This window comes from Papaver somniferum, chromosome 2 (genome assembly GCF_003573695.1).
Source record: "Papaver somniferum cultivar HN1 chromosome 2, ASM357369v1, whole genome shotgun sequence".
Taxonomy (NCBI): Eukaryota; Viridiplantae; Streptophyta; class Magnoliopsida; order Ranunculales; family Papaveraceae; genus Papaver; species Papaver somniferum.
The window spans coordinates 187,204,115-187,276,203 of record NC_039359.1 but is presented as its reverse complement, the minus strand read 5'-3'; the positions used below and the strand labels follow the sequence as shown (position 1 = coordinate 187,276,203).

Sequence of the window (72,089 nt, the reverse complement as noted above, 5' to 3'; positions counted from 1 at the left end):
CAGTATCAAAGTTCAATTGTATCACAACTTTGACAATAAACTATGGTGATATTATCACTCCCCCTTATTCAATACTCCATCTCACATGGAAACCACTCCCCCTTACATAATGATCCGAAAACCATATGTTTTGTAGTGTGAACTACATATTAATTCTCCCCCTTTTTGTCAATAAAATTGGCAAAGATATAAAAACGGGATCCTAATGAAATTTCCGAAAGAGACATTTCATGACCAAAGGAAGCACATATCAACTTGTTTAGATGCAATCATAAAGCCGAAGCTAAATGCTTTCATCAAGGAGCTTATAAATATACAAGATAACCTATATAATATTCCACAGCCGCACTTCCCACAAAGATTTGGCGATTAAGCACAAGTTCAGAAGAACTCTCCCCCATTTGATGTCATTCCCGAAAGAACAACAAGAGCGACCTTAATTTCGAAAGAAAATAAGGATTTCTTTGGACACAACAAATCACATACGAGTATGAATTTGAATCCAAAAATAATCAATTAAATTAACCAAAAGAGAACCTATGATTAATTTAATCGGAAGTGCTCAACATAAGTGAACTTATGGATCCTCAAAAATACTCAATTAGATTAATCACAAGAGAACCCATAATTAATCTCATCGAAATACACAACCAAATTAATCACAAAAAAGTAATCAATTTAATTGGTCATGCTCGACATAAGAAGACTTTCGGAGCCGCCTCACAATAATACATAAAAGATTATGGATCAGAGAAGATCAATATTGCAGAATACACAAGGATTCATTCTATTTTCCATCACTATTTGCACAATGACATACAATAGACATAATCCTTATAAACAAAAGATTTTAACCTATATTCCATCAATAATTGACATAATAGGCTTAACTTTTGTATTTGTCAAAAATCCATTCATTATTTTATCAATACGTGAATATCGATTTACGAAAGACTTTACTTTTGACAAAGTATGGGACAATCATAGTTCATGGACGCAAACACACATATCCCACAACACATTGCAATATAGAATCATAAAAATTAATACTGCAAAAATCATCTTCCAATTTTTTTTTTAGAATTTGAACAAATAAACCTAAAAACATGAAGATGAAAACGTTGGACATGGCTATGTGTAATCACAATAATGGCTATTCCAAAATCTAGTTATTCTTCTAAATAAAACAAGAAAAATAGAAGATTTACTAGGCAATATAGAGCTTTCTCAAGGCATCAACTGAGAATTCCTTTTCATTATTAAAGATCCCATTGATTATGGGATAATTCAATTCCTCTAAATCTTCAAAAATATTAGTTAACTCACTGAGTTCTCTTTTCAAATCAAGCAAGATGTTCTTGGTTAGAGACAAAATTTGTTCATAGTGAGTTATCTTTTCTAAAGAGGAAATGATTCAAGATTTTAAATCATTTCTCTTGTTGATGAAATCTTTCACCATGTCTCTAAAATTATTATCAAAATGACAAACAGATAAGAGACATTTAGAGGAAGAACCTTCTCTATTATTTATAGCCTTCACTTTCTTCACTCTTGAGGAAGAGATTCCTTTACATAGGTACACATTAACTGCTTCAATTGCAACCTTGCTTGTGGTGACTCTAGTTACAGGAGCCATGAAACTGTATCTTTTGATAAGTGGTGAGAAAGGGAGGATACAAAAGTAAAACAGATTTATGAACACAAAACCCTAGAAAGCATTGAATAAGCCTTTTAGGATATGTTATTCGCCTCCATCTTATTAGAAGAATATTATCTTAACTAAGATAAGAAACATATTTACAAGGAAAACAACATCTTGAGCCACTTTTAGTGCAAACCTCATTTTTACCAAGCTAAAAAAATGAGGATGCGGATGTTGGTGACTGAGTGAGCCATATGATCACACCTCTTATTTCTTCGTGGCTTAGCACTGTTTGTTGAGTAAACAGATTTCTTGCCTTGTCTAGATCTGGATTTCTTTTCCGAGTCCAGATTATTTTCTGCATGTTCTCTTGATGTTTGATGATTCTCTTATTGGTCCTTCTGAATCTCCAACAAGTGTTCTGATCATGCTTTGAATGTCCACAAAAAGAGCAAGTCAATAAAGATTTTTCGTCTTTAGGTGGCACTTTCTGTTTAACACAACAATCAACAATCGTTGTTCCTTGGTTAGTTGGTGCAGACGGCTTCGAGCTTTGAGTTTTGCTTTTGAACCCTAAACCATTAGTGTTTCCAAAGGATCTTTATCCAAATAACATTGCTGCAATTTTATCCGAGCTTCTCGATAACCTTTGTAGGTCATTCTTGAGAGTGTTAATCTCTTCTTCCTTTAGAGACATGATTCTGACGAAATTATCATTAAGACGTTCTATCTCAATATTTTTTGTCTGGAGAGATGATTCAACTTTCATCAACGAGGCCTTTAGATGAAGGTTCTCTTAAAGAATCTCTTTATTCAAGAGATCAAGAAACTATGTGTCATACTCAAGTTCTGGATCAGAAGTTGAACAGGAGAGAGAACCTGTAGTAAACGAATCATCTGAAGCAATAACTGAAGATGGATATTTATCACATCTGCACTTCCTCTTTATCAAATTCTTGACGTTTCTGATAATCAGTGATTTATCAAAATCAACATGATTGGCGTAACATTCATCAGCCCAGGACAGGTGATAAGATACACTTGTGTTGGTCACAGCATTGAATGCATATGTTCTGCTTATGTCAAGATCAGGAACTTTTATCTTTCCTATCAGAGTGTTTCTGGAAAGTGTTTCAAGGTTATTTCCCTCAACGATGGCATGCTTCTTAGAGTCGTATCTAGATGGCAACGATCTGAGAATTTTCCTCACAATGTCCTTTTCAGGAATAGTCTTACCCAATGCAAAAGATGCATTAACAATTTCAGACGCTTTGTAATTAAACTCATCAAATGAATCTTCATCTGCCATACGAAGGTTTTCCAAATCGGATTTAAGGTTTTGAAGCCTAGCTTCATTTTCACTGGAATTACCTTCGAATACGATTTCTAAGATATCCCACGCATCTTTAGACCTAGTGCAATTTGACACATGGTGTTGAAGATTTGGGGTAATGGCATGTATGATGGCTTTCAAACCTTCGGAATTTTGCTTTGCAGCAAGTATCTCGGCAGGACTGTATTCACCAATGTTCTTGGGAACGTTTACATCTCCTACTGCCACAACGGAAGCATCATAGCCATTAACTACATATACCCATGATTGAAAATCACGTGCTTAAAGAAAAGCTCACATAACAATTTTCCACCATAAGTAATTAGAGCCATCGAAGACTGGTGGTACGTTTATTGAGATAACACCTCTCTCCATAGAGTCAGATCGCTACAAACACAGACTTGTAAGGTCTTAAACGTGTTTTTCTGCTCTGATACCAATTAAAAAAGCGGGGGTCTAACAACCACACCCAATATTTCGCTTAGCAATCTGTATGGAAAAACTCCAATATACTTTCTAGAGAATCAACTAGACAGTCAGACTCAATCTAGATAAAAGTATATCAAAGAGTTAATATCTAAATCTCTTGATTTGATCTATACTCAAGCAAATAGAAATCTGCGAGTCTTTATCAAATATTAGAGAGATAAATTGGATGGTATCAAAGACCAATATCCAAGTGTCAATCAATTTAAATCAACAACCAAAGGTTGGATATTCTAATTGATTGAACCTAACGCACAACCTGTGATATTTTAATTATAAAGATAAACAATATAATGCGGAAATAGAAATAACACAGACACCAGAATTTTGTTAATGAGGAAACCGCAAATGCAGAAAACCTCCGGGACCTAGTCCAGATTGAACACACACTGTATTAAGCTGCTACAGACACCAGCCTACTTCAAACTAACTTCGGTCTGGACTGTAGTTGAACCCCAATCAATCTCACACTGATCCAAGGTACAATTATGATCCTACGCCTCTGATCCCAGTAGGATACTGCGCACTTGATTCCCTTAGCTGATCTCACCCACAACTAAGAGTTGCTACGACCCAAAGTCGAAGACTTTAATAAACAAATATGTATCACACAGAAAAGTCTATAGTAATATATAAATCTGTCTCCCACAGAAATACCTACAAGTTTTGTTCCATCTTTTGATAAATCAAGGTGAACAGGAACCAATTGATAACCCGGACTTATATTACCGAAGAACAGCCTAGAATTATCAATCACCTCACAATAATCTTAATTGACGCGGCGAAAGAAGATATTATGGAATCACAAACGATGAGACGAAAATGTTTGTGATTATTTTATATCTTGCCTCGGAGATATTAATCTCAATCCAATCTTTGGGATTGTACTCGTATAATAGAATATGCAAGATCAGATCACACAACTAAGAGAAAGTAGTATCGGTCTGGCTTCACAATCCAAATGAAATCTTTAAGTCGTTAACCTGGTTTAGAAGAAGAAACCAAAGGTTAAAGGAGAATTGACTCTAGTTATGCAACTAGTATCACACAGAAGGTGTGGGGATTAGGTTTCCCAGTTGCTAAAGTTCTCCCTTATATAGTCTTTCTAATCAGGGTTTGCAATCAATGTTAGCTTGGTAACAAAGCATTCAATATTCACCATTAGATAAAAACCTGATTTAGATTCAAGCTAATATCTTTCAACTTTTAGATCGAAAAACCTAGCTTGTTACACACAAATAAAATGTACGATTTTAGGTTTGCGTAACCGTACCCAAACATGTATATTTGTTGGTTCAACAGTAGTTAACCAAATGGTTAGCTATATGAGCACTTTCATATCAACCAATCTCTTCTTCACCATAACTAGTTCAAATGACTCAAATAAACTATCTAGAGAGTTGTTCAATTGCAAGGAAATCTTATGTAACTACACAAGACACAATTGAAGCAAAAACGATTTGATTCACTTGAATCGGTTTATGAACTTTATAGCCACGGTTTGCAAACTTGCATTCCTTAGTTTATATAAACATGAGTTCACAAACAATCGTCTTTAGATATAACCTAACTCAAGTTCGCGGACTGGGTTCGCGGACTTAAGTTCCCGGAAGAAGTTCTCAAACTCCAGCAGATTTTCTCGGGTCGAGAACTTCCGCCAGTTCGCGGACTGGGTTCACGGCTCTTGTTCCGGTTCTCTTGATCAACAAAGTTCGCAAACTTCGGTTCAAGGAATAAGGACTTATACATATATGTGTTTCCACAACAATGTTTATATCCAAAAATGGTTATATAATCTAAATTCTCATTTCAATCATCGAAACATTCTTCTATAATGTTATAATAGTCGTTAGACATAAAGAATCGATTATCGTTATCAAAGCCATTTTCAAAGTGATTGAAACATAACATGACTTTCGTCGTTAGGTAACGATAAGTTTGGCCAAAGCGAAAGCTTACCAACACATATTTCGAGAAATATCTATGTGAGATAAACTCGGCTCGAAATATCAAATCTGTATAATCAAAGTCTATATAGCAGAACGACTTTTGTCTCAAGATAGGAGATAGAGTAGATAGACTTTTGAGTGATAGATAAGTTCAAGTCTCCACATACCTTTTTAGTCGATGAAGATCCCCCAGTTCCTTGAGCAGTCCTTCGTCTTGTATGATGATCGCCATGGAGTTCTTAAGCTCAAATACACTTTATATCCTAGTCCGAGACATTAGCTATAGTAGACTAGAAATCAAGACTTATAGTTTTAATCACTAACATTGACAAACATGCTTGAGATAGCAACACATGCGAGGTTGACCGAGCAATGCTCTAATAATTTCAATTATATAACAAAATATAATGCAGAATAGAAATAACACAGACACCAGAAATTTTGTTAACGAGGAAACTGCAAATGCAGAAAAACCTCGGGACCTAATCCAGATTGAACACCACAGTGTATTAAGCCGCTACAGACACTATCCTACTACAAACTAACTTCGGTATGGATTGTAGTTGAACCCTAATCAATATCACACTGATTCAAGGTACAGTTGCGCTCCTTACGTCTCTGATCCCAGCAGGATACTACGCACTTGATTCCCTTAGCTGATCTCACCCACAACCAAGAGTTGCTACGACCCAAAGTCGAAGAATTTAATAAACAAATTTGTATCACACAGAAAAGTCTACAATGATAGATAAATCTGTCTCCCATAGATAAACCTAAGAGTTTTGTTCCGTCTTTTGATAAAATCAAGGTGAACAGGAACCAATCGGTAAACCGGACTTATATTCCCGAAGAACGACCGAGAATTATCAATTAACCTCTCACAATAATCTAAATCGCATGGTAGCGAAACTAGATATTGCGGAATCACAAACGATGAGACGAAGATGTTTGTGATTTCTTTTTTTATCTTTCCCTATCGAAGATGAAGTTCCACTGGCTACTTGAGTAGTTCTTCGTCTTCGTAAAATGATCGCCATGGAGTCTGGATCTCAACTACACTAAACTGTCCTAAACCAAGACTTAGTTATAAGAAGTCTAGAAATCAAGACATGTAGTTTTGACAACTAAACTTGACAAATATGCTTGAGATAGAAACGCATGCGAGTTCGACCGAGCAATGCTCTAACAAACCCTTTATGCAACCAGTCACTTCTCCTCTCACCCAGACTTGGGGACTCGATCCAATTATCAACCCGTGCGTCACTGGGAGATGTGAATGGGATACTGGGCCCTTCAAATATTTCATCAAAAGTTTGGAAGCCGTTTTAGTCAAAAATAATGAATCTGAGAACCAAGTAGCCGCGCAACATCAAAACCCATTTCAAATTGGAGATATGGTAGTAAAAGTTGCCGCTCAACCTCCTTCGTACGATTCCACAGATGAGCCATACCTAGTGGCAGAAGTTATTTTGAGAGGCTACTGTAAGCCCATCAACACTGACAAGTTATAAGGCGTAGTAATACACGCCAGGTGGCTCAAACCCTTCAAAGCCTAAGGTGTCACGCTGCCTCTTGCCTCAAAATTCCTCTTAGTGTTTCCTTCAGCAATTTCCCTTTCCATGCAATATTTATAATTCCTCCAAAATGATTGCACTGCTTGCATTCATAATTAGGGTTTCAATTTATCAGCTAATTAAAGTATCGTTTCTTTTAAAATAAGTTTTCCTAAGTCATCTCAAAGGAAAAGTTCCAAGTGAACCCAAACTCTCACAAAATCATTACCCATCAATTCGAAACTAGAAAAAATCAAACCCTACAAGATATCTTATATCACTCGAAATACTGAAGAGGGGAATATGCGAGGAAGAAGGTCATCAAGCGGTGGCACAAACGCCTTCTTTCAAGAGCTGACGGTGCTTCTCGTGGCGTGTTTCCCAGTTCGTGGCAGCCCACATGCCCAGGCGGCATGCCACAGAGGCCAAAAAGTGTGTGCTTTGCAACGGAAAATCAAGAAGCGGGTCGGTCAAATACCTAACCATTGTTATTACTTCCCCTGTTTTGAGTTACCATGGATGACGCCGGCATGCGGAGATGTCATTATGGAAGCAGTTAGAGGAAGAGAACGTGACATGTTGACCAGCGTTATTGGTGTGTCATCTTACCATCCGCATTATTTGTGTACTATGTCTTCCCATTTGCTGAATGGCTCCAGGATAATGGAAGAACTTGTTTTTCGCAAAGGGGTTTTGGATTCTTTTTCAGTCGGGAGATTTTGTTCATTCATCCAATTAAAGATATGAAATTATCAAAGCAGAATGAAAGAATATTACTTGGTGAAGCCTAGCTCTGGTCACATGAACAAAAAAAAACCTGAAGTATCAAAACATCTACAAGCTACGAAAATATTGTTCTTCTACGAAAGAAAATAACAAAATGGGAAAACTATTTATCAATGTCAACGCCAAGGTCAGTCGCGCCTCCACTAGATTTCTCACCAACGGCTACTCCAGCATCCTCTCCAACGGCTTCTCCAGCACCCTCTCCAACGGATGCTTCAACAACATCCTCAACGGCCGCTTTAGCCTCTCCAACAGCAGCTTTGGCATCCTCTCCAGAAGTCGTTTCAGTTTCCTTATCGTGAGCCGCATCGACGTCTTTCTCGGAAACTACTCCAACAACGTCTTGAGGACACAACGGTTCGTCCACATCAGAGTCAAGGATTACGATACCGTTATGAACGGGGTAATCAAGCTTATTCCCGCCAGGTTTCTTATTATCGACCCTTCGTCTCTTCAGTCGAGCAGCGAACCTTTCAGCCCTGGTACTTGGTTGTTGAGATGCTTTGTCGCGCTGAGACGCCTTATCATACTAGGACGCTTCATCGTGTCTCCACTTCTCCTCCATTTCAACCTAAGCCATCAAAGCTTGAATACGCCCTCGAACAATGCGTAGATGAGTAAGAGGCATACCCTGTATGGCCCGACCAGCTTCACGAAATAAAGGATCAATTTTGTTTAATACCTCCTCAAACGCAGAAACCCTGGGTTTGTCAACTTCAAAGATTTTCTCCGAAGAAATGGGAGAATAACCATCTCCAGGAGTTTCCATCGTATACTGCAGAGAATCATTATGTCTGCATCAACAACCTACGTGGTAAAAGAAAACAAAAGGCAAATCGCAAGAAGATATGAAGCAATATCTGAAAAAGAAGATGAACACAATCTCGTGGTGATCGATATGAAAAGAAAGGCTTGAAGTGCTCTCTTATATTACGCAAATTTATGAAACCTGAAAAAGAAAAACTTTTCACCTGCCGTACATAAAGGCTCTAGATACGGGATATCAACTGGTTATATGCTTATCTATCTGAGATAATTGACTCACCTGGGCTGCTGGCGGAAAGAAGCTCGCCACCACAGGGGAAAGCATGAAGAGGGACAGGCAAATAAAGACAAAGAAGAAGTGGAAAAGTGATTCCCTTTTATATGCATAGTGCTTTCGGAATTCCTTCTTGGACCTTACGTAAGGAATGGGCAGTTGAGCCTGCAGCACAAAGGCTCCTTGACCTGATCAAGGCACAAATACGTCAGCCATGCAAAGGCTTATCGCCAAAGGTAGACCAAGATTTCTTGGTAATCCCTATATGCACTACCTTTTCAGTTTGTTCTTGACTGTCACCATCTAAGGCTTACCCCGCAACAATGTCATTGTTACGTGCTAAGAAGGGGACTTAATGTTGATGGTGGTTTTTAGTTCAGGGCTAAAATTATACAACCCTGCGTTTAATATGCTGTCATTCTGCAAAGAGACAGAGCCATGTAAAAGTGATGAGTTCACAATCTTTTCACTTGCGCATTTATTGAGAAAATCAATATATTTACATGAAATTTATCCAGAATGGTGCATGTAGCAACAATCCTACATATTCTGTAAATTTCGACACCTTGCATGTATTATTCATTAATATAAGGCTCATTGAATACTTTCTGTTCTATGTTCCCCACCTTAACTTTTAATATTGATATGACATGACAGTTAGTGTTCACTCGCAGCTGAGTAGCATGAATTTCCCGAAATATCAAGGTTAAGGTCTGCATAAAAGTACTCAGTCAGAAAGCATGCTACTCTCTGGCGATAAATCTAAAAACTCTGTGTCAGCACGCAGAGGTCAATCAATTTTTAGATAATTCACAAGATTCAAACACCAATCTATTTAATTTGCAAAAATTAGGTTTTTTGCGCCTTGCGCAGTATATCAGACCCTGTTGGTCAAAACTAAACCTACGCAAACTAAGCAATTGATTCGCCATGGATTAGTAGGTACAAAGTCCTACCCAAAATCAGAAAACAAGGAATAAAAGAGGAGCCGCGGAAAATAGGAGCAACAACAAAGGGAGGTGTGTCTGTGTCATAGGCCAGCCGGCGCCACCTGTAGATGGCCACGCCCCCATGCTGCTTGCCGGCCCTCCTCTTTTCTATCGACCAATCAGGTCGCTCTAAATCCACCACATGTACATGAGGTGTGGCCGGGTCCCAATACCTTGATGACCCTCTTTCTATCGACCAATTGTAATACCCCGATACTCGGCAGTGGTTGGACGAATGGAATACAAGTATTGGTTTGTCCTTCCCCAACACCGAGGCCTTTTCAACACAATTGGCTCCAGAGTTGGCAGAAAACTCTGTAGTTAAGTGTGCTCGGGCGGAAGCAATCCATGGATGGGTAACCATCCGGAAAGTTTTCTGTTGGATTACCGTAGCGATTCCCGTTGAAAACCCCACACTGCCGGATAACCTCAGTGGCTAAGTAGGGACAATATCGGTGGAGGGACGGGTCATTACAAATGGTATCAGAGCCGATGGTGGTTCACCTGCCGAGGGTGGGAAGGTACGCTGGACGGGTTGGTCCAGGTGCTTCTCATGAGGGGCAGGAAACATCGGAGATCTGGGATTGTATATATATTCTGGAGCCGAAGATGGCTCCATTTTAAGGTGGTGGTATTGTAATACCCCGATATTCGGCAGTGGTTGTCCGAATGGAATATAAGTAATGGTTTGTACTTCCCTAACACCGAGGCCTTTTTTTCCCAGCACAATTGGCTCCAGAGTTGGCAAAAAACTCTGCAGTTAAGCGTGCTTGGGCGGGAGAAATCCAGGGATGGGTGACCACCCGGGAAGTTTTCTGCTGGATTACCGCAGCGATGCCCGTTGAACACCCCACACTGCCGGATAGCCGCAGTTGCTAAGTGGGGACAATATCGGTGGAGGGACAGGTCATTACACCAATCAATTCGCTTTAAATCCTCCACGTGCACTTGAAATGTGGCCACGCCCCATGTCTGGCCGGACCCATTTCCTATTGACTAATCAAGTCGCTCTAAACCTGCCACAGTATTAAAATAGGCAAATTACACCGGATGGACGCAGTGCCAATTAGCTTTCCAAACCGCGCCAGCATGGCATGCCAAAGATGCCATTCCGCACCAAATATGCCAATCGGCATGCCAAGTGCGCCATTCCGCACCAACATGTTAATTGACATGCCAACGTGCCACAACAAGTGCGGCTACGTGATAACTCACTTTTTGATCATGGACAACGCCATAACAAACCGCAATTAGGGTTTTATGATCAAAACACGACTTTTGCTTCAGTGTCATTAGTCGAAACCCTAATTTCTGGTCGTGGCCCAAATTACGTCACTCTGGCCCCACAACATGCCACGAGCCATGCGGGACCCATAAAGCCCTAAAAAAGGCGCCATGCCATGGCCACCCATGGCTATCCTTGTGCCTATGGTCGTTCCCACATTATGGCCCTGCCATATTCCTTTGGCGCGGCCATGGAATCATCTGCACACAAAAAGTCATTGTGATGCGGCCACATGCCACACGCGCTAATTAGGGTTACAGCATACCAAACCCTAATTTAGGCAGGGCCGCTACACCACATGCCACACGCGCTAATTAGGGTTGCGGCATGCCAAACCCTAATTTAGGCAGGGCCGCTAGAAAACATGCCACACGCACTAATTAGGGTTGCGGCATGCCAAACCCTAGTTTAGGCAGGCGCCACTGCACCATTATGCCATTGACAGGCGCCATTACGCTATTATGCCACTGACAGGCGCCAACAAGATGTGGCCATAATCAACGGCCACCTTTTCTCATAAACTACAATCACAGCCGTCCAACTTCGCCATAGAGTTAACCGAACCATAATAAGTCTCAGGTTCACACACCATTTTCCTGCGGCAAGTTCCATGGTTTGACTTGCCACAACATGATCATCCGCCACCTAGCTGGAGTACGATTGATCAGAATAATTAAGTCTTGCACACAAGACCCACTCAGCAATCTGCTGCACTTTTTCCACGAAAATACTCGAGACATCAAACATGTCACAAACTGGGGGATGCTCATTAGGGTATTGGTCTGGCGGTTTACAGCGTGCAACGTGCAACACGCCCATTATAATAAAGTGTCAGGAAAGTGGGCAGTTAGTGGCGGAAATAAGTAGTGGGTGTAAACCAACCCGTTTTCCCATAATAGGGACGTGGTTTCTGGCACTTACACGTTACCCCAATTCTCCATCACTCAACCACTCCCACTTCCTATGAGATCAGGGTGCATTCAATTATGACTTGTATAAATAGGTTTCTACCTATTTCGACCAAAAAACAGAGTTTTGGTTAACAACAACACAAGTATCCAGAAAAACACCAAAGAAATGATAGCTTACATTCCGCGAGCCAGTTCCAGATTCTGATACAAGTCATAAAATAGCCGCACCTTCAGAATTAACCATTCTGGTCTCAACACCTTCTTCGCTTCCCTCCTTAAGACCATCCCTTCTCCTTCACTTTGTGACCGAATCAAGACTGGAACGGCCATTTCTTGGTTTAGGCCAGGATTGTACAGATTGATCTCTCGAATCTAAAGTACTCCCGTGTAGTGCATTTGTTAAGGTCTAAGTCTGTTTCTCAACAACACACCCAAATTTACCAAAACCTACGGAAACAGTTTTTACCCCAAAACAACTGTATTTCTCTAAGGTGCAGCGTCAAGACATGTTCGGAGCCCTCAACCGTGTCGTATCAGGCAAGTGTCCGTTTCCAGTCAGGGAAACCGCTCCCAAACCCCAATCTTTCCTGGGAAGCGTGACTGATAAATGTAACGGGGGACTCCTAACCACCGCTCGCTTGAAGGATGTCGAATTTGAAAACACACTGATTGATGTAGCATCTGATTTCAATATTGTCACTGTCAAGACCCTGAAAGCTGCAAAGATTTCAAAGCAGGAAGTTGTTCACTACCCAACCATAATTAAAAACTCTGAAGGAGATTCTAGAGACGCTTACGGTTACATTGACCTTGAAATAAAGGTGGGAGACGCTCTAACACGCGGCAAATTTCATATTGTGAAAGATTACCCGAATTATGATATGATTCTGGGCCGCTCGTGGGTGCATGACAACAAATCAAAGCTAGGAGTGTGTCATTTGCCAGTGTCTATACCTGAAAGGATTTCCAACAAGCCGTCCAACCCTGAAGATTATTTGTTGTCGTATCAACAACTTGCCGATGTAACACGTCTACCTGGAGAGAGCCCATCGACATACATTTGAAGATTCCGAACCCAAGTAAGTCTTATTGAACAACCATTTTTGCAACCAGTCATTCCTCTTTCCGCCAAGGCTCGGGGACTCGCTCCGATCATCAACCCAACCTCCACTAGGAGATGTGAATGGGATGTTGGTCCTTTATAATATTTTATCAAGAGCTTAGAAACAGTCACAGTTAAAGATAAGGAATCTGGGAAAGAAACGGCGCAACGCCCAAATCCATTCCAAGTTGGAGATCTAGTAGTAAAAGTTGTCGCTCAACCTGCTCCGTCTGATTCTGCAAGAAAGAAAGACAGGTTGTACCTAGTGGCAGAAGTTATTTTGGGAGGTTATTGCAAGCTCATCAATACAGACAAGCTAGAGGGTGTAGTAGTACACACCCGTTGGCTCAAACCCTTCAATGCCTAAGATATCATGCCGCCATTAACTCCGACATTCCTTTTAGTGTTTCCTCTAGTAATTTTTCTTTTAAATAGAATATTTGTAATCCCTCCAAAATGATTGCACTGCTTGCATTCGTAATTAGGTTTTCAATTTATCAGTTAATCAAAGCATCATTTATTTTTAGAAATTTCTCCTCCTGAATCATGAGATAAAGTCTCGAGAAAACCCGATTTTTCATCATTACCCACCGATTCAAACCAGACAAGACAAAACCCTAAACGAAACATCTCAAATCCTTCAAGACACCGAGGAGAAGAATACTGGAGGAATTGAAGGTGAACATGTTCGTGATCAATCCTTAATTTCCATCATTGCGTCCCCTACTTTGAGCTATCATTATTAGGGAAATTATCATAGAGGTGGCTTCCGGGCACATAAAAGCGTATCACCACTTATATGTGTCGGTTGCATGAATTGATGGAATGGGGAGATTCTATTATAACCCTACTAGAGAACGCCTCAGTAAAGGTCTCAAGATAACATGAATAAAAGAACCATTGTTTAAACAAAAACTTAAACTCAGCCGCCACTGAGTATACGAAGAAAATGTTTACGAGATACGAAGAAGTATTCATCTAAAAAAAAGGCAGGCAACAAAAGGGAAAATCTAGTCATCGGCGAGATTAAGATCAGCAGTGCCTTCATCGGAACCGTCACTGGAAGCTTCTTCAACACCTTCGTCGCAAGACGCTACCACCTCCTCTCCAGAAGCTGCCCCGATCTCCTTTTGGGACATTGTTCCAACATTTCCCTCGTGAACCACCGCTGCATCCTCTCCAGAAGACGTAACAATTTCCCTTTCAGAGGCTGCACCGACATCCCTTTTAGCAATTGTTTCAGCGTTCTCTCCGGAAGCCACTTCAATGCTCTCCTTGGATATCGTGCTAACAACCTTTGGATGATCGGGTTCGTCCACATCAGAGTCAAGTATTATGATGCCGTTATGAACCGGGTAATCATGCATATTTTCACGGGGAGCCCGCTTGTGTTCGATCCTTCGCCTCTTTAGTCAAGCTGCAAACCTTTCAGCTCTCGCGCTTGTCGTCGTTCCTCCATTTCTCCTCCATGCTGACTGAAGCCAAAAAGGCCTGAGTACGCTCTCGAACGATGCGTAAGTGCAGAAGAGACATACCCTGTATGGCACGACCAGCTTCGCGAAATGGAGTATCTATTTTGGCCATCACCTCCTCGAACGCATTAGCCTCGGGTTTGTGGACTTCAAAGCTCTTTTCTGGAGAAGTAAAAGAGTAATCATCACCAGTAGTTCCCATTATATACTGCAAAAAGGCGTTATGATTATATCGACGGCTGGTATATATAAAAAAAATCATCATCGTCAATCAAAAATCAAATTGCATGATGAACATGGAGAAATACATGGAACGAAGAAGAAAATCAATTCTACGATGGGAGAAAGGCTCCAGCGTCTTCTTTATATTCCACAAGTCAGCAAGATCCCGGAAAGAAAAGGAGTCTCTACTTGCCGTGTATAAAGGCTTCAGATGTGGGATAACGATCAAGTAGATGCTTATCCATATGAAAAACAACTGACTTGTGCTAAGAGGAGACATATCGTACTCAAGGGATGAACCAGCCCTTATCCTGGTAATGTACGCCAAACTTCGTGAATTTCTTTAACTGTCACCATCTAGTGCTTACCACGCAATAGAGTCACCATTACGTGCTAAGCAGGGGATTTAATGTTGATGGTGATTTTTAGTTCAGGGTGAAAATTGTAAAATCATGTATTCAATGCGTTGTCATCCTGCAAAGGAATAAAGGCCATTTAAAAGTAATGAGTGTCCAGACCTCTTTGCTTACATATATTGAGCAATTCAACATATTCATGAAATTTATCCAGAATGGTGCATGTAGCAACAATCCCAAATATTCTGTGAATTTTATTTTTCTCTAGCATTATTCACTAATGCATTGCGCGCCTAGTATTTTCCTATGCTATGTTCCACAGCTGAACTCTCAATATTGGCATGACATGACGATTAATGTTCACTCGCAGCGGAGTAGCATGAATCTGCCGAAGTGTCAGTATTGAGATCTGCATGAAAGTACTCACACAGGATGCATTACTCTCTGACAAAGAGATTTTCGTGTCGAGCAATTTTATTTAAAAGTTATCTCGATCGACGCGTTTAAATTCCTTAAGGAAAATCTAGATTGTCCATATAAGTCTCAGAAATGATCACGGCCATGCAATTCAACAAGCCTAGCCTACCCATGGAAGAATTAAACAATCATCACCATGACCGTCGGTGGGCCCACTAGCATCCCGACCGAACGGATTATATCTTGTACATCTGCAGTGCTTCGAACGATTAACCCCAATGTGGGTGATCGCGCTATTGGCAAAACAAGCTCAAACGAGCAAAGACCGGAAAAAACGGTCTCAAAACCCATCGCATCTGTTCAACTTAGCCGTCCTAGTTGGATGTCTTAGATCGCATCTCGAACGATCAAAGAGGTACCAATGTGTTCACCGACGGCTCAATTTTCTTCCCAATCGATCGACTTGCTCATGGCAAGTCAATGACGCATCAAACTATTCGATCGAACTAGGGCGGACGCGGCTGCTTTGAAATCAAATTTGTGTTTGCGACAGTTTGTTACTGTCGCAAATCTATCATGACCGCCCATCTTCGCCAGCTAAATCGAGTGGCTTAGATCTACTTTTAGATGGCCCAAGAGATATCGGTGTGCACACCAGCTGCCCGTCTTTTCACGTGGCCGGTCGGCCTTCTCAAACTAGCGCCCAGTGATTTTATTCGATCAGCTAAACTAGGGTTGGCCACACGGTTTCCAAACCCTAATTTGGATCAATAGCTGCCGCAAATCATATCGTCCATCCAACTTTTCTAGCTTGGTCGGACGGTTTAGATCATATATAAGATAACCGATAGGGCGACGCTGTGATCACCGGCCACCCCCTTCCATGAGAATAAATCGATCAAGCTACAACTAGCCATGTGATCCTCAAACGATCTCCCAAATATGGTCCTTCGCGCTGTTTCAACCGCAGTCATTAACTTCCGCAAATCTTCTCGGTCACTCAACTTGGCTAGCCGATTTGAGTGATCCATATCTAATTTAGATCAACCGGTAGGATTTTAGAATGGCTACCATCCGTCACTTGTCTACATGGAGCGATCGACCAAACAATAACTCATCCCTAGATCTACCAAACGATCACCCAAAGGTGGTCGTTCATGCTACCTTCTTAAGACGCTCAATCCGCGACTGATTCAATCGAGCTCTAAAACAATGATGCTTCTTGCAGATCGATTATTTTCAACTGCTTGTTTTAAAGCGATGCTTCATACACATCGATTATAAGTGATCTTTTATAAATATTGGTTTCATAAATAATTTATTATCTGACCTAAAAGCATTGTGTGCTGCTTTCAGCGACGAGTCTCACGACTCGACCCACTTACTCGAGACATCAAACATGTCACAAACTGGGGGATGCTCACTGGGGTATTGGTTTGGCGGTTTACAGCGTGAAATGTGCCCATTACGAGAACGTGTCAGGGAAGAATGGACGGTTAACATCAACGAGATAGTGGGTGAAGGCGTGACCAGTTTCCCCCCATAGTGGAAACGTGGTGATCACCATTTTTTACACAACTCCACTTCTCCACTGCCTAATCACCTCCACTTCCTACGAGATCAGGGTGTGCTCGAACATGACTTGTATAAATAGGATTTCAACCTACCTGGACAAGCACACAAGTGTTATCAACACAAGTATCCATAAATCACATTACGATACAAGTCATAAATAGCCACACCTTCGTAATTTAACATTCTGATCTCAAACACCTTCTTTGGTTCTCTCCCTAAGATTAACCCTTCTCCTTCACTTTGTGACCGAATTGAATCTGGAACGGCCATTTCTTGGTTTGGGCCAAGGTCTTATAGATTGATATCTCAAATCTAAAAGTACTCCCGTGCAGTGCATTTGTTTAGGGTTTGAATTCTTTTCTCATCAACACACCGAAATTTACCAAAAACAGCAGAATCAATTTTTATCCTAAAAGTGGCGTATTATGGCTCAAGTGTTGTTTATTGGCTTTGTGAGCATGACAATGATGTGAGACAAGTTGTAATGGTTATGAAGCAAGTTTATAAACTTATTAGAGTGTCTCTAACCGTTCAAGACAAGTGTGGCTTCAATCTGCAAGACAACACAAAAGGTGGCAGTTGAAAAGCAGATTAACGGTTAAGAAAACTACCTGTGGACATGTGGCTGTCTGTAGGATGTGCAAGCGGTTGCACAAATTTTTTGGCCTGATCTTTAGCATTATAAATATCCTAGAGATTAATAAGTTGAGGGTTGTTCAATTGAGAGACGAACCACTGATTTGTAGAGAGTGTTAGGTATTCACCAAGAGGGTGAATGACCTGTTTTGGTCCATGTGAGGGCCAAGTTTCCTAATCTTCCTTTAGTGCAATAAAATGAGTTTGTTGCAGTATATGTTTTTGTTATGATATTGTTGATTTGTGTGAGTTTATCAATTGGTTTGATGCATGGAAAAGCTCTTATGCTTATGGGGGCATAAAGAGTTAGAGAGAAAAGAAGATGAAGACTTTTGTTACATAAAGCCTTAAAAGTGAAGGAAAATACATACTTTGATGCAAGTGTATAAGGATGAGTACTTGTTGGTGAAGTTGATTCACTGAACCACATAGTATTGCAGGTCATGTCCCATGAAAATTTTAGGCGATTAAATGGGCATGTCACACCTTCCACCGTGGAAGCTTTGAGATGAGTTAATATATTTTCATGCACATATGTCTTGATATGAATCCCTTGTACTTGGAGTGATTCACTAAGTAACATTTCCAGGTTGAGGCTGTAGAGAATGAACAGTTGATGAAGAAGCTGAGGATGTTGGTCATAAGACCACTTATGATTCTGAGACCATGGATGGAGCTTTCACATAAACCAAAAGTTTACATTGATGTAATCTTTGATCCTCATCCGATGAGCTTCTTCTATCATGTGGACTAGGTCCCGGATTTTTATGCATTTGTGGTTTCCTCGTTAACAAAATTTCTGGTGTATGTGTTAATTCTTTTCCGCATTATATTGTTTATATTTATAATTGAAATATTACATGTGTACGTAAATCAATCAAAGTAGGATACAACGTGATTGATTACTTGAAAATTAATCTTTGGAATCACCCAAGTACTCTCACACGCAAATCAGGTTCACATACTAGTCTCTGTAAACTTTTTGATTGTGAGAGAAAGAGATATAACTCTAGATATTGTTCCTTGATTGAGATTCGTTAAGTTGAACTCTCGTAATTGTATTTAAGTTTTCCATACAAGTTGCCTAAGAAAAAGTTGGTGGTGTATTTTGGTACCTGATAGGTGTCTAAAATACCTAATTTACGATGTAGTAGTTATGCTTTCTTTGCTATTTTTTCTTGTGAATTTTGTATTTTACGTTTGTTTTGAGTGTTTTAGGTATTTTGGAGTCATACGGAGGAAAATAAGAAGAAATCACCCAATTTGAGCATGGAAAGGGTAAGAAGGTCATTCAGAGCAATCACTATTGGGAGCCTGGCAAGGTTAAGGGGCAACTCGACGTTAAGGGGCTACCGTGGGGTGACTATATTCCAGCAGTGGGTGCAAATAGCTGTCACGTTTTTATAACCTAAAATCGATTTTCTCATTCATGCTTTTAGTTCCACCTGAAACCGAGAAGAAAAGCAGCGCTGCTGCTATTATTTCAGAAAAGAGATCGAGAAAAAGAAATAACTGAAATCAAGATGATTGGAGAAAATTGAAGAACTGTGATTGTTGTTATCAACGAGTCCATGTTCTGATGTTGTGTTTAAGCGAGATTCAATTGAAGTAAAATTAGGGCTTAGTGATGTTGATCTCTGAATTGAGAGCTGATACTGATGAATCGAGATGATTATAGGATGGGTGTTGTTCAACTCGGGCTCAGATGAAGATTAGATCAAGAAAATGATGATTCTGGTACTGTTGCCGAGATGATGGTGGTGTTCTTAAACTAATAGGGTATGAAGGAACTGGGGGTTTTTGCTTTCGGTTCTGAAATTGAATCAATGTGATCGATTCATAGAGAAGGATTAAGAGATAGAGCTGCTGATGAGAATATGGTGTCCATAAATGTTGATCATGGTGGATATGTGAATCGAGATAGGAAGAGAAGAAATCTAAATTGAAGTTGTTGCTGTTGATTATGGGTTTGCTGTTGAACTCAGAAATTGATGATGGGTTCAATGTAATCTGAGATTGAATGGGATTGTGAGATAATGATGGCTGGGTTTGCTATGAATTTCAGAGAGAAATTGATGAAGATTTTGGTGCGCAATGGTTAGTTCAGATTCAGATGTAGAAGATGTAGTTGTGTAAAAAGGGGATCTGATATTGACGTTCATGGGTTTCGAGTGGAGGAAAGTAGATGAGTTTGAATGAATGGGTTTTGTTTGGTATTGGTGATGGTTAATCTGAGCTCAACAGAAAAGAGAATCTAAGGAGGAATCGAACTCGTTCTTGAGATGTTATGATATACAGGGAAAGAAGAGGAAATGGGGTGGTTCTGATACTGCCATTGAATCTGTTGAATCGATAAACAGGAAGAAGAAGGCGTTATGCTGCCAAGGTTGAATTGAAGAATGGGTTGTGATTGAATGATTGATTAGATGAATGTTAGGAATTGTGTACAGGAAATGGAGCTAAAAATTGCCTGAGATTTGGCCTGAGATTCGACCAGAAACAAAGGATACTCTGCTGAATTTTTCCTCCGACGAGTCGACCCAGCGGCTCGTTGAACCTAACTCAGTGAGTCAGATGAGTAAGCCATGATTAAGACGAACTGACTGAAGCTGACTCTCTCTTCTTTGACCCGGTTGACTAACGAAGACCGTCAGTTTGACTGTTACTTATGACGGTATCTGAACGGAATATTCCCTAACCAGAGGAGAATCTCAGATAATCTGCGGTGACTTTTCCGGCATATTTCCGGTGATCTCGAGGACTTTTCAGGCAACCCAAATTTACAGATTTTTTGTGTGGATTCTTTTCATGGGTGTGAATACTTAGATTTGGAGAATTTGACTTAAAAATTGGAATTAGGCTCAAATTGAGAAAGTGGTTTTATTATGGAATGAGGATTCTTTTTCTACAAGGATTGGAGAGCATTGAAGCCTATAAATAGAGAAGTTCTCCACACACTTCTACACACCTCTCTACACACACAACACTTGTGTTTTTGCTTGCTTTCAAAATTCTTCTTTTAATTATTTGTGTGAACTTTAAAAATTCTCCCTTTAATTATTTGTGTGAATTTCAAAAACATGAGTAGCTAATTTTCTTATTGACCGAGGATGAATTCCTAGTTCTTAACATGTTTTGAGTTTTGTTTTCTTAAATCTACTTTGAAGTTTTTCACATGATTATCGTTTGTTTTTACTAATAGGAATGTTTATACATTCCTGGTTGATTGGTAGATTGTTTAGGAGGCCGATTAAATTGATTTGTTAATTGATCTAAAGCTAGTGAAAGTTAGGATATAAGTAATCGTTTCTTGACTCTTTACATAAGTAGCAAACACGAGACCTTGCGGAGGGATTCCGTGGAGCAATTGTGTGTGGAAACAACGTTAGCAAGTAGAACTTGAGCTAAGAGTCTAACTACTAATATCAACCTAATAAATTCATAAACTTAATGCTTTTAACGAAATTACATCTTGAGTGAGCTACTACTAGATGGTTTGGTGAATAGAATCCGGTAGTCGAGAACTTCCGTATCCAGTGATACTAGGGATTTAGGGGTTTAGCACTGAGCTAGATGCTTTACCTATGGTTGGTGATAATATGTGACTAATAAAAAGTGGAAAAGAACATAACTTGAATCATTGTTTTGCAACGAAGAAGGATTCCTTGATCTAATCTCTCTTATTGATTTCAACTTAAACTTTTAATTGCTTTATTTATTTATTTTTTTGTTTTTGAAATCTAAATCCAATCCCCTCTATTTGTGACAACTAAACAACTAAAACCTCTTGCTCCTCGTGGGAACGAACTTGACTACACTGTATTACTTGTTAATTAGGTGTAAAAACCTCTTTCGAGCGGTTAACACTCCGCTTCCTCCTTCTTCATCTAGTGAGTTCGCAGATTCCGATATAGACGAAGAAGAAATGGATGATCGTACACTCAAGGATCTAGCTTCTCACAAGATCGATACACAAAAATGGTGTATCCAAACTAATTCAACCTTCGAGATCAAGCTGGGGTTGATTAGAGAGTTACCAAAGTTTCATGGCATGGTGAATGAAGATCCAAACAAACATCTTATGAACTTCTCTACCATAGTCATGGCTATGCTTCCACCGGAGATTAATGCGGATGGAGCAATGTTGAAAGCTTTCCCGTTGTCTTTGGCGGGCAATGCTAAGGAATGGTTATATTATTTGCCTTCCGGAAGTATCACCACATGGAATGGGATGAAGAAACTTTTCCTCGAGAAATATTTTCCTTCCTCAAAAGCTACTCAAATTCGCAAGGAGATTTGTGGGATGAAGCAAAATGTGGGAGAGTCATTGTATGAATGTTTGGAGCGATACAAGAGATTGGTGGCAAGATGTCCACACCATCAATTCACTGACGTCATGATACTCCAATACTTCTATGAAGCTCTCCACCCAAGTGATAGATCTCTTCTTGACGCCGCAGGTGGTGGTGCACTAATGAACAAGACATTGACCCAAGCTAGAGAGTTGATTGAAAGTATGGTTGTAAACTCGCAAAAAATCTACACAAGAGAAGAAACAACGGTTAGGCGAGTGCATGAAGTTAGTGATTCATCATCATACCTTGAACAAAGGATGGGGAGCATGGAAAGGGTAATGCAACGAATGGCCGCGGTAATTATTCCGGATGATGAGACCGAACAAGTAAATGCTTTATATCCAAATCAAAGGCCAAGGTACGATCCATACTCCAATACTTACAATCCCGGTTGGAAGGATCACCCTAACTTTAGTTATGCCAACAAGCAAGCGGCGGCTCCTAATCCATATGTGCAACAAAGTGGTTTCCAACAATCACGCTTCCAACCTCAACAACAATTCCAACCACAACAAGTCAAGGAGCGTGATTCTTCGAGTGATGACAAGCTCAATGCGTTAATGCAAGGCATGCAAGGTCTTACTTCTATGTTACAACAAAGCCAACAAAAGAATGAATCGGCCATTAAGGCTTTGGAAACCCAAATGGGACAATTGGCAACCGATGTGCATCTATTGAAATCTCAAGCATCCACAAAGCTTCCTTCACAACCATTTGTGAATCCAAGAGAGAATGTTAATGCGGTTACGTTAAGAAGTGGAGACAAGTGGAGAGTCCAATCATCATGAAGAAGCTAGTGAAGAGGTAGTCAAAGACAAGGAGGAAGTCGCACCAAAGGAGAATTCAACACCAACCGACCAATCCAAGGAACCGGTTCCTAGTTTCACTACTCCACCTCCTTTTCCTAGTCGTTGCTAAGTCCAAGAAAGAAGCTCAAGACAAGGCACTCATGGATATCTTCAAGAAGATAGAAATCAACATCCCATTCATAGAGGCCATCAAGACAATGCCAAGGTATGCTAAGTTCATGAAGGAATTATGCACAAAGAAGGATAGGTTGCTTGATAATGAAATTACTAAAGTTGGCGAGAGTGCGTCGGCTATGCTATTGAAGAAGATGCCTACAAAGTGCACGGATCCCGGTGGTTTCACGGTGCCAATTACTATTGGTACAAAAAGGTTTGAACATGCTTTACTTGACTTGGGAGCTTCCATAAGTGTAATGTCGGCCGATATATATGACACCTTGAATCTTGGACCTTTGAAAGATACAAGAGTTATTATCCAATTAGCAAACAAGTCTAACATATATCCTAAGGGACTTGTAGAAGACGTGCTAGTGCAAGTGAATGAGCTAATTTTTCCGGTTGATTTCTTCGTGGTGGATATGGACAACAATGAGAATCGGTCATCTACTTCTTTACTTCTTGGGAGGCCATTTATGAAGACCGCAAAGACGAAGATTGACGTTGACAAGGGTACACTTACTATGGAATTCGATAAGGAGATAATACACTTCAACATATTTGAAGCCATGCGCTACCCAAGTGATGTGCATTCCGCTTACTCCATTGATGTGGTTAGTTCGTTAGCGCAACAAATGGTGGAATTGAGTCGAAAGGACGAACTTGAGGTGGTGTTGCAAAAGAGCATTGAATTGGACGTCCACGGTTGTCTAATTTGGATGTTGAAATCTCCAAGGAATTGGTGGAGATGTGTGGTGCCTTGACGGCATTGCAAGAAGCTAAAAAGGGTAATGTTTCATATATTTCTTTACCCATGGATGATGAATTACTTGTACCATCTATTGTGAAGGCGCCTAAGCTAGAATTGAAGCCACTTCCGGAACATTTGAAGTATGCTTTCTTGGGAGATGAAGATGAGCTTCCGGTGATTATTGTAAAGAACCTCACACCGGTACAAGAAGACCGTTTGCTTAGAGTTTTGAAAGAGCACAAAACGGCTATTGGGTGGACAATTGCGGACATCAAAGGCATTAGTCCATCCGTGTGCATGCATAGAATTCTAATGGAAGAGAACGTGAAGCCGGTACGTGATGCTCAACGTAGGCTTAATCCTCCCATGATGGAGGTTGTGAAGAAAGAGATACTCAAATTGCTAAGTGTGGGGTGATCTACCCAATATCCGATAGCAAATGGGTTAGTCCGGTACAAGTGGTACCAAAGAAGTCCGGTGTTACGGTTGTTAGAAATCAAGACGATGAACTTGTTCCTACAAGAGTTCAAACCGGTTGGAGAGTGTGCATTGATTATCGAAAGCTTAATTCCGCAACTCGAAAGGATCACTTTCCTTTACCTATCAAATGTTGGAGCGGTTAGCGGGGCATTCTTATTATTGTTTCTTGGACGGTTATTCGGGATACAACCAAATTGTTATTGCACCGGAGGACCAAGAGAAGACCACTTTCACTTGTCCGTTTGGAACGTTTGCATATAGACGGATGTCGTTTGGTCTTTGCAATGCACCGGCTACTTTCCAAAGATGCATGGTTAGTATATTCTCGGACTATGTGGAGCGCATCATCGAGGTATTTATGGATGATTTCAGTGTTTACGCAATTCTTTTGATAGTTGTTTAGACAACCTTGAACTAGTTCTTAAACGATGCATAGACACAAACCTTGTCCTTAATTGGGAGAAATGTCACTTTATGGTAAACCATGGCATAGTACTTGGTCACATCGTGTCCTCTCGAGGGCTCGAAGTGGACAAGTCAAAGATAGATTTAATAAACTTACAATATCCCACTTCGGTGAGGGAAATCCGTTCATTTCTTGGCCATGCAGGTTTCTATAGGCGGTTTATCAAGGATTTCTCCAAAATCTCCATGCCGATGTGCAAGTTATTACAAAAGGAGGTACCTTTTGACTTCAACAAGGAATGCAAGGATGCCTTTGACAAATTGAAGGCAATGTTGACAAGTGCGCCAATTATCAAATCCGGATTGGAATCTTCCATTTGAATTAATGTGTGATGCTAGTGATTATGCGGTTGGAGCCGTTTTGGGTCAAAGAGTGGACAAATTGTCCCATGTTATCTATTATGCATCGAGGACCCTTAATGATGCACAAATCAACTATTCTACCACGGAGAAGGAGTTATTGGCTATAGTTTTTGCATTGGAAAAGTTTCGATCATATTTGGTGGGCACAAAGGTTATTGTATATTCCGATCATGCCGCACTTAAATACTTAATAAAGAAGAAAGAAGCTAAGCCAAGGCTAATACGATGGATCCTATTGCTACAAGAGTTCGACATAGAAATTCGAGACAAGAAAGGTGTAGAAAATACCGTTGCGGATCATCTCAGTAGACTTGTTATGTCTCAAGAAGAACTTCCATTACAAGACCGCTTTCCGGACGAACAACTTTTCTCCTTGGAAAATTCTACACCTTGGTACGCGGATATAGTGAATTACTTGGTAACAAGGAAGGTACCTAATACAATGTCTAACTTCCAAAAGATGAAACTTAAGAAGATAGCCAAGCAATATGTGTGGGATGAACCATACTTATGGAAATATGGCGTGGATCAAATGATACGAAGGTGCGTGCCAAATTTCGAATTTCAATCTATTCTCTCTTTCTGTCACATTCTCGCTTGTGGTGTCCATTTTGGTTCTAAACGTACCGCTCTCAAAGTTCTCGAGAGTGGATTTTATTGGCCAACCTTGTTTGAAGAAGCACATGTTTTTTGAAAATCGTGTGATAGATGTCAAAGAACGGGCAATCTAGGTGCTCGAAATCAAATGCCACTCACACCAATCCTCACCATTGAGATTTTTGATGTGTGGGGAATCGATTTTATGGGCCCTTTTGTCAATTCAAATGGAAATTTTTATATACTTCTTTCGGTGGATTGTGTTTCGAAATGGGTGGAAGCTAGAGCCACCAAAACTAATGATTCTCAAGTTGTTTGTGATTTTGTAAGAGAAAACTTATTCACTAGGCATGGTACACCAAGAGTGGTGATAAGCGATGGAGGCTCACATTTCAAGAAGGCTTTCCACGCTCTCTTCAAGAAGTACAACATTACATATAAGATTGGTACGCCTTATCATCCACAAACTAGTGGACAAGCGGAAATTTCAAACCGGGAAATCAAGTCCATTCTTGAGAAAACGGTGAATACTACAAGGAAAGATTGGAGCTTTAAGCTTAATGATGCACTTTGGGCGTATAGAACGACGTACAAGACACCAATTGGAATGTCTCCATATCAGTTGGTTTATGGTAAAGCTTGTCATCTTCCGGTTGAACTTGAACATAAGGCTTATTGGGGGATAAAGAAATGCAACATGGAGTATGATGAAGCGGGGAAGCAAAGAAAGTTACAACTACATGAGCTAGAGGAGATACGTAATGATGCTTACGAGAGTGCCCGGATTTATAAGGAAAAGACCAAGCTTTTTCATGACAAGATGATTTCTAGGAAAAGCTTCAAAGTGTAACAAAAAGTCCTTTTATATCATTCTCACCTTAAACTATTTCCTGGAAAGTTAAGGTCCCGTTGGATTGGACCATATGTTGTTACTAATGTTTTTCCTTATGGTGCAGTTGAAATTACTAGTCTTAGAGATAACTCGGTTTCCAAGGTCAACGGCCATAGATTGAAGCCATACTACGAGAACATCGCATATGTGAATGTGGAGGAACTTTCATTTGAGGATTCACTCCCTCTGGAGGAGTAATGTGAAGCAAGAGCCAAGTCAGGCCGTCGACTTTAAAACAAGCGCTTAATGGGAGGCAACCCATAGGTTTTGTATTTCTTATCCTTTTACTTTTTCTTTTTTTTTTTTCTTTTTTTTGTTTATTTCTTTTTTCTTGTTCCATATCATATTAGGATTTCCCACCTTGACTTTACTAGGACGATTCAATTAAATTGAGGACAATGTAAGGTTTAAGTGTGGGGGAGTGGTTAAGCATATTAAAAAAAAAAATTGCATAAAACCTCCAACTTTTAGAGATTTTAGAGTCACTAGCATACTTCTAGGTATGTTTACATAGAGAATTCTGACCGACATAACTGAACTTGGAAGTGTTAGGGAACTACGTTCAGATTTCTTGCTTGTTAGAGTGTTAAATAATGGATTTAATAATGCCGGTGATGCATATTAGGAGCAGGGAGACATGCATTATTAGAGTTGCTGATCAATCATTAGTGAAGACTACCCTATTTATATCATGCGAGGCACCGACCAGAAATTCTTTATAAATAACTAAAGAGCTTTCTTTTGAGTGTGTGTCACCGTACGTTAATTCCGGGTAGAATGGTGAGCTACCCAACCTCCCACCAATAGAAGCACTACTCTTTGATCTCTTGAGTGCTAATTTTGTCAATCATGAGGGTGACGTCTATAGATGAAAGCCTCCTTCTTGTAGTTCGATTTGCAGTTAGCATCATTCTCTCTCTCGACAACAACGGATCCATAGAAACACCATCATCATCATCAACAAGGGAACGACATCAAAATCTATAAGGAAAGTTGAAAAAGTTCAAGGTTTACAAGCAACGGAACAAGAAAAGAGTAAATTTCATATCCAAGTAAAGCAACATAAAATGAGTGGATTTTTATATATACATGTTGAAGACTAACATATAATGAGCGGATTTTTACATATACATGTTGAAGACTTATTTACAAAAGCAAAGAAAAGCAAAAGGTGAGAATTATTGAAGTTTATGATTTCGAGACGATACAAGTTGTGAAGAATCAAGTGGTAAAGTACTTTTCCAACGGCCATGGTTTGTTTTTATTTTCACTTTGTTTTGTATTTTATTTCTCTTGTCTCTAAAAAAAAGTAAAAAAAAAATAATAAAAAAAAAAAAATGATGGCAAGAGAAATTTTTGTTTTTATCTTTTATTTAATAAGGCGTGGGGAAGAAAAATCTATAAGGAAGTTTCAAGCGACAAGGATTTAAGGTAAAGAGTTACAATTGTCAAGGAATTACGAAGTTCGAGTGTTTATCATCAATATTTGAAGCCAAAGACGAAGACCAAGAAGATGTAGAGAGGAGTGGAAGACGTTTCTATTGGATGCCGTGAGAGTGGTGTTATCATAATTTGCAATCGGATGTGAAGGTAAGTAAGTAATCTCATCCTCAATAATAATGGTTGATTTCCTTTCTTATAGATCGTTAGAAAAATGGTTTTTCAAAACGTTAAAAGATGTGGGTTTTTAAAATATTTCGGAAGTTGTCCTTCCCACCATTCAACGTGTTGCAGGAATTCTCTCTTCATTCCTACCTGCACACATGTGAGAACCATAAAAGTACGTATTTTGAGTGCAATTTCATAAAACCCTTTTTTTGGTGAGGCAAAAGTCGAGGCGAAATGCTTATTGATCGCTTTTCAAACACGCATTCTCTCATATGGTGTGGTTATTTCTCGCTCAACATTTAAGAATGGGAATATGTTCTTTAGTATTTCTAACTTCTTATTACTAGCATGCAGAAACTCTATGTCCTCATAACTCTTTGGATGTTTGGGACGCTGAAACGTTTTGAAGTTGTAAGTTTTATTTGATTTGCTCGAGGACTAGCAAGTCTAAGTGTGGGGGAATTTGATAGGTGTCTAAAACACCTAATTTACGATGTAGTAGTTATGCTTTCTTTGCTATTTTTTCTTGTGAATTTTGTATTTTACGTTTGTTTTGAGTGTTTTAGGTATTTTGGAGTCATACGGAGGAAAAAAAGAAGAAATCACCCAATTTGAGCATGGAAAGGGTAAGAAGGTCATTCACAGCAAACACTATTGGGAGCCTGGCAAGGTTAAGGGGCAACTCGACGTTAAGGGGCTACCGTGGGGTGACTATATTCCAGCAGTGGGTGCAAATAGCTGTCCCATTTTTATAACCTAAAATCGATTTTCTCATTCATTATTTTAGTTCCACCTGAAACCGAGAAGAAAAGCAGTGCTGCTGCTATTATTTCAGAGAAGAGATCGAGAAAAAAAATTAACTGAAATCAAGATGATTGAAGAGAATCGAAGAACTGTGATTGTTGTTATCAACGAGTCCATGTTCTGATGTTGTGTTTAAGCGAGATTCAATTGAATTAAAATTAGGGTTTAATGATGTTGATCTATGAATTGAGAGCTGACACTGATGAATCGAGATGATTATAGGATGGGTGTTGTTCAACTCGGGCTCAGATGAAGATTAGAGCAAGAAAATGATGATTCTGGTACTGTTGCCGAGATGATATTGGTGTTCTTAAACTAATAGGGTTTGAAGGAACTGGGGGTTTTTGCTTTCGGTTCTGAAATTGAATCAATGTGATCGATTCATAGAGAAGGATTAAGAGATAGAGCTGCTGATGAGAATATGGTGGCCATAAATGATGATCATGGTGGATCTGTGAATCGAGATAGGAAGAGAAGAAATCTAAATTGAAGTTGTTGCTGTTAAACTCAGAAATTGATGATGGGTTCAATGTAATCTGAGATTGAATGGGATTGTGAGATAATGATGGTTGGGTTTGCTGTGAATTTCAGAGAGAAATTGATAAAGATTTTGGTGCAATGGTTAGTTCAGATTCAGATGTAGAAGATGCGGTTGTGTAAAAAGGGGATCTGATATTGACGTTCATGGGTTTCGAGTGGAGGAAAGTAGATGAGTTTGAATGAATGGGTTTCATCTGGTATTGGTTATGGTTAATCTGAGCTCAACAGAGAAGAGAATCTAAGGAGGAATCGAGCTCGTTCTTGAGATGTTATGATATACAGGGAAAGAAGAGGAAACGGGGTGGTTCTGATACTGCCATTGAATCTGTTGAATCGATAAACAGAAAGAAGAAGGCGTTATGCTGCCAAGGTTGAATTGAAGAATGGGTTGTGATTGAATGATTGATTAGATGAATGTTAGGAATTGTGTACGGGAAATGGAGCTAAAAATTGCCTGAGATTTGTCCTGAGAGTCGACCAGAAACAAAGGATACTCTGCTGAATTTTTCCTCCGACGAGTCGACCCAGCGGCTCGTTGAACCTAACTCAGTGAGTCAGATGAGTAAGCCATGATTAAGACGAACTGACTGAAGCTGACTCTCTCTTCTTTGACCCGGTTGACTAACGAAGACCGTCAGTTTGACCGTTACTTATGACGGTATCTGAACGGAATATTCCCTAACTAGAGGAGAATCTCAGATAATCTGCGGTGACTTTTCCGGCATATTTCCAGTGATCTCGAGGACTTTTCAGGCAACCCAAATTTACAGATTTTTTGTGTGGATTATTTTCATGGGTGTGAATACTTAGATTTGGAGAATTTGACTTAAAAATTGGAATTAGGCTCAAATTGAGAAAGTGGTTTTATTATGGAATGAGGATTCTTTTTCTACAAGGATTGGAGAGCATTGAAGCCTATAAATAGAGAAGTTCTCCACACACTTCTACACACCTCTCTACACACACAACACTTGTGTTTTTGCTTGCTTTCAAAATTCTTCTTTTAATTATTTGTGTGAACTTTAAAAATTCTCCCTTTAATTATTTGTGTGAATTTCAAAAACATGAGTAGCTAATTTTCTTATTGACCGAGGATGAATTCCTAGTTCTTAACATGTTTTGAGTTTTGTTTTCTTAAATCTACTTTGAAGTTTTTCACATGATTATCGTTGTTTTTACTAATAGGAATGTTTATGCATTCATGGTTGATCGGTAGATTGTTTAGGAGGCCAAGTAAATTGATTTGTTAATTGATCTAAAGCTAGTGAAAGTTAGGAGATAAGTAATCGTTTCTTGACTCTTTACATAAGTAGCAAACACGAGACCTTGCGGAGGGATTCCGTGGAGCAATTGTGTGTGGAAACAACGTTAGCAAGTAGACCTTGAGCTAAGAGTCTAACTACTAATATCAACCTAATAAATTCATAAATCTTAATGCGTTTAACTAAATTACATCTTGAGTGAGCTACTACTAGGTGGTTTGGTGAATATAATCTGGTAGTCGAGAATTTCCGTATCCGGTGATACTAGGGATTTAGGGGTTTAGCACTGAGCTAGATGCTTTACATACGGTTGGTGATAATCTGTGACTAATAAAAAGTGGAAAAGAACATAACTTGAATCATTGTTTTGCAATGAAGAAGGATTCCTTTATCTAATCTCTCTTATTGATTTCAACTTAAATTTTTAATTGTTTTATTTACTTTTTTTTTTGTTTTTAAAATCTAAAACCAATCCCCTTTTTTTGTGACAACTAAACAACTAAAACCTCTTGCTCCTCGTGGGAACGAACTTGACTACACTATATTACTTGTTAATTAGGTGGAAAAATATTAATTAATTTGTTGTGGTTACGACACGCATCAGTACCCCGCATTTTCAGGTTCTACAACTATCAATTGGAAAAAAAAACTCTAATATTAAATTGTAAAATCGGTTTTCAGAAGTTTCAGAAACCATATTGTACATGGAAACTTAAACAAGGTAGAAAATCCTTTAGCTAAACTAGCTAGGAAATAAAATGTAAACCAGTAGTGACATGACCATCCTCATGAGTGTATCGCTGCTAAACTGTATCGGGTGTAAGTTGGTTTCCTCTGCTTTATATATTGTTTTCATTAAAAAAAAAAGTACCAGTGAGCCCCATAAATCTATCATCAAGAATAGATTTTTCATGATCAAAACGGGTAATGTTTCACAATAAAAATTATATATTGGTGTTCCTTTACCGTAATTGTAGTTTTATAAAGTAGATTATAATGTAATGATTAACAAACAAACTAACAGGGGGTTAGTCAATTGAGATTCGTAGAGACACTGAGAGATTTTGGGCGATTCACTATGAGTTTAGAGATTTTGGGAGACTTTGAGGATGATTTTCAAGGAATTATGGTGATTCTTAGAGACAACAAAACATATATGAATTTCAGCTTACACACGTGAGACAAACAATATGTTTATTTTTTTACAAAATAAATATATGAATAATTCAATGAAAATGTGTTAGTCCATGCATGACTAATAGAAATTTTAACCATTTTGCCAATAAAATCAAAATGAGACGAACATAAGGGATTTGAATCTCTAGTAAACTTTATCGGGTTTTGGAAGACAACATTTTGTTATAGGTTAAAAAAAAAGAAAACAATATGTTAGCTTGGTTTTAAATCTATGAGGAAAAACCCCTAATCTCTTATACTAGCTTCTCTTCTTCCCCCCTTATAGTCGAAATAATTAAAAGATATAAAAGATTATTGTAGCTTACATATTTGGTTATTTTTTAAATATTTTTGATATTTAATCCTTAAAGAAAAAAAGAAAGAAAAAAGTCTCTCAAAAAATCACCTACCTAGGAGAGACTTTTTTCTAGCCTTTTATGGTATATTTTGTAATAAAAGTCTCCACAAGTCTCTCGAAACCACAAGTCATTGGTTTCAAATTCCATTCTAATAACAGAGAATTCTGGAGACTTTTAGAAAGTCACGATCCAATAACAAAGATTGCTCGAGATTTTAAAGAACTTTCTACTGAGTAACAAGAGATTTCAAAAGTCTCTAAAATTCTTTCAATATCTCCACAAATCTTAATTAATTATCCCCCTGTAAATCAATATTTAAAAAATTATGCGCTCTCTGCACAATTTTTAAGATGAGAGAGGGATATTTTTAGATGTTTTTTCAGTTATATTCTTATGGATAAAAAATAGTAAAATTTAGAATTTTCATATCTCTTAAACTATCTATAGATACTTGTAAACTTTATACCGTTCAAAGACATTTTAAAATACATACTTAATGAATATAGATGATTGTTTTTTTTGTATGAATAATGTAAAATCAAAATTTTGAAAAAGTATTGAGATTAAAAACTGAATATTGCTCGGCAACTTTCTCTGCAACTTTCTCCTTTGAAACCTAAATATCTTCAACCCAAAATTTTCGTTCTTGATCAAACTAAACCTATCATAAACGTTTGATCCCTAAATATCTTCCCTGTGAGTCACAAAACTTTGGATTTCTTCGTATTTCAACGAAGATTTCCTACTCTTAAAATTTCAGTTATTCAAAATTTGTAGCCATTGGCATTCATTCTCATTAAAAGTATTTTGTAGTTCAACAATGTCTCTTTATAAACCTTCCAATCATGACCAACAAACTAACAACTTGGAAATGATTCGTCAATTTGCAAATATTCTAAACCAAGAAACCCTATCCAAGATCATCAGTGTCAATTCTCCATTACCAAATCTATCAACAAGCTACCAAAACTGCTTAGTTTTATTAATTCTCTCACCTAGAACCTTCCAAATCTCAATGGTCAGGGAGTTATTAGCCAAACTATGGAGATCTTTTAACCAGAATTTTTATATCTTTGAATTTACATCAGAAAAATATTTGATTAAATTCGAATCACATTCAGACTCAGAGTTTATTATGGAATCTTCTCCAGAGATGATCTTCTGGCATTAGAGAGATGTATCCCAAATAAGTTACCAAATGAGTATATCTTTGATAAGGTCGAATTCTGGGCACAATTACATGGTCTACCAGTTAACTATCTAGATAGAAAATTCATACAATGTCTAGTGGCACATGCTGAAAGCAAAAGAACAATCTCTATTCAAGAATCTCGCAATTGGGGGAAATTCGCAAGGGTTCGCCTTCCTGTTGATATCAATCAACCATTACGAGATTCTATTTCTTTTCCTCTGCCAAATGGTCAAGAAATCATTGCTGAAATAAGATATGAAAGACTTCCAAGATTTTGTTTATTCTGTGGACTTCTTGGACATCTCATGAAAATGTGTCCAAAAGTACACCTGTTAAAAGATAAAGTGCACCAGGAATTTCCAAAAGAACTACATCAACAAGCTTACGATCTTATTGTTCCAAAATATCAAAGATCGATTAATGCCTCAAACAGATTATACCCTAATGATGTAGAGGAATTCCAACAAGATGATATTCATGAGGATTCTATAATTCATAGTGTTCAGATCCGGCAAACTTCATCAACTGAAGTTTCATGGATGATGAGTCATCGTACAAACTCATCGATGATTGGTAATTTTCATCACACGTCATCATCTGATGTGGCTTTCAAAGAACCAGATATCTTGCAACAACAATTACCAATATTTGGATATGATTTGGGTGGAAAAAATCTGACGGTTTCAAACCAAGTCAATTATCTACCAACAGATTTCAAGCAGAATGTAAATCCTTTTACAGTTCTAACTGCTACAAACTTCTCAGATAATTGGGCACTAATAACCGCACGAAAGGGTAAACAACAGGTTCCGACAACTACTACAATATCTGAATTACAACAACTGAATGATGAACTAGTCAAGGGTAAAGCAAAAGCAACTGAACACCAATATTCCTCTTCCCATTACAATTATATTAATAATCAGACATTACGAGTGGCAGAATCATCCCAGTTTGTAACAAAGAAACTAAAATCTTTTACAACTGAGGTTTTAAGTAAATCAGTAAATAAGAATCTTCATCAACTTCTATCCAGGACAAACAGATTGTCACGGAATAGTGACAGTGGACGGATTCTACGGAATTACGGACAATCAAACAAGATTACCAGAAGGCGGGAATGGAAATCGATGGCTAGAGAACTTCGCATTACCTCTTTTCCCGAACCAACTACCATCAGAGATTCAAGTGGCACTAAACGAATGCAGGATGGATCATGCATCAATACTAGAGAGGCACAATCAGAGATGGTTACATGAATCGAGGAGGATTCTGATGATCAATGGGCAGTGGCGGCTAGCCCTAATTGGACGCACGATCCATGTTAGTGTTTGCATGGAATTGTTGAGAGTTAGGGAATGACCCAACAATTCAGACACTATAATCTTTCCTTAGAAGTACAAAACCTGGAATTGTATTTCTTTCAGAAACAAAACTTTCTGAGGCAGCTTCTATCCCGATTATTCGTAGACTTGGATACTCTTGTCAATGTGTTGTTCCTGTTATGGGTCGTAGTGGGGGTCTCTGGTTACTATGGCAAGATGATATTGATGCTGAAATTATCTCATTCTCAAAGAATCTGATCCATCTTCAAGTTAATCAAAATGGTGCTTTTCGCAGATGGAATCTATTTTGTGTTTACGGACCTCCAAATAGACAAGAAAGAGGTGAATTCTGGCACAGTCTATCTATTTATGCTCAACAAGTAGATGGACCAAAATGTTTTATAGGCAATTTCAATGCAATCTCTTCAGTGAGGGAAAAATTTGGAGGAGATCAGTCTCTTAATGGTACAATAACACCTTTTAACAATTTTACAAGAGACAATCATCTTTTGGATTTGGGTTTTTCTGGACCGGCATTCACTGGGACAAATGGAAGACAGATGCAGCCCTTAATTAGACAACGTTTGGATAGAGTTGTCGCATCTCCAGATTGGTGTTTAATGTTTGAAAATTCAGGAGTATTACATCTTCCAAGATTATCAAGTGACCATTCTCCAATCATTTTGAATATGTGCAGATCAATCCCGAGAAATCCTCCGTCATATAAATTCGAAGCATACTGGTGCAACCATCCAGATTTTCTTAAGGTTGTTCTAGAAAGCTGGAATATTAATATCTCAGGTGACTTAATGGGTAAGCTATATTCTCTTGGTACATTCCTTAAATGCTGGAGTAAAGAAAAGATTGGTTGCATCAAAAATAAGATCAGCAAACTAAAAAAAAAATTACTCCACCTTCAAGGCTTAAACCCAATGTTAGCTACCCTTAAGCAAGAGAAATTAATCTCAGATCAACTTAATGATTACATTATCATGGAAGAAACTTATTAGGAGAAAAGGATGAAGCAAATACGGCTGAAAACTGGAGATCAGAATACCAAACAGTTTCACTTATCTGTCCAGCAACGAAGAAGGAAAAATAATATCTCAAGTCTACAAACAAATACGGGTCAGTGGTTCACCAATCCAATGGCAATTGCATATGAAATTATCTCTTTCTTCAAAAACTTGTTTCAAGAGGATGTGACTGTTTAACTCCCTACATATTTTCAACAATCATCTTTATCGTTAGATGCAGCTGATAATATTTCCATTACATCTGTTCCTTCAACGGATACTATATGGAAGGTGGTCAAAAACATGAATCCATTTGGTTCACCAGGACCTGATGGATTTCCGGTGATATTTTACAAGAAAAGTTGGTCTGCTGTTGGAGATGATATTGTTAAATTCATTCAAGAGATTTTCACTTAAAGATAACTACCAAGTAAGTTGAATCACACATTTATTAGTTTGATTCCAAAAGTGAAACATCCGATCTCATCAATTGAATTTAGACCAATCTCTTTATGTAATGTCTTGTTTAAATTTGTTGCAAATATAATTGCCTTAAGACTAAGTCCATATTTGGAGAAATTCATTTCATGGTCTCAAAATGCATTTGTGAAACATAGGCAGATTACTGACAATATTGTCATTGCTAAGGATATTTTTCATTCATTGCATAAGTCAAAATCGAAGCAAGGCTATTTTGCTCTCAAACTAGACATGTCAAAAGCATATGATAGAGTGTCTTGGTCTTTCCTGGGATTCATGTTGCATCATATGGGAATTCATGATCATTCACATCAATTAATAAAGAATTGTGTCTGTACTTCATCTTTTTCTATACTTGTCAATGGAGCTCATTATGGTAACTTTAAAAGTGGAAGAGGATTAAGGCATGGGTGTCCATTATCTCCCTCTTTATTCATTATATGCTCGCAAGATTTATCTCTCCTTATGGCTAGATATGAAAATCTGAATCTCTACAGTGGATACCAAGTAAATGCGTATGCTCCATCAATCAGTCATCTCATGTTTGCGGATGATCTACTTTTCTTTGGAAAGAATTCAGAAGCAAATGTTCTTTAGTTGAAATGTATTTTAGATGATTACTCCTCTTTTTCTGGCCAGATAATTAACTTCTCCAAGTCGTCTATCCATTTTAACAAAGGATGCTCATATTTTAATAAAGGGAGAACAATTCAGAAGTTTGGTGTTAGAGAAATGGCACTAAATGAAGAATATTTGGGCTCTTATCCTCTGAAGTTTAACTACAACATGGAAACACACGAACCATTAATGAATAAGTTTGGAACCAAGCTTACTGGATATAAAGCATTCTTCGTTAATTCAGCTGGCAGAACGGTGTTATAAAAAATGTGTTATCTGCCATTCCTATCTACTCGATGGGAATCAAAAAGCTTCCCAAAGGTGTTACAAACCAGATTACAAAGATTCAAAGATCTTTCTGGTGGGGACACGACACGAGTACAAGAAAGTGTCACTTCATCAAATGGGAAAAAATGGCGAAAGCAAAAGAGAATGGAGGGTTAGGATTAAGGAATATGGAGCAGGTCAATGTTTCATTGGTAGAAAAACTCGTATGGAGGTTTTTAACTTGTCCAGATGCAGTTTGGGTGAAATTATATGAAGCAAAATATCTGAGAGGTTTATCGTTCTGGGACTGTGAACCTAAAAATGGAGATTCTAAAACTTGGAAAGACATACTGTCAGTTAGAGAGTTATTCTCAACAACTGTTATTGGTTTCTGGGCACAAGAAACTCTATCAGAATATGGAAAGATCCATGGATCCCTAATATGTCGGGATTTCGACCAATAAGATTACCAGAGTCAGAAATTCAGGTGGAATTTGTATATGATCTGTTTATTCAAGGGGAGAGAAGCTGGAACGTGGAGTTATTAACTCAAATATTTCCGGATATCCAAGTTCAGGAAATCCAAAACATATATATCCCTCAAGATGAGAATGTGGATGATAAACTAGTGTGGTTAAAAACCAAGAAAGGGAACTTCACGACGAAATCTTGTTACAAACTATTGGCAGATTCAGTGGGTTCAAGTTCAACAGTCTCTTCTTTTCCCTGGAAGATTTTTTGGAAAAAGATGAAAACTCAACCAAAAGTACATATGTTTTTTTGGAAGATACTTCATAATGGCATGCCAGTTTATAGTAATCTGTCAATATTCAATAATCAGATTCAAAACTTATGCCCATCCTGCAATTGTGAAGAGGAATCAATTCACCACTTATTATTTGCCCGTCCTTTCTCAAAAGAAGTTTTTCAGCGAAGTCCTTTAACAATCGACATTCCAGATAATACTTCTCCAATGGGTGTGATACAGTTTTGGATAGAAAAGGAGGATCAAGGTATAACTCTTAACTTGGCAGCTTGTATCCTGTGGAATGTATGGAAAATGAGGAACGATAGAATTTTTAATAATACTCAGCCCTCAATATCACTTTGTATTGAGAAGGCACTGAACAATTTCAAGCTTTTCGATCTTCATCATGCATTGAATTTTAGCTCAGGGATTAATATCAGCCATCAAGAATCTGCTCAATGGGTAACTCCTCCTCACTTTACGGTCAAGGTTAACGTTGATGCAGCGTACAATAATGGTCGAGGTGCAGCTGCAGCCATAGCTAGAGATTCAAATGGTACCTATCTTGGCTGTGGTGCTTTATGCTTTAGTTCTTTCTCTTCAATGGTGGCGGAGGCTAAAGCTTATGGCCTTGGTCTACAATTGGCGAAAAGAATCCAGGTTTCAAAGATAATAGTGGAAGGAGATGCTGAGGAGATTCCTAAAGCCATAACAGGGAGCATAAATGATATTCCGTGGAGTATCCGCTCAACTGTGATTTCTATCCACGACAGCGTCAAGGAATTTAGTGATATAAACTTTACATCTGTTCCTAGAGACGCAAACTCAATTGCTCACGACTTAGTTCAATTTGCAATTTCTGACAATGTAAACAGGTGGTGGTGTTCGGAAGAACCACCCTATTATATTATGCAGCGCCTCAATTTATTTGAGGATTACTATAATAAAATGCTTGATTCCTTCAAAAAAAAATGAACATAAACATGATTATCAAATTATAGATATTTCTTAAACTAAGATTAATATAAATAATCAGTTAAAGGGTAATTTGAGAAATAAAAATTAATTTTGGAGGGATAAAAATTTAAAACGAAAATGTCATATTTGGTGGGCCGAAGGAGTATCTCTCACGAAATACGTTCATATATCCCCCATGTAGGCGCTTGCCACGACCTTCAGATATGGTATCTTTGTATTTTCGAGCCATGCCTTGTGATGGTTGAACCGCTTTCTCTGGATAAGAGGAAGATCAAACAGAGAAGAGCATTTTATATTTAAATCGAAGGGTGTGTTGGTAATTTTGTCTCTGAGGTCATCCTCTATCGAAGAAGGTTGAGTTTAAATGCTCAAAAGAGATGACAGTGGAATGGGAATGGCAGTAATTACGCTCAAGTATAAGGCTAATGTAGTAAAATAACGAAACTTTAAAATCCAAATAGATTTTCCCACCAAAACTGCCCGCCTTTTTTTCTCTCACCTATTTTTCTGGCGATTTAAAGAGACCCTAACCCCATATTGTAGATCTCTGTTTGACTCTTCTCTCTCTCTCACTCTCTCTATCATTTCCAATATCCAACCTTTTTCAGTTCTTGAGTTCTGTCTCCGACTTCTTCACTAACCCAGGTTTGACTCTCTCACCCTCTCTCCGATTTACAGATCTAGAAAGTTCTTAGGGTTATTTCTTCATTTTAGTGATTTTCTTTTGTTCAAGTTTCTGAACTTTATCTGTTAGCTGAGTAAACCTAGATCTGTAAAAAGTCGTAAACCTCCCTCTTCTTTTCACTTTTACATATTTTTTAGCTTGATTTCTTGATTTTTTTTTGTTGATTTTGGTTTTTGATTTCATCCTATTTTATTTATTTTCAGAAATGGCTGGAAAAGGTGGAAAGGGTCTTTTGGCTGCAAAGACAACAGCAGCAAACAAGGACAAAGACAAGAAGAAGCCAGTATCTAGGTCTTCTCGTGCTGGTATTCAGGTAACTAGTTTTTTCAGATCTAACCATCTGACTATACTTTGTTCTGTAACTATTATGTGGATTTTATCTGTTTAAAGGGTGTCTGCAATTTTTGTTTAGGTCAGACGACCATGACAGATTTGTGATGCATTAGGTTTCTGTTTCATGATTCCCATGCAATTTTTGTGAAGATATGTGGTGTTTGCTTGGAGTATAAATTGGCTTTTTGTGTTAATTGGGTGCTATTCTCAATGACAGGAACAACCTTTAATGGAACTATTGAATTTGTGTTTAAAGGCTAGTAATTTCATAAGTTCTAGCAAAATGATGTGATGTCTTAGGTTTATGTTTCAGAATGTAGTTATAATTCTGTGAAGAAGATATATGGTGGTTGCTTAAAATTTGCTTTGAGTGCTATGTAATTTCATAACGTTAACAACCAGTGATGTGTAATCTATGACTCTAAGCTCATAGCGTTAACATCCAATGATTAATCTAGGAAATTGTTAAGGAAAGTTTAAGTTCAAATATCCATCTTGAAATGTCTGTGAACATGTAGGTGGTGCACTAAGCTTCTTTTCTATTTACTAATTATAATCTGGGTGAAGGAGATAACAATACTATAGTTGCTTAAAATGTGAATTTTGTAATATGCAATTTGCAAACATTAACACCCACTGATGTGTAACCGATGATACGGAACTGTAATCTTGAAGTGTTCTTCGAACATCTGAGTGATGCCTTTGGTTTCTCTTTCATTTAATTAAAATCTGGTTGAAACAAATATATGCTAGATGTGTGAAATATGAGTTGAATGCTACTTGATCTGAAAACATGAACCCCTAATGAAACTATGTCGTTGATGGTTCAGAATTCTTAAGGCTAGATTAAGCTTAATATTTTAGTTCGAAAGTTCCGTGAGCACGCACCTTATCCAATGTTGTCTAATATCAGGTTGTATTTGATAGAAGTGTGGTGTTGTGAAGTTTTGTAGTTGACAGTCGACATACGAATACATGTTTCTTTGATTATGTATCTCATGTTGATACTGATGGTTTACTCATAATGCTCATTTTCTATAAAAGACAGTTGTTTGGTAGCTAATCAGCGAATGTTGCTCCTGTATGGCTACTCAACCCCTGAACAATTCCTGTTTTAAGAAAAGCTGGGACAACCAGCATTCTGGTAGCCAGGATGCTAAAGCAACAAACTCTTTTTCAATGATTCTTACCCACATACCTCTTATCTCATGCCATGCCTGACCTAATTTACTTTACCAGATTGACGAGTTATTTTGGCCTTTGTTCCTTATCTCTGCACTTAAAACTTTATGTATGGAAGTCAACCTAGCCAGGCCCTGTACACACAGCAAGGTTTTTAGCAAAACTGATTCAGATATGAAATTGTAGCTAGGTCCTAGACAACCTTTATTTTTTGGTTCATTTGATTGCAGAAACTGCCCATATTCTCTGCCAATCTGATTCTGATTGTATATTTTTTGTTTCTGTCTCCACCCATGTGCGGTTCTAGTTTCCTGTTGGCCGTATCCACAGGCATTTGAAGCTTAGGATTGCAGCTCATGGGCGAGTTGGGGCTACTGCTGCAGTCTATGCGGCAGCAATTCTCGAGTATTTGACAGCAGAAGTACTAGAACTTGCTGGAAATGCAAGTAAGGATCTGAAAGTGAAGCGTATCACTCCAAGGCATCTCCAGTTGGCCATTAGAGGTGACGAAGAACTTGATACTTTGATCAAGGGAACCATCGCTGGTGGTGGTGTTATTCCTCACATCCACAAGTCTCTCATTAACAAGGCCACCAAAGAATGAAAAACTAGGGTTCCCACTAGGGTTTCCTGTAAGTTTAATGTCTTTCTTGGGTCTCTTATTTTACTTTCTGCCAATTAAGGACTTGGTGTTGGTTGTACCTTGTAAGTCTTAAATGTGTTGGCGGGGCTTGATTAGACATAGTAGTGTTCATACTAGTTTCAATTTCTTGAACCACTTCATTTTCTTTCCTTGTTTTCTAACTTAGATTGGATCTGCTTAATGAACTAGTGATTGTTGACTAAATCTGTTATTTCCTTTGGATTGCATCTTTTACCTCTTGGGAAGCCTTTTGATATTATGTTAATAGATGTTTAGTTGTCCTAATACTATAGTGCTAGTGTCTTTATCATTAGCTAGAATTGGTCTGTGTTAAATGAGAATAGCGAGAATATGCCTTGGGTTCTGCAAATAAAACCATTGTTCCTGGATGAGTTGCTGATAGGTCTCAATTCTGAATCATTGGTCGTGGTACTTTTTGAACACTAGAATAATTAGAGAAACTCTTATTAACAGGGCTATAGATTAATTTAAGCCATAAGTTCTGTATAACCAGAAGGGGGACTTGGTATCAAGTAGTGAGTGCAACAAAAACCATTGTTCCTAGGACCTAGATGGGTTGCTGGTAGGTCTCAATTCTGAGGCATTGGTCGTGGTACTTTTTGAGCACTGGAATTAGAGAAACTCTTATTAATAGGAGCTATCTTATAAATTAATTTAAGCCATAAGTTCTGTATACCTAGATAGAAGGGGGACTCCGCATCAAGTAGTGAGTCAAGGGAACAATTACGTAGCTGACTAGAGAGTACCTAGCTGTAAAAGTCGGGATATATGGGGTTGCCTGTGAACTAAGTTCAAGCACTATGGTAGGTGTCACACCCCCAAATGCACCTTCCAAATTTTCTTCAGAGATGTGGCACTAGGATTTCTTCAGAGATGTGGCACTAGGATGGTTCTCTTTTTCACCGAAGTTCAGCCTCATATGCTTCTTCACCTCCAAGCACACACTTAACCACTCAATGAGTATGGAAGAGAAGACTTCTAAATTATGTTATTTTCTTCTTCTCCAACTCTTTGTACATCCTACGCTGTACGAGAGGGGTTTGGCATATAGTTATTCACTATTCTTAATAAGATACTTACACAAATATATAACAATCCATCAATGTTGATCATATTTTATTTTATTTTGGATACAATTATTAGTGTTAAGGAAAACCTAGAACCAAAACAAATAAACTACACTAAAATAAAGAAATATAAAGGAAAACTAAAAAGCTAACTCAGTTACACAATATCATTTTAATCTTCCTGCAGAATTACCTGCAACTCCTGACTAAACTGATCGGCTCTCAAACACACATAATTGCTACTAGGGTGCAAACTAGCAAGATTGTGAACTGCATGATTGGTCTCTCTACAACAATGGCTAATCTTCACATGAGAGAAAAACTCCAGTAATCTATTAACTCTTCTCCAAATATATAGTAAGTTCCATGGAGATTTAGGATCAATCTTCTTCAGCAGCAGATATGGAATCTTTGAACATGAAGTTCTATAGCCAAATCAAACCTAACTCAACCCATGAAGCTCACGAGCAACAACAAAGATAGGTAAAGAACCTCCGAAGCACAGTCTAAAACGGTACTTAGTGTATTTCTAGAACAACAACATACCCAGCTGTAGTCTCTCTAAGAGAACCATATGAATTAATCATAATATCAGCTCCAACATGACGAATCCACCAACACTGCTTCCAAATCTTAGGGATTAAGGTACAATCCACATTCTATCTTCCAATAAAACTTCTGTTAGCAGGGAAATCACTTATAGATCTTCCGATCTCGCTTATCTATCTCTCGAAATATGTGTTGGTAAGCTTTCGCTTTGGCCAAGTTCATCTTTACTAGTGACGAAAGTCATGTTAAGTTTCAATCACTTGAAAATGGCTTTGACGAAAAATGGCTTGTGAACAACAACTATATAACGTCCTCTAAGAATGTTTCAATGATTGAAATGAGAGTTTAGATTATATAACCATGGTTGGATATAAGCATTGTGTGGTAACTCATACATGTACAAGTCCTTATTCCTTGAACCAAAGTATGCGTACTTTGCTTCTCGGGAAAACCGGAACAGAGTCCGCGAACCCAGTCCTGCATACTGTCGGAGGTTATCTTCCCGTGAAAATCTGCTGGAGTTTGTGAACTGTTTACAAACTCATTCAGGGTACTTAAGTCCGCGTACCAGTCCACGTACTTAAGTTGGTTATTTTCTAAAAATGATTATTCGTGAACTTAAATTTATATAAACTAAGGAATGCAACTTTGCAAACCGTGGCTATAAAGTTCATGAATCGATTCGAGTGAATCAAATCGTTTTTGTTTCAATTCTGTCTATTATAAAGATCTAAGCAATTGAACAACTCTCCAACTAGTTCATTTGAGTAATTTTAACTAGTTGTGGTAAAGAAGAATATGGTTGATATGAAAGTGCTTATATGGATAACCATTTGGTTAACTACTGTTGAACCAACTAGACGCACATATTTGGGTATGGTTGCACGAACCTAGATAAACGTGCATTTCATTTGTGTGTAACATGCTAAATTTCGATCTAACGGTTGAAAGATATTAGCTTGAATCTAATCAAGTTTTCATCTAACGGTGAATATTGAATGCTTTGTTACTAACCTAACATTGATTGCAAACCCTGATTTAAAAGACTATATAAAGGAGAACTCTAGCAACTGGGAAACCTAATCCCCACACCTCATGTGTGATACTAGTTGTATTAGCTAGAGTCTATTCTACTTTAACCTTAGGTTTCTACCAATACCCTGTAGGTTAACGACTTGAAGACTTCATTGGGATTGTGAAGCCAGATCGATACTACTTTTCTTGTAGTTGTGTGATCTGATCTTGTTGTTTCTATCGTACTAAGTACAATCGTAAGATTGGCTTGAGATTGATTTCTCCGATAGGCAAGATATAAAAGTAGTCACAAACATCTTCGTCTCATCATTTGTGATTCCTCAATATCTAGTTTCTCCATTATACGATTTAGATTATTGTGAGGTGATTGATAATACTAAGCTGTTCTTCGGGAATATAAGTCTGGTTTATCAATTGGTTCATGTTCACCTTGATTTATCAAAAAACAGAACAAAAATTCATAGGTATTTCTGTGGGAGACAGATTTATCTATTACCGTAGACTTTTCTGTGTGATACAGATTTGTTTATGATAGTCTTCGATTTTGGGTCGTAGCAACTCTTAGTTGTGGGTGAGATCAGCTAAGGGAATCAAGTGCGTAGTATCCTGTTGGGATCAGAGACGTAGGAGCACAACTGTACCTTGGATCAGTGTGAGATTGATTGCGGTTCAACTACAGTCCAGATAGAAGTTAGTTTGTAGTAGGCTAGTGATGAGTGCTAAATAGTGCATATTTCTATATATTTTTCTTGGCATTTAACTCATCTTTTGTGCATTAATTCTACATTTTATCCCATATTCTGTATTTTCATTGTTTTCAAGAATAAATACTTTTCTTAATTAATTTTGTATTTTTAGGTACTAAATAAAGCCTGGTTAACTCACGGAGTGAAAAGAGCAAAGAAACGACAAAGACTCCCGCAGAAAGGCAGCGAAGAATGATGTTTGCAAGAGCCGGACCAACTAGAAGTGGGCTTGGAAGGAAGAATTTGTTCTTAAAGAAGAAGCGGGCTCAGAATTATCTAAGCCCAAACTCTAAACTAAGTCCAAGACCAAGCCCAGAGCCTGCCTAAGCTCGTAGCCGTCAGATTGGATCCACAGATGCATCCAACGGTCGCTTCATCACAGTGCATCAAACTCTGAAGCTCCTGTCAAACATCATAGCACCTAACTCTCATCTGGAACGTCAGAATTGTTGTATCTAGAATCCAACGGTCGCTCAAGATCTGCCTCCGTCTCGCCGTTAGATCGATCCATCATCTTCGCATCCAACGTCTCATCCTTGCTGCGCATCAACATTTGCTACACCCGCTCAACACCCGAGTACCAAACACCTATACCCCGTACCAAACAACCCCTTCTCATATTCTCCATCGAACCCATCTTCTTCTCCGTCTGCAACTCCACTGCCTCTTCTCAACCACCACCACAACCACCATCTCTTCGTCGCCAACCACCACCAAAATCCATCATGGTTATCACCTACTAATGCCTACCTATTTCCCCTTCTTTCTAGCCAGCTATCATACCAATTTCTCTCCTAGGGTTTCAGAGACAGGAAAGAAGAGAAATTGATAAAATAGCTCGAGCTAGAGGAGCAGTTGGAACAGGAGATGGAGAAGGAAGAGCAGAGGAAGGATGGGTTGAAGACATGGGAACGAATCATCCCATCAAATTAGGTAAATCAATAACCCTAATTTCTGCTATTTTTGGGGATTTGGGGAAAACTTGTGTAGAACCCTAATTGAAGCTTGTAACTATAAATATGATGTGTGGGTGTGTGTTAGAAGTTATACCTGGACTAGCCAGTGCTTCACCCAAGAGGACTGGAATAGCCAGTGCCTCAAGGGTTAGTTTTTATTTTAAATGATGTTGTGCATTTCAATTGTTTTTATCCTATCCATGCTTTGATCTTGTTGTGCTTGAATTGTCTAGGATTGAATATCCTTATAGGTTGTTAAAACACTAAGCAAGCTTCTCTGCGGGTAGTTGAAGTGTGAGAGCCCCAACTATCACAAGGTTTAGAATTCATTTTAGTGCCTTTAACCTCCTTTCTAGACCAACCCTTAGATGAACAACCGGCTTTGAACCGCAACTGTCATCTAGTTATTCAGAAAGCCTAGAAGCTGACTGATAACTAGCAAGGGACAAGAACATAGCTGGAGGACCTGCCTTTGTTTCTTTATCACTGCCCTTGGCTCACAACCTTGGTTTGTTTATCTTTGTTTCAATGTTTCTTATTCACTGCCACTGAATTTCACTTTCTTTGTTCTCTGTCACTGTTACCTCATTGCTTTAGTTACTGCCTTGTTAATTTAGATAACTAGCTTAAAAACTTCAACTATACACCCTAGTCTTTGTGGTTCGACCCTGCCTTGCACACTCACTACAGCAGACCCTGTGCACTTGCAGGTATCATTTCTGTGACTCTTTTAGAGAGCCACCAGCTAGTGCCTGTAGCGGCTTAATACAATGTGTGTTCAATCTGGACTAGGTCCCGGGGTTTTTCTGCATTTTAAGTTTCCTCGTTAACAAAACTTCTGGTGTCTGTGTTATTTCTTTTTCGCATTATATTTTGTTATATAATTGAAATATCACAGGCTGTTTGTTAAATCGATCAACTGGGAAATCCAACCTTTGGTTGTTGATTGAAATTGATTGATACTTGAACATTGGTCTTTGGTACCGTTCAAGTGATTTCTCTTGTATTCAATTAGACTCGCAGATTTCTATTTGCTTGAGTAAGTATTGAATCTAGAAAGAGAGATATAACTCTTTGATATACTTTTATTAAGATTGAGTCTGACTGTCTAGTTGATTCTGTTAAAATTATATTGGAGTTAGTCCATACAGATTGCTAATCGAAATATTGGGTATGGTTGTTAGACCCTCACTTTTTCAATTGGTATTAGAGTAGGCAAACACGTTAAAATACCTTACAAGTCTGTGTTTGTAGCGATATGACTCTATGGACAAGAGTGCTATCTCTGATAAACACATCACCAGAAATAAAAGTTATGTCTCGAGTGTATCTATTAAAGAGAAAGATTCTTTAGTCTCAAATATAGACGAACCTAGTGTCCTGACGAGACAGACAGACACTGACGTGTTGTTCCGATTACCCTTCGAAAGAGTATCTCTACTAATGAAATGGAAACAGCTGAAGAGAGTGAACTGATTCTAAATCTGGTTATAATCCAAGATGATTGATTTAATCGGTTGAAAAACCATGTCAGTATCCTTCTTGGTGTAGTAAGAGACTGCAATTCCAAAAACACTGAAGATCAGTCTTCACGTATCCTACTTAAGGCAAGTCTTGAAAAGGATATTTTGGAAATTGAACATCGCTTGAATAAACTCTCTATTCAAGGACGTGTCAAAAAGTCCTCTATAGAATCTACTTGTCTTGAAACTAAAAAGGCTCCAATTTCAGAAGTAAAACCAGAATCCCTTCCTATTAAAAAGGATGTGCCTGAAATCTCCATTAATCAAGGATGTTGCACATCAAATGGGAGGAAGAAATCTCCAAACGATGATGGTAAGAATAAACCTTCTAATCATTCTCATGATCAGAAAGTATGTCTCTTTTGTGATTCAAAAGAGCCTGTTAAGCCGAAGTGAAACTCTAGGTTGAATAAAAATTCCATCGTTCAACTTCAACACACCTTAGACTTAATCCTCAAGGGTGTAACTGACATCGTATGTCTAAACCAATTAGTTTTCGTACTTACCCTGTGTATGCTATCAAGAAAGTCAGTTCAATGAGTTCCTCGAGTGCTCAAAAGCAGAACAGATGTCTTAACAAAAGTCGTCTAAGGAAAGATCAAGTCGTTTCCTCTGAAGATAACATTACCTTTGATGTAAATGAAATCCCAGGAAAAAGGAGAAAAAAATGATGATATGAGAAATAACCTGAAGGAGATAATTGAAGGCTATAAAGAAATTGTCAACAGGTTGTCAACCTCTTCAAGTCAAAATTCTTCTGGTAAGAACTCAAACTATGTCTCATATTTTGATGACAATAAGTTTTATGATAATTTTTCACATCAAAAGAGATTTTTTCCTAGACTTAAAAGGAAAAAGAAACTCAACCATGAACTTCGTTCATCTGATGAGCTGAAAGCTCATTCTTGTGCTAATTAATCACAAGGGTTGAGGACTTACTCATAAAAATCCTGTTGGGTAAGTTGTGTTAATAATCAGGTATACTTCTGTCAAAATTGTTTTCTGTTTAGTTGAGTTATCTTCTTATCGTTTATAACTAGACTATTGTCTGCAGACAACTTTGCTTAAGTATTAGTTGTGTCTTATGAGGATCTTCGTTTGGCCTTCTCATTTTCAAAGAGGTTTTTCTTTGCAACTATGTTGCCTGCTACTCTTGTGCTCTAAAATTGTTTCTCTACTGAGATATAAAATTTATTGAACCAAAAATATTTTGATAATTTTCACATAGCAGAAATTCCGTTTTGTCGTAAAATTACGACCGGTTGCGTACCTTTTGTTGATGGGTCAAGATTGTGTTCGTACGAGTACCCGTGTTACTGTCACAAATCAATTTTTAGAAACCCTAAAAGTTACCTTCCCTAAGAAACCATTTAAACCCTTGAGTCCCGTACGCATACTCTGGGATTTTTTTTTGTAGCCTGTCAAGAATGTCTTCTTCCAACTCTAGCGGTTTTGCAAAAAGGTTTCTTGACAAAGGTATTGGTTTCGAGTCCAAGGGAAGGAAGAAAAGAACCTTAATAGAAGATGATCATCCTAATGCCTCATACTACTATGCCTATACACATCACAACGTTGAGAATGAGCACACGGTTTCTGCTGAAGTGGGTCATGATTTCCTTAAATATTTTGAGGAAGCAAAACTGCAGCTCGTTGATACTTTGAAGAGTCTTGATGTGTTAAAAACTGAGTTGAAAAAGGTTACCTCTAACCTTGGTCTCATAAAGACACATGTTAAAGAACTTCTCAATGAGGATATCTTCTCTGAAGAATCAGTTGATGCTATCAATCACAAGCTCAAAGACCTCAAGGCTCGTGAGGATCCCGAAGTGTCTATCTAGTTCATGTTCACCTTCGGCATAGGAGTTCACTTTGTCTTTAGCTTGTTGATTTTATTTTGCCTAGTAAATCTTCTCATGAGAATTTTATTCTTGTGTTTTTAGGAAGAATAATTAGAGTTTGGAATAGCCATTATTGTGATTTCACATAGCTATGTCCAACATTTTCATCTTTATTGTTTTTAGGTTTACTTGTTTAAATTCTAAAGAATTGTTTGGAAGATGATTTTTTGCAGTATTAATCTTTATGGTTTTATATATTGCAAACTTATTATGGGATATGTGTGTTTGCGTCCGTGAACTATGATTGTCCCATACCTTGTCAAAAGTTAAGTCTTTCATATGTCGATATGCATGTATTGATAAAAGAATGAATGAACTTTTGACATTACAAAAGTTTTAAGCCTATTATATGACATTATGCAAATATTTATGGAAGATAGGATGAACTTTTATTTACAAGGATTATGTCTATTGTACGTCATTGTGCAAATAATGATGGAAAATAGAATGAATCCTTGTTTATTCCGCAGTATTGATCTTCCCTGATCCATATTTTATGTATATACCGTGCGGCTTCGTAAGCTCTTTTATGTCGAGCATAACCAATTGAATTGATCACACTCTTGTGGTAATTTAGTTTTGTATTCCGATTGAATTAATCATGGGTTTTCTTGTGGTTAATTTAATTGAGTACTTTTGGATTCAAAATCCTTCCTTTATTATGAAAGTAAGGTCGTTATTGTTGTTCTTTCGGGAATGACATTTTATGGGGGAGAGTTCTTAATTGAACTTGTGCTTAATTGCCAAATCTTTGTGGGGAGTGCGGCTGTGGAATATTATAGGGGTTATCTTGTATCTTTATAAACTCCTTGATGAATGCATTTAGCTTCGGCTATATGATGGCATCTAAAAAGTTGATATGTGCTTTCTTTTGGTCATGAAATGTCTCTATGGAAATTTCACTAGGATCCCACTAGTTTTCGTACCTTTGCCAATTTTATTGATAAAACAGGGGAGAATTAATGTGTAATTCACACTACAAATACATATGGTTTTCGGATCATTATGTAAGGGGGAGTGGTTTCCATGTGAGATGGAGTATTGACTAAGGGGGAGTGATACATATCACATAGTATTGTTGTCGAAGTTGTGATACAATTGAACTTTGATGTTGTATAATAATACTATGACACTGTATAAAAATGATTGAGAATTCTTGTTTTCTCATTGTTATGACTACGGATTTTCAACAACGGTGATACTAAACTTACAACCTTTGGGATCATTGGAGTACTTGGAAGCGACTAAGATTTCGAGTAATGTTGAAGAACCAAGAAGATTAGGCATGTGGAAGAAAAGCTACAAAAGGTTATTTATCTATTTTTATATTCCATATGTATTGATAGTTTTATCACTAAAATTGACAAAGGGGGAGATTGTTAGAGCACTGCTCGGTCGAACTCGCATGCGTGCTATCTCAAGCATGTTTTTCAATGTTAGTAATCAAAACTATAAGTTCATGAATCGATTCAAGTGAATCAAATCGTTTTTGTTTCAATTGTGTCTATTATAAAGATCTAAGCAATTGAACAACTCTCTAACTAGTTCATTTGAGTCATTTAAACTAGTTGTGCTAAAGAAGAATATGGTTGATGTGAAAGTGCTCATACGACTAACCATTTGGTTAACTACTGTTGAACCAACTAGATGTACATGTTTGGGAACGGTTACACGAACCTAGATAAACGTGCATTGCATTTGTGTGTAACAAGAACGGTTGAAATATATTAGCTTGAATCTAATCAGGTTTTCATCTAACGATGAATATTGAATGCTTTGTTACTAAGCTAACATTGATTGCAAACCATGATAAGGGAGAACTCTAGCAACTGGGAAACCTAATCCCCACACCTCCCATGTGATACTAGTTGTATTAGCTAGAGTCGATTCTCCTTTAACCTTAGGTTTCTACCGAGACCCTGTAGGTTAACGACTTGAAAACTTCATTGGGATTGTGAAGCCAGACCGATACTACTTTTCTTGTAGTTGTGTGATCTGGTCTTGCTGTTTCTATCGTACTAAGTACAATCGTAAGATTGACTTGAGATTGATTTCTCCGATAGGCAAGAAATAAAAATAGTCACAAACATCTTCGTCTCATCGTTTGTGATTCCACATTATCTAGTTTCGCCATCATACGATTTAGATTATTGTGAGGTGATTGATAATACTGAGTTGTTCTTCGGGAATATAAGTCTGGTTTATCAATTAGTTCCTGTTCATCTTGATTTATCAAAAGACGGAACAAAAACTCGTAGGTATTTATGTGGGAGACAGATTTATCTATTATCGTAGACTTTTCTGTGTGATATAATTTTTTTTATTAAAGTCTTCGACTTTGGGTCGTAGCAACTCTTAGTTGTGGGTGAGATCAGCTAAGGGAATCAAGTGCGTAGTATCCTGCTAGGATCATAGACGTAGGAGCGCAACTGTACCTTGGATCAGTGTGAGATTGATTGGGGTTCAACTATAGTCCAGACTGAAATTAGTTTGTAGTAGGCTAGTGTCTGTAGCGGCTTAATACAGTATGTGTTCAATCTGGACTAGGTCCCGGGGTTTTTCTGCATTTGCGGTTTCCTCGTTAACAAAATTTCTGGTGTCTGTGTTATTTCAATTTCCGCATTATATTGTTTTATCTTTATAATTGAAATAATATAGGTTGTGCGTTAAATCGATCAACTGGGAAATCCAACCTTTGGTTGTTGATTGAAATTGATTGATACTTGAACATTGGTCTTTGGTACCGTTCAAGTGATTTCTCTTGTATTCAATTAGACTCTTGCTTGAGTAGATATTTAATCGAGAAAGAGAGATATAACTCTTTGATATAATTTTATTAAGATTGAATCTGACTGTCTAGTTGATTATCTTAAAAGTATATTGGAGTCCATACAAATTGCTAATCGAAATATTGGGTGTGGTTGTTAGACCCTCGCTTTTTCATTATATTTACCACAAGCATGAAATTTGGCTTCCTCTGTTATCCCAGTGTTGGAGTTTAGCTCCTCATGTTGAAAACACTCTCAAAAAATTTATTCATGGCTCAAAAAGTGCTTACAATGAGAGAAGAAAAGAAAACAGAATAACACAGAAAATTGCAACGTTTATAATCGTTGCAAAGAAGAAATAAACCACAACATATATATAAGTGTCTCTTTTCTGTCGTTGAAGATGAACAAAAAATCATTGTTTTTCCGGCTGGTCTCCTCTGCAGATTGCGACTGACTTAGTTGGTCAGCCTTCATCTTGTTCTTCTTATTCTTACCTGCTGGTGAAGAACTCGCCTGCAGCTTTTTCCGCAGCTCTGGTTTCTTCTCCGCTCCACCCCCAAAACTCTCGATATCCTTTGTTTAGGTCCCAAAACTCTTATTTATACACAACATGCGAAAAATGTCACGAGAATATCTTCCATTTGAAAAGACGAGGGTACCCAAATACACCACAATCTTTCGAATATCAACCTATAAGTCTGATATCTTTAGTGATCGTCAATGGACAGAGTCGAGACAATACAACTTAAGTCATATACCTTGTGTGATTGTTTATGGACTAGGTTTAAACAATACGACAACAACATATTTACTTGACAATAGTTACGACAACAACCGATAGACTATTAGGATCAGTGTCAAGTAATACAGACTCAAACTATAAACTTTCTCAAACAGATCAAACTTTTTATTATCAAAACGATTTGAATTGTTCGAAAGACCCAAAATATATCTTTTTCTTTTTCTTTTTGCATTAGGCTCTTTCATCAACTGATATAAATATCAGATAGTCCGCAATACTTTTTCTTAACCGAAAGATAACGAGATAGATCCACGTGCTCTGATTCATTATTTAGATATGATCCAGGAACAATACCATAGTGTTTCAAGAAGAGTTACCTTGACATAGGTCTATCTCTGGTCTAGATCAACCTAAGTTAAATGGAGTCATTATCGTTCTGCATAAAGAGTCAAATATGAAACTTCATACACCTTAAAGTTCACAATACGAAAAGATATTTTTATGAGGTCCCTATACACATTATAAACCACTGGTTTCGCTTGGTGGACCGTACTTTTAGAAAAAGTGGTATATAGATTCGTTCAACTCAGATTTGTGAACATCCGATTTTAGTCCTAATTCTAAATTAAACTAGAATTTTTATGAGAGACAGGGACTCAGGATTCCACCATACATCATATTCATGCGATTCATATGTTAAATCTAAACAAGAAATATCGTTTTCTCCGTCATCCCATGTTGAAAACACTCTCAAAAGATTTATTCATGGCTCAAAAATTATTTACAAAGAAGAGAAGAAAAGAAAACAGAATAACACAGAGAATTGCAACGTTTTTCGTTGCAAAGAAGAAATAAACCGCAACTGATATAAGTGTCTCTTTTATGTTGCTGAAGATGACAAAAAACATCACTGTTTTTTCTGCTGATCTCTTCTGTAATTTGAGACTGACTTAGTTGGTCAGTCCTCCGTCTTCTTCTTCTTTTTCCCTACTGGTGAAGAACTCGCCATCAAATTTTTCCGCGGCTATGGTTTCCTCTCTGCTCTATCCCAAAACTCTCAATATCCCATGTTTAGGTCCCAAGACTCTTATTTATACACAACAGACGAAAATATCACGGGAATATTTTCCATTATTTCTCATCTCCTTTCCTATAAGTTTCGGCTTTTATTATGTCCTTTCTCTTGCGCGTCTTTTGTTTCTATACAAACTCTCTCCAACTCGATAAATCAAATACAAAGATAATATATCTTCTCCCATTTCACGTACTTTCCTAATATAAACCAAGAAAAACTCAATAAACTTTCTCTTCCTTGTTTTAACGAAAACCTGATGATGCGGCCTAACTTAATTGAATTAAACACCTATACATGCCATGTTTAGCCTATTCAAGTCTAGCCCAACCCAATTTAGCGATTGAGTCTCCATAAAACTAGTCTAAATTTGATTCAGAGAGTTACACAGACGAATATCAATTTTCCCGCGAAAATTCAGTTTTAAAAATAAGAAGAAGGGGTGTGCCCCTATCCATGCTGGGGTCCCTTGGGTGCCGTTATCAATTTTTCGGGTGTTTATTTCCCAAAAACACCTAAAGATACATAAAATACCATAATAAGTACAATATTAAGCACCAATAATTATAGAGAATTGAGACAAATCAAACACAAAAATATGTCTATCACTCTCTTCATAAGATCATTTTGGGTGTCTCCTAAATAGGTAAAAGCAAAAATATTGTGGAAGTACTTGGTACCTTTGTCTTTCCAGACGTGCATACTGCAAGATTTACTTTATCAACATGGACCTAATATACAACTCCAATGAGAGCTTTATATGAAATACCCCTAAGACGGCTCATCATTGTAAATAAAAAATAATATATGATATGATTTAAAAACACCGACCAATGCTTGCGGTAATCGAGAGCCAAGTGATTAAAAATACCATATGATGAATATATGGTTTCAAGACTTGGGAAATCGTTGACTTATAAACTTATTATGTAAAGTAATGAGTTTTTCTGGCAAATAGTTTTATTTCGGTTTTATTTTTAGGTTGCAAAAGCACAAACAAAATACATTATTTGTTTTTTATTTATAAAGAAACCACATTACATTGAAAAGTCATACCAAAAGTGCTTGGGGAACAAAAAAAAGATATACTCAATCCATCTCGACTTTTCATCCCAGAACCTCTGTTTTGAAAAGTTCATAACATTCGTCATGATTCAAATATTTTTGTTTGACCTCAAAATATCAGGATCGAGCTCAAGTTTTCTAATGATCGTATAAATGAGCTATAATTAAGTATGACTTGCAAAATGAGTTTAAGAAAATGGCAAAGGATAGTTATAAACATATTGAAAACTTTACTAATTCTTTAACGAGAAATCTAGGATAAGTTTTGTTAACCTACTTCATAAATTTAACAAATTTTTTTACCATTTTTTTTATTAACACTCTTAAAACGCATGAAGTGCGTTTGTTAGGTTTTTTTGGAGTGTCGCTTCGTGGGCTTGAATGAGAGAAAGATTTTCTGCCAAAGTCAAAATCATTTTTTCTGCAACAAATGAAAAATAACTTGGGTAAAAGATGAAAAGTCAGTGATAAATCAATTATGTAGTTCCTATTCTAGGCAACCTACACCCAAGTATAAGACTACTAGAATAAGATATGAACTCTTAGAAATAAGAACTAGATGTCATTCATCAATGGTCGACCCCCATATTTGAGCCAAGGGGTTTTATTTTTAGTGATTATGGAGACAAAACCCTCCATGATGTAATGCACCTTTAGGGCTATCCTTGCTAAGGTACATACTCCTAGACAACTTATTCTACCCTGACTTGGGAAATTCTTGTCCTTTAGGATTGTCGATGCCTTGTGTAGATAATGGTATCTACTATTTCATCAGGACAACTTGAGTTGAATAAGGTATTTTTATAAATAGAGAATTCCCCGACGCGTAATTTATTTATTTTTTAAAATAATTGTTGAGATTGAACAATTCAGAAAATAGAATAGTTACATGAAAATGTATGACCAATATCGAGGGTGAGAGAGGAATATCAACTATCTAAAGGTCAAACAAGTATTTTGATACGGGTAAGATACTTCATATACGACCAATTATGCCAAAAATACCGAGCATCCACTAGGTAACTTTTTTGGAAAACTGAGAATTTTACACAGATCAAATCATCAGTACCAATCAGGGAAACAACATAGTCATCTAGTAGTTCTTTATATTTGAAAGGGATAAAGAAGGAATTGAGTACGATAATGCTTGCTCTAAGTTTGCGTTTGACACAAAAAGAACATAATTTAAACTACCTAGAATTTAGTTCCCATGGAAAATCATTTCCATCTCTGCAAGTTAATATGTTTGGCACGCTTACGAATCAAATTGATAATGTTACGGTTTTCTGTTTTTCAAAGATTTTGTTTTCTCTTTTTTTTTTAATCACAAGTATATTGATTTCTTGTAAGTAAACAATTTATCATTAAAGTTGTCGTCGAATATCAGATTAATATTTATATTTATTAAAGTTATATTTTTTGGTCATATAGTTCACTTTTTGATATTTTTTTATAAAAATATACATCAGCTTTATTTAAAATATATATACTTTTTCGTGATGAGTGACTGCACAAATTAAATTAATATTGAAGAAATTAAACCTTTAGCATTGGAAATATTTATTGTATTTTATTACAGTATAAACTTTCAAACAATGTTTTGTTAATTAATTATCTTATTCTTTTCTTGGATGTGATATTGCGAAAAGATCCATAAATTTATCTATGATTTTTCTTATATTAAACTATTACAGAACTATCATATAATTATTTATATGACTCTTGTTTTTGTCTTCGTTAGTTGATTTATCTGTACTTTAACTGAATCTAAAGTTCCAAAGTATAGTTCTTTGTAGGTCGAACCAAAAAAGAAAAAGCCATTGACTATTTTCTATTTATCTGTCAGAAAAAGGGGAAATCCCCTTTTTTATCCCTTCCCCTAAATGAATGAAATACAATAGTAAACTGAAAATGAAAGTATCTTTCTTTCTCACATCCTTTCTCTATCTCTATCCCATTGACGAACCAAAAAGACCAGATGCCTTCACTACACCAAATTCCCGGATTAGTAACAGGAATTCGTAACGGCGTCGTGGCCGTTACAAAATTCCCGTTACAAATGGCTGATGGGGGTGATGATGTAATTTCTGATGTACGAAGGAGAACAAGTAGGAGTTTTAGGTTCATTGTGTGAGGTGATAAATCAGGGAGAGAGTTAGAGTTAGGGTTTATTCTTGAGGTGAAGAAATCATGAGAAGATGATGGATCTGTTGAGAACACAGGTGATTCTTGGCGGTGTTGCTAAATCAAGTGTGAATTCAACTTGGCAGAAATGGTAAGTTGATTTAGGGTTTCTCAGATTAATTCTGATTTGTGTGTAATTAATTTATAAATTGAATAGTGTTTGAGGGGTTTGTTCTTAATTGAAGTATGGATGGATGTTTAGGGTTCTTTTTTGGATTTCACAAGGAACTTTGGTTTACTCTTTTCCCCAATTTAGGCACCAGGGTTTTCTGTGTTCAGGATTACAAAAGAAACAATTGAAGATGGTGATAGAGTTTGATTGATTATATTGTTACCGATTAGAGAGGAGTGAACATGTATGAAGATTTGCAGATAGGATTGGTATTTTGTGTGTAGAAGAAGAAGGAGCTGAAGAAAAACTATGTGCAACTAAGGATCCAACATGTGAGATTTTATTTTTTGTAAAAAAATTAGTCTTTTGTTTGTTGATATATGACTGTGTGTGTTTTAATTGCAACTATTGTTCTTGTTGTTGTTGCAGAAGAAGAGGGGAGTTAGTAAGAAGCTAATGTTGCCTGCCAACTCTTTTGATAATTTAATGTGTTGTTTGCTGTGATGATGGAAGGAGGTATAGCTGAAATGGGTGCTTGTTTGAGCATTTGCAGCTGAGTTAGGTGGTGAATTGAAACTGCAGGAAGGATGGAAGGAGGTAGCTGAAATAGGTGCTTGGTTCTGGTGATGCAGTTTGAGGTCATAAGGAAGGATTGCTAGGTCAAAGAGTAGTGTTGTTGTATTATATGATAACATAATGAGTTGCAGAATGGTGGCTGTTTGGCTGTGAATTGCCGGGAATAGCAGAATGAGTTGCAGCTGGGATTGCAACTAGATGAACATTGCAGGGAAGTGATTGAATCTGCAGAATGGTGCTCTAAATGGCAGTTGCAGTTGAAGCTGAACGGAAGCTGCAGGTATATTGATAGTTTCGTTTCCATTAAATTCTAATACTTATTTATTTGTGTTTTTTATAGTGGATTGATGATTTGATGTTTTTTGGTTTTGATTTTATAGATGTGAAGAAGAAGTGGGAGAGTAGTTCACGGGGTAGGAAGCTGCTTGAGTAGTAATTTATATGATAAGATGCTTGAATTTATAACATGTCCATGGTTTTGTTTGTGTGTTTGAGTTTATATAAGTGGCTGTCTTACCTAGATCAAAGTTGGATTTAAATGCAGGGAAAGTATGGAATTGTGGAGTTTCTGCTGTGAGATGGATGGAGGATAAGGAAATGGTGGTTCTACTGAGAACGGTCTAGAAGCAGGCATTGCTTTTCCTACAGGTTTCTTTCTAAATTGATACAACCTTTTCCTTACCATTTTTTGTTTTAAGCTACAACCATTTAATAAAACTGTTTATTGTTTTAAGTTGCATCCATGGAATTACAGGGTTGCAGCTCATTGTACACCTAACACTGGTGATAAGACTGTGTTCATGAGAATTTAGTCTTTAATTTGGTTGTATGCAGGCATTCATCAAAGCACAAAAACCAAGGGCTTACTTCAAGAGGTTTCAAGTCAAATTCAAGCGAAGGAGAGGTATATGCATTTGTTTTTATTTTCTTTTTCCCATTTTCTAGAACTGCTGGTTTTGCCAGTTACTGAATACTCAAACCAGATTACGGTTAAAAACATTCTGTTGAAAGAGTCAACTATGACAGTAAGTTTTAAACTTTGTGCATTTGACAATGCCCTCCATGAATGCAGTTTTTCTCTTTTCTCCTTCTATCCATTTTACTTCTCTTTTCTTCTCTTGAAGAATGTCGTCTTATTTGTCTACTTGTTGTCTCTTGTTGTCAGCAGAAATTGTTATTGCACTCTTGAATGCCACTCAATGTGCAACTGACTGGTCAAAAGCTTAGCACACATGGGCACTCTTCAATACTGTTGTTATGTCTCATTACATAATTATTATGGTCATTCTGAGTGCTTACAAGTCATTCGTTCGGCATCTCAGTCGACCCCAGTTGCAGATTCTTGGTATGTACTACTGTTGCTTTTTAACCATTTTTAGAAATGTATTTGATTTTAGAACGAAAAATGATTTATTTGTTCGACTTTATGAAGCCCATAAATTGGGACTTTAGTCTTATCTACTGCATCCTATGAGATTAATCATGGGGCATTTATTTCCATCTCTGGTAGTCTACCTTATGAAAATCAACTATTCTGTCCATGTTACAGTACAGACTAAAGCCAGTAGAAGAAGCAACTATTCGTGGTGATCGTCAAGGTGTTAGATTCTTTTTTCTGTGACATCTCCTAGTCCATCATATGCCTACTGGATCATTGATGGAGTAATAAAGCATGTAAAGTCTGAAAAGTTCACAGAGAAGGTAAATGTAATTTGTATCTTACTTTTGACTCAACACCAAAATGTAAATAGCTCCTTAACAGAACAGTAAAATAATTGTAATAAATCATCACTTCTGACAGATGATGATCTGTAAGTGCATCACCAGCAGCAGCGCAACATCACCCGCTCCTTCTAGAGCTAAGCCAAAAGTCAGCAGTAATTACCGCTTCAGTCCATCACCGTTCCACTACCACCAGCTGAAGGTAATCAGTAGCAGAAATTCCCTTGATATGCCGCCAATTGATGAAGCATCGGTTATCAAAGACATGAAGGTAATTATCTTATCGTGTTTATCTCTCTCAATGTTCTGTATAACGTGGTCAAAATCATAGCTGATATGTAACACTGGAAATTATGTTTGGTTTATTTCAGGGAGCAGCTATGGCATATGTGATAGATCTCTTATCAGTCCTTGCAACCTTCGTACAAGCTGTTACTGATATCTTTGATGGTGATAAACCAACCGCAGAAGATTTTGAGGCAGAAATATGTATGCAAGAGAAGGAAAAGGCAGTTATGTGAGTTTTGCACATGTTAGTTTTATCTTATATGCTCTTAAGTTCTAAACAGCTTTAAGCCACAGATAACTTAGAAATTCTCTTAAGTTTCTAACCAGACATTGTATTCCCTCAAAACTTAGGTATTCTCTCAAGTTGTTCTTGTTGAAAGAATATGACTATCATTGTTGTTGAATGCGAGATTGGATTTGGTAGTTATTTTTTAATTCAGGCGTGTTTCCGGGAAAAATATGAATAGCCGGTATATGTTGACCTGGTCAACATCGGTCAGCATTGACTAATTTTGACCAGGTCAATGTTGACTGGCAGTAATTTTTTTGTTGTTACGAAAAAGTTCGTAACGGATCCTAGCTGTTTCAACTTGCCACGTAGCAACGGCTAGAGCATGTTACTAATTTGCCACGTAGTAACGGCCAAAAAATGTTCGACCTTGTCGTTACAAAAATGTCGTAACGGAGCTCAGCCATTACTACGTGGCATTTCCTAACGGCTTAAAGCTGTTACTAAAGACGATACAACCGAGAATTCGTCATGGCTGCATTGCCGTTACAAAAAAAATGTACCACCCATTTTTGAAACAGGCGAGGGCCGTTACAACCCCGTTTCGTAACGGCTTAACCTGTTACGAATCCCAGAATTTGGTATAGTGCTTGATATAAAAATATTTGGTACCTAAAATCACGATCTGATGTAGATTGTAATTGTAGATTTATAATAGAAATATTGGAATCACATAAAGATATTCCAAAATAGATGGATTTTGTGACTCGGAAGAAAAACTTCTTTGTATAGGAAAAGTAGCCATTTATTCCTATGAAGCATTCAGGAACAAGAACATTAAATTAGAAATATCGGGTGGAGTGTTGGAATATTTCTATCGATCGGTCATGTCTTATAGGCCCGAGTCAAACATCCAATTGCTTCGATTTGAATTATCCAAAGGATACCTTAGATATATCAAAAAGATGTACAATCAAACCTACTTCTCGATTCAATAGAAGCCCAAGAAGTGAATATCATACCCAAACAACGAGAAATATGTAAAAAGTAGGTATGATTGCGCCTATTCATAATCCTAAATAGAATGTAACGACACGAGGATCCATATGAAACATAGTATCTATTTAGATACACTCGATTCCCACTTTTTCATAATGAGAATGTACATAACCCTATTTTGATCTAATCCGGTATGGAATGAACTTATAATCATGGAATCAACTCCATCAAATTATAAGTTCATAACCCTAGCCCATTCTCATTTTGGGCGGAAGAGGTCTACTAATTCTTTGATTCTATTTAGTAAGAGGGATCTTGAACTAAGAAATATACCCTGGAATCTAAAAAAGGGTATCCTGAGCAATTGCAATAATTGGGTTCATTGATATTCATGGTATAGTATATGCTATTACACATACAATCATACTCAATTCAGTGGAACTGTTTGATCTTAAAGGAGATCTTTTATAATTCCGCATGTGAGGGGTTATTTCTTGGTTTCGTCCAGTCATTAATAACTTGATTATTTTTAGATAATAGTAGATAGAAACAACACTCGTAAGAAGTCCTATTGAAACCAAGAATTATAGGCATGTCTGCCATCCACACCAAAATAGTTGGAGTTCTTTCGAAAAAACGTGTTAGTGGAGGAATACCTCCTACGGATAAGAGACACGGGTCTAAAGATAGGGAAAAAAAACGATTTTTCAAGTATCATCCTGCATAATCTCGAATGTTATCAGTTTGGTACATAGACCAAATGATACAATGCAAGCAAAAAAAATTAGATTCATAGAGATACACAATAGCATATAAGTTATCAACGTAAAAAAAGTGGTGAAAAATGTGGACGTACATGTGTAAAGTTGTTGTGCAAACACTAGCACAACACTGCATAGCATGCAAAAACTTGAGAACAATATGACATAGCAGGCCACCTAACACAATACGAGAACATCAAGATAGGTTAGCATGGCGTGCCGTTCCAGTCTAATCGGCATACATGCAAGGAACAACACACGACATGGATAAGCACGAAGCCTAACACATCACGTGAAAAACATGTGGTACGAATAAACACATCATGCGACATGTGGTAAAACGCACCATAAATAATACATTATATTACATGTATGTGTTTATGGGTAAAAACTGTTTCTGCTGGTTTTGGTAAATGTGGGTGTGTGGATGAGAAACAAATATAAACCTTAAAAAAATGCACTGCACGGGAGTACTTTATATTTGAGAGATCAATCTGTACAATCCTGGCCTAAACCAAGAAATGGTCGTTCCAGTCTTGCTTCGGTAACAAAGTGAAGGAGAAGGATTGGTCTTAGGGAGGGAAGCAAAGAAGGTGTGTCTATTTTATGACTTGTATCAGAATTTGGAACTGGCTTGCGGAATGTAAGCTATCAGTTCTTTGGCATTTTCTAGATACTGTGTTGTTGTTAACCAAAACTGTTGTCCTTTGGTTGAAATAGATAGAACCTATTTATACAAGTCATACTGAATGCACCCTGATCTCGTAGAAAGTGGGAATGATTGAGTGATGGAGAAGTGGGGTCGTGTGTAAATGCCAGAAAACCACGTTCCCACCATGAAGGAGACAGGTTAGTTTACACCCACTACTTCTTGTCGCCACTAACTTCCCTGCTTTCTGACACTTTATTATAATGAGCGTATTGCACGCCGCACGCTGTAAACCTCCAAACCAATACCCTGACGAGTATCCCCCAGTTTCGTGAAAAACATGTAGCAGATTGATATGTGTGGCAAGTCAAAGTCAGGAGACTTGAGCAGGAGAATAGCGTGTGATTCTATTAGGCTTGTCTTGGTTGGTCGCCTAAGACTTTCCATAGGCCTGTCAATTCTGTGGCGAATTTGGACGGCTAAGATTGTGACTCATGAGAAAGGGTGGTCATTGATTATGGCCACATTCTGTTGGCGCCTAATAATAGTACAGTGGCATCATTGGCACATGCCAATGGCGTAATGGCATATTTAGTGCACGTCGGTGGCACAATGGCATGGTTGGCATAGTTAGCACATGTCGGTGGCTCGGTAGTGCAAGTAGCGCCTGGCGTAGCCAGGGACGCTAGATTTTGGCACATTGGTGTTAGACACAAATATGGCTTGGCAACATTAAATCTAGTTGCCACATCAATCCCAATGCTCTGGGTAGCATGATTAGGCTTGGTTGACGTAGCAACTTCGCCTAAATTAGGGTTTGGCATGCCGAAACCCAAATTAGTGCGTGTGGCATGCGGCCGCGGCATGGTGACGCTTTTTGTGCAAACGACGCCATAGTCACGCCAAACAAACTATAGTAAGGCCATAATGTAGAAACGGCCACAGGAGCAAGGGTTGCTATGAGTGACTATGATATGACGCCATTCTTATGGTTTCCTGGGTCCCACATGGCTCGTGGCATGTTGTGGGGCCCAAAGTGGCGTAATTTGAGCCACAACTGGAAATTAGGGTTTTGGTTAATGCGCCTAAAGCAGAGTCGTGCTTCTGACTAGAAAACACTAATTTAAGCACATCATGGCGTTGGCCACGAACACGAGGTAGGTTAGCACGTAGGCGCGCTATTTACGGCACATTGGCATGTTTGGCGTGGCGGAGTGGCATGTTGGCATGTCGTTCAGCTCATTGGCGCAACATGGCACGTTTGGCATGTTGGCGCGGTTTTGAAAAGCCAATTGGCTTTGTGACCATCTGGCGCAGTTTGCCTCTTTTAATACTATGGCAGGTTTAGAGCGACTTGATTGGTCAATAAAATGAGGGGCCAGCCAAGCATGGGCGCGGCCATACCTCCAGTGCGCGTAGAGGATTTAAAGCGATCTGATTGGTCGATGGGAAATAGGGCCAGCAAGTATGGGCCCAACCACAACTCATGTGCGTGTGCCGGGTTTAAGGCGACCTGATTGGTCGACAGGAAATAGGGCCGGTCGGGAAACATGGGGTGTGGCCACTTGCAAGTGGCGCCGGTTGGCCTATGGCATGGTCACACCTACCTTTGTTGCTGCTCCTATTACGCGTCTCCTTTTATTCCTTGTTTTCTGATTTTGGGTAGGATTTTGCACCTACTAATCCATGACGGATTAATTGCCTAGTTTGCCTAAGCTTAGTTTCGACCAACGGGGTCTAATATACTGCGCAAGGCGCAAAACCCTAATTATTGCAAATCAGGTTAATATTTGAATCTTGTGAATTATCACAAAATTGATTCACAAAGTTCTTTAAGTTTATTGTCAGAGAGCAGTATGATTTCCGATTGAGTACTTTTATGCAAGGACCTTAATCTTGATGCTTGGAAATTCGTGCTACTCTGCTGCGAGTGAACACAAATTGTCATGCCATATCAATATTAAGGATTCGGCCGGGGAACATAGCACAGGAAGTATTCAAAGAAACTTATATTAATTGAATAATATGGGCATGGTGCCGAAATTTACAAAATATCTGAGATTGTTGCTACATGCGCCATTCTGGATAAATTTCATAAGAATATATTGAGTTGCTCAATAAATGCACCAGTGGAGAGGTTGAACACTCACTTTTACATGGCTTCGTTTCTTTGCAGAATGACGACATATTAAATGCAAGGTTTACAATTTTAACCCTGAAATAAAAACCACCATCAACAGTATGTTTAATCGAAATTATATATTCAAGCTAATTTTGTACCATTACATTTTAATTTGTTGTGTTAACTAATTTATATGACAAAACATGGAATATTAAAGCCTATCAAGTAATAAATAACAAATCACGTACGAGGATATAATTATATTAAGAAATGGATTGTTTGTTTATAAGAAGTTGATTGGAAGGCTGGATACTAGTTCGGCTCAGACCCCCTTCTGAATGATTAGCCCTAATCTATGATAAAGGAAATTTCCAACTTTTACATTTGCATCATGACTGGCCATATAATTCTTCAATCTCTTCAAGAAATCCACAGTATCATCACCAAGTTCACTCAGTGTCGTGAAATCTAAAGTACCAAAACCATACCCGTGAGTTCTACACTTATCGAGATATTTTTTGCGTTTAGGGGTTACAACATCGCCTACAACAAACCCTGCTATGTAAGTATAGATTCCTACCCCCGTAAAAGGAGAGACGCCGGTAACATCTATGCATACATCATGTTTATTATCCCAACTGCACACTTAGTTATCAGCTAGCCGTAGTTCTCTACCATCGGGGGAAAGAAATCCCAAAGCAACCTCCATTTTAGATGATACCCCGGTTCGGAAACACATATCTGCAAAGGTGTTACGGACCAGGTCATGACAGACCTTGAGACAATACCGAGAATATCCACCTCCCTGTCATAACTGGGACATAAGCTACCAACGTCAAAAAGTGGAATACCAAGCGTGTAACAGAGCACAAAGCTAAACTTTTGAGACCAATCTTCCGATTAAGTCCTTCTATATGGATAAAGTCTTATGCATGCTGGATTTTGTTAAATTGCCAGAGAACTACATCACGCTCAGACATGTTATATCAGGGTACATCTCCTTCTTCACCGCTCAGACAGATAGTAATAAACAAAAATGTTAAATATAAAATTGATGTTTGGATCATTTATGACTTTTGACTGATAGTAAAATAAATGAAGATGTAGTTGGTATTATGTAAAATCGTACGTTGATTTTTAAGAACAAAATCAATAATTTTGTGCAAAATATCCGTTATCTTGAAAGTTCATTAAATTCAATAATTTTGTGCAAAATATCCGTTATCTTAAAAGTTCATTAAATTACTCCTTGTGTAAATACCTGAAAGATACTTAATCCGGCAAAATATAGAATAAATGTGCCGGCACAACACATCATGGTTATTCGTATGATGTTTCTTTGTGTCATGATGTGTTGGTCACGTCACAGTTATTCATCTGATGTTTCTTTATGCCATGCCGTGTTTTGCTTTTGACTAAAAAACACAACATGGCACAACGCGCCTTAACGACCTGGCGCGACACAATATTTTAGGCATGCTTCTTCTTGTGCTGCTCTAGCGCAACACAACCCTTTAAATCTCTGAAAGTATGTGTGGAGTTGTAATTCGGTAAGGAAGGGGCGTGGCTTCATTTATCCAATGTAATTTATTTTCGAGCCATTGTTGTCATGCCAAACACTCATTTTTGAACTTCTCTTATCTTCGAATGCATCCCTGAACTTCTTTCACAAAATTGGTTAAAAAGACCAAAATCAATAATTTTTGGGTGAAAAAGACATCTAGATTTTGATACTGTTTAAATGGAAAAAAATGTAAAAATAGCCAGGATGTAGACAGTTTCATCCTACCTATTTTCAAATACTTTTTCTTATTTTTAATTTACATCAGGATGCATCCAGTTTCATCCTCGCTATTTTTTAAGTTTAAGCCAGGATGAATCCAGTTTCATCCTTACTATTTTTTTTGGTGTCCATTTGACACATACTAATTTTTACTCGTCCATTAAAACCATGTTTTAAAAATATTTGGACAAATGACCCATTTTCCGAACTTCTTTTTACTCTATTTATCATCTGCATCAAATGCACCCGAACTGATGTTAGGCTGTGCTCACATGCTGTTTCCAAGCCTAAATGTTGATTTCCAATTTTTAACTATTCTACCATGCGCATCTACGTGAATTTTTACTATAAAATTTTGGCTTTTAGAAATGATTTATGGATTATCTGCTCCCAATTTTCGGATGATTATTAGTTTAGGGTCCCAGAAGTTCAGAGCTGGCTTTCTGTTGCTTGATAGTTGAATTGTGGTCGTGTTGAGGTTCAGATGAGAATACCATGTATGGTGAGAAGATGTACCCTGCGATGAATGAAAAGTTTAGGGATTACCATGTGATCTGGGCCATAAAGGGTTTTATGCGACTATACGGAGTCCTCCCCATCTCTAAGAATTCCGGATAAGTCTTGACAAGAGAAGGTCCCATCTTTGTTTTTCTTGTACATAATTTAGTAGTGCTGATGTTTGAAGTTGTGCAGTGGAAAACTTCTATAGAAAAGGGAAGCAAGAAGTTAATGAAGGAAAAAGTATAGAGACAGGGAACCCAAAATTTAGAAAGTTGTTTATAAACATGGAATTTTTTTAAAGTGGAACATTAACAACTGGATTTAGGGTCCACAATTAAGAAGACGAATGTGAGAGATGATAAGAGTCCTTGTGGAGAGTTAAAAGCTTAAAAGCCTCCTCAACTCAATCTTTTGTCTCTTTTATTTGGTTGGAATCAAGCTTCTTGCAACTCTCATTTTTCATTGATTTCTAGCTATCTCATGTCATGGCATTCCATAAATGTGTTTTAAAAAAAGTTTTTAAGTAAAAAGTGAAAGTATCATTTTTTTTTTTTCTGAAATGATTTCTATATACAAAGAACAAGCATTTATCGCATCTTTGCATCAATTATCAAAAACAATTCAACAATAGGAAGTAGGAACGGGAAAGTATATGCAACTCTTCTTGGAATGCTGGTTTTCTCTCTTTATTCATCTTATCTGTTTATGATTCTTAAACTCCTCCTTAGGTTTGGTCTCTACGGAATCATGGCACGACAATTGACACATTAGCTGTTGTTGAAGGGTTGCCAGAAATTGGAACATTTGGATTTTCTTTCAAACTTTTGGCACATTTTTTAACGTGGGTTCAAAAGTTCAATTCTAATCACATGAATATAAGGAATTGAGGGGCTATCCTATCACTTTCTTTCTTGCAATTCTTTATTATCTAAAACACCTACTACTTAAAAGATGGATGGATATATTCTTCTTCTTACATAAAAAAGGGTATATGAATCATATCAAGAATCCATTTCAAACCAAGTGATTAGATTACTGCTTAGTTAGTACATTATCTGTCAAATTAAACCAAATTAACTAATGAATGCAGAAGAGAATCATGTGAGTGAGGAAAGAGTATTTGTCATCTCTCTCAATAAAATCTATATCTAAAGAAACTCAAGCACATGAGTGGTACCAACGAGCACGTGATCACATGTAGTTAACCAATTGAAATGATTTATTTTTATGTATCAAACTGCAAACGAAAGGTTTCATTACAGATATACACGTGATTGTTCATCTTTACGAAAAGGCAATAAAGCTGGAAAAACAACAACAACTTCTTGGTATGGGCGTGAGATAAAGAATCTCCACTTGACCGGATATGTGAATTTGACTCGTAGACTCTCTCTCGCCTTCTATCCATCCATGCTTGCCCAGGTAAACATCGTTGTTCAAAACTCAATAGCATCGGTGATTTGGTAACAAAACTCGTTGGCATTGGAATTTACTAATAACAACTGGAATTTAGCAAGTTCGAGGCGATTACAGTTTTGGTTAAAAAAAAAACCTGAAATTGGTTTTCGTGGATGGATAGGAAATGCAGTAGTACTAGTCTTGTAAAGTAGTGGGCATTTGTAATAAAAAAAAGAGTAAGCGACTGTCTTAATCATAATAAAAACAATTCTTATCTTTTACTTAAATGTTTTGTTTAGTGAATTGTCAGGCTAGTAACTGTAAGATCATGATAACTCGTGCCTGTCCACTGCCATTGATGACCTAATGCAAACATAATTAACGACCCCCTAGCTATGATTTAGGACCAATTAAACCAACATTGAGCGCAGAATAATCAATTTTGGGCGGTAACATCTGGAGAATCTTAAATCTTGACCATCTGACAAAAGCTGAACCCCCCACCCTATTATGATTATTCTCATAAACCCCTTAGCAAGTACGGAGTAATCGACAAGCAAAAAAAGAAGAGAAAATCCAAATAGAACTTGTTAATGTGAAAAAATTGAGCTAAAGTAGAAAGTTAGATTATACTTCAGTTTTTTAAGCAACTTACAACAAAAATCTCCATTACATTACAAAAACAAACCCCCTAGAAATAAAGCTAAAAACAGAGATAAACACACAAAAGAAAAAGCGCGCGAAAAATAATCTCTGATTTCACTCTCACTCACTAATTAACTTAGAATAGAAAATTTAAAAATATTTCAAAATACTAAAGTTCTTCTAAGAGTGGGAACTAACAAGTTATTACTAGTAGAATCAGCAAGATCTTTAATCACATCAGCAATTAGATCCTTGAATATTAACCGTTCGATATCCAGAACGGCTTCCGACGTCTCTAGCGGAGAATCAACCCAACCTTGTGTTGAATCACCAACCATATCTTTCTTTAATGCGCCACAAATGATTTCAAATAAATCTTCGGTTGTTGCTTTCTCTCTAATTCTTCGAAATTCCATCCAAATTTGCCGAAATGAAGGCTTGCCGGTACTTGACATTGTCTTCCACGGGAGTAATTGTCTTTTACGATCTAAAATCTCCGTAATTGTATCGAATACGAGTTTCCTATGCACTCTTGAGACTTGAGAAGTAGTCTTGTATTTCTGTTTCTCAAGTAATAAGAACACATCTGTATCTTCTGATAAACAATCAGGAACCTGAAGAATTGCAGAAATGTATATGAAATCTGAATCATCCGATTGGATATTTTCTTCCGATTTCATTCTGATTGGTGATATCACTGGAGTACTCCACATATCTTCTTCCAGATCGGCTGATTGATCTGATAACAACCATTAACAATAACCAAACGTTCTTTAGTACAAAATTAAGGGCACCCCAGAGAATTAATCACATCAGTAAAGAAAAAGCAAAACACTAAAGGAAAAGAATTTAAGTTACTTTCTAAACTGCAAATATAAATTTTTCTCTAATTTGTCAAGCCATAACTTCATTAACAGTAAATGCACCAATACAGCACAAGTACATAGAAAGTCAGCAATGTCTTATTCTGAGTTCTTGTTTTTTCCCCTTGCTATTGATTGCAGAATTTACAGTTTAGAGTAAAATCCACATAGGTTTTCAGGTAAATAAGATCAGAAAACAGCACATTTTTAGTCATTTTACTATTTAATCATCATCAATTCCTCATCTTAATAGTAGCAACGAATTTCGATCAGTGTGCAATGATGTAAACCCTAAGTTTACCGTTACAATAAGAACACCAAATTACACCATTACTCTATTTCGTAAAAAATGGATACAAAATTAAACGCCAAAATTAAATGATATTGTAATTATACCTTTGAAATCAATGCATCTTGCCCTTCTCATGATAGGAGAAGGAGATGATTCGTCTTTGTAAAAAGACGAGTCAAGAACCGAAACTGGACTCGGCTGTAACTCGGTTTCTCTCGATGTAATTTCAGCTATACTGTGAAGTAGTTTATCACATCTTTCTAATAAACTTCTTCCATCTTTGTATTCCTCCATTTTCGATCTCTGCATTTGCCAAAAAAGGAATTCAATAATCAAAATCACAAAACTGAAAAAAAAAACTAAAAACAAGGCAAATTCATGCATCAAATTAATGTTAATCACCTCCGAGAAATCGAGTTGAGACGAAGTACTGATACTACTTTCCGAAAAAGCCGAAGAATCATCATCGATAACTCGAACAGAAATTCTTTCTCGAGGAGAAGAATCTAATTTTCTATTGTTTCTTGGTGATCTGTTTGTGAATTGATCTGATCCAGGTCCTCTTCTTGGACTAACTCTTGGTGAATTAACTGGCGAACTTCTTCGATTTTGATCCTCATCATTATTTCTTCTTGGAGTTTCAATACTTAATGCTTTTCTTCTTGCTAAAGAACTAGGACTTCTAGCAGGACTTTCATTTCGATCAGGAGACGACGACATTGAATTTCTTCCTCTACGATTGTTAATTCCGTTACTGTTTCGTTGTTGTGGTTCATTTTCGTGACGATTCATTCTTGTTCTTCCAGAATCAGTTGAAACGTTTATATTTCGATTGATTCCATTGGGCCTGGATCTGATATTCGAAGTTGGCGAAGAAGTAGATTCTTGTCCCGTTCTTCCATTCCTATTGTTAAATTGTGATGATCTTGATGGTTTCATAATAACAATTGGAGATTCTTCAGTAGAAGAAAATCTTCGATCAAAAACGAAATTACGATTTCCGATTCTTTCAACTGGTTGTTTTCTATTAGAAGAAGAATGTAATAATCCTTTGAGTTGTAAAGCTTCTAAGATCTGTTTCAACGTTTCGAGATCTTTTTCTGGTTCATCAATTCCTCTCATTTTGAGTCTCTTTTCAATCTCTCCGTATAAGGTAGTACCATTCTGTTTTGGTTCTGGAAAGAAATCTTGTGCATCATAAAACATTTTCCTCTGTTGCATCTGATGTTGATGATTCTGATGCGAGTTGTGATTATTACTCCATGGTAAAACAGTATAAAATCCGTTCACATTCGATACTTTTTGTTGTTCAGATTTTGGCTTTCCTACTGTCTCTGTTGTTTTTCGAAGCAGTTTCGATCTATAATCCTCTGTAACAACTACATTATCTTTGGAAACTGAATTTGAAAACTCTGAATGTTTAGGTTCAATGAATCGGTATTGAAAATCTCTGGATACTCGAGATTCAGAAGCAGATCTTGTTAACTCAACTTTCTTGATTGGTTCTCTACCTGAAGAATTAGGTAAACCTTCAAGACCCATTAATCTAGCAATAACACTAGGAGAACCACCACCACCCCGTTTTTGATTATTCTCATTCTCATTATTTGATTCGAAACTTTCACAACGACTAGCAGATGAGAAGATTGCAGCATTTGATTTGATTTCTTTTGGATATAAACT

General features: G+C 37.5%; 3 protein-coding genes and 2 long non-coding RNA genes across 5 annotated transcripts in view; 4 read left to right on the top strand and 1 right to left on the bottom strand.

Annotated features, from left to right (window-relative positions):
- Nucleotides 1-35,066: 35,066 nt before the first annotated feature.
- On the top strand, nt 35,067-36,320 carry LOC113352505. The gene is made up of 2 exons (XM_026596317.1): nt 35,067-35,700; nt 36,139-36,320. The coding sequence occupies exons 1-2, from the start codon at nt 35,067-35,069 to the stop codon at nt 36,318-36,320; spliced, it is 816 nt and encodes a 271-aa protein (XP_026452102.1).
- Nucleotides 36,321-39,522: 3,202 nt separating this feature from the next.
- On the top strand, nt 39,523-42,080 carry LOC113350015 (histone H2A variant 1). The gene is made up of 3 exons (XM_026594074.1): nt 39,523-39,639; nt 39,883-39,992; nt 41,502-42,080. Exons 2-3 carry the CDS (start codon nt 39,885-39,887, stop codon nt 41,796-41,798), a joined length of 405 nt encoding a protein of 134 aa, XP_026449859.1. The 5' UTR covers nt 39,523-39,639; nt 39,883-39,884; the 3' UTR covers nt 41,799-42,080.
- A 15,656-nt stretch (nt 42,081-57,736) lies between these two features.
- Nucleotides 57,737-59,386, top strand: LOC113354317. The gene is made up of 6 exons (XR_003361814.1): nt 57,737-57,910; nt 58,008-58,434; nt 58,535-58,567; nt 58,699-58,802; nt 58,989-59,058; nt 59,323-59,386. It is a non-coding gene; the product is annotated as an uncharacterized LOC113354317 (long non-coding RNA).
- A 323-nt stretch (nt 59,387-59,709) lies between these two features.
- On the top strand, nt 59,710-60,501 carry LOC113354316. The gene is made up of 3 exons (XR_003361813.1): nt 59,710-59,855; nt 59,956-60,147; nt 60,248-60,501. It is a non-coding gene; the product is annotated as an uncharacterized LOC113354316 (long non-coding RNA).
- An 8,713-nt stretch (nt 60,502-69,214) lies between these two features.
- LOC113350014 (protein LONGIFOLIA 1-like) overlaps nt 69,215-72,089 on the bottom strand; it is a 3,599-nt gene continuing 724 nt past the window's right edge. The window contains exons 2-4 of the mRNA XM_026594073.1: nt 70,809-72,089; nt 70,511-70,709; nt 69,215-69,990 (exon numbers count right to left, since the gene is read on the bottom strand). The exon at nt 70,809-72,089 is cut by the window's right edge and continues 288 nt beyond it. Coding sequence (XP_026449858.1) covers nt 69,413-69,990; nt 70,511-70,709; nt 70,809-72,089 — 2,058 coding nt within the window. The 3' untranslated portion in view covers nt 69,215-69,412. The remainder of the gene's footprint in view (nt 69,991-70,510; nt 70,710-70,808) is intronic.

Bases quoted from the DNA above. Each gene is read 5' to 3' on its own strand.
- LOC113352505 (XM_026596317.1), top strand. From the start codon at position 35,067: ATGGGTCGTAGTGGGGGTCTCTGGTTACTATGGCAAGATGATATTGAT. The intron at 35,701-36,138 runs GTAAGCTATATT...CTTTATCGTTAG, and splicing joins TATCTCAGGTGACTTAATGG to ATGCAGCTGATAATATTTCC.
- LOC113350015 (XM_026594074.1), top strand. From the start codon at position 39,885: ATGGCTGGAAAAGGTGGAAAGGGTCTTTTGGCTGCAAAGACAACAGCA. The intron at 39,993-41,501 runs GTAACTAGTTTT...GTGCGGTTCTAG, and splicing joins CTTCTCGTGCTGGTATTCAG to TTTCCTGTTGGCCGTATCCA.